This window comes from Tenrec ecaudatus, chromosome 15 (assembly GCF_050624435.1).
Source record: "Tenrec ecaudatus isolate mTenEca1 chromosome 15, mTenEca1.hap1, whole genome shotgun sequence".
NCBI lineage: Eukaryota > Metazoa > Chordata > Mammalia > Afrosoricida > Tenrecidae > Tenrec > Tenrec ecaudatus.
Window position 1 is genome coordinate 25,410,844 of NC_134544.1, and position 72,089 is coordinate 25,482,932.

Here is a 72,089-nt window from a genome sequence, read left to right on the forward strand (position 1 = left end):
GCGAACCAGTACATTGCACCACCCAGAACAAGTAAGCGGTGCATCATGGTTGCAGCCACCGTGACGGTCCATCGCGCAGAGCGGTTTCCTCTTTTCACGGACCAGCTTTACCACGCGTGATGGCCTTCATGCCGGTGTTTCCCAAGGTGGGCGGCCATGCCCCGGGGTTGTAAACCATCAGCACCCGCTTGTTCTGTTCAAACAACTGCTCTGCCTCCGCAGGGGCCCCATGCGCACAAGTCAGTGCTCTCCATCCTCGCTCTCCACAATGCTCTCCACGATTTGGTCTGACACACAGAGTCAAATGCTTTTGCACGGTCAACATAACACAGGGAAGCCAGCTTTCTGGTATTCTCTGCCTTCCGCCAAGGTCTGCCTGATGTCACCAAAACTACCCTCCTTCACCTCCTCTCTGAAGCTGGCTTGAATCTCTGGTAGCTCCCTGTCATGGTTAGTGCTGGTTCTCAAATGACCTTCAACAAAACTGTCCTTGCTTGTGACAGTAATGGTACTAAGCTCAGTTACTTCTGCATTCCTTAGGATACACTTTCACTGGCATGGGCACTAGAAATGCAATCCTTGCCAGTCGGTGGACCAATATCTGTCTTCCCAATTTGGGGGCACAGACAAGTGAATGCAGCTCGGAGGACAGCTGTTTGTCGAACATCTCACCATCAGTTCCCGGAGCCTGGCTTTTCTCCCGGGCCGTCTGTGTAGCTCATCCTTCTTCCGTCGATGCCATCAGTTAGTGGATCTGTGCTACTTCCTGAAATGGGTGGATGCTAACCAGTTCTTTTTGACACAGGGAATCTGTGTATTCCTTCTATCTGCCTTTGATATTTTCCTGGGCCAGTCAATCAGTCCTTGGGGAGTGGGGTGGGCACTGGAATAATCCAGGGGGGCTGCAAAAACAGCTACATTTGCTCCTGGAGCATGGGCTATATAGGACAGAAAGTTTTCATTTCCAGGGAGTGGGGAGGTCCACCGAGCAATTTTTTTTCTGAAAAGGGGGCAGGAGGCCAAATAAGTTTGGGAACCTGTGTTCTATATGGGCATCTGGAATTTCTCCATCATCTCTATCCACAAATGTAGCCTCTGTAATTGCTGCGCATTCTGTGTGGTGAGGTCCCAGTGTATCAACATTTATATTGTTCACAACAGGAATTTGGAGTAAGTAACTTAGTGATCTCGAAAAGTTCTGTCACGTGATCGCTGATGTTTCCATTTCCAAGGCCATACTTTCCAATGACCCATGCTTCCCCTTTGTTTTCAACTCTTGAAACCAATCATCAGTGGTTATCCGTCCATGTTGATTGATTGACGTCAGCCTTGGTGACATCTCGACTGCCATCATCATTGGTGTTAGCTGTCAGAGCGCATGGTGAGGAAGTCATATTCATTGGTCTTCCTTGTAAGCATGTCGATATTATTCCATGGCTGGCTGCGATAGATATACTCTTCTTGACAGTAAATGCAGTGCCCTTCCTCTTCAATTGGTCCTTCCTGGCCACCCCATTTCAACTCACCAATGCCGAGGAGATCACTCTTTCTGAGTTCCGTTTTATTTTTGGCAACTTCCACTTTTCCTCGATTCCTATGCCATGCCTTGCACGTTCTATGGATCCATGCTTAGTTCTTCTCATTTGGAGTCAGGTCACATCCGCCGTGATGGTCAGGTGAACTGTCCTGAGAGGAGGAAGGCTCGCCAGTCATCCTTGCAGTGGCTTCCAACCGGAGGGCTTCCCCTCCCAGAACAATACCAGGGGGCTTAAAATTTTCTAGAAGAATGGAATCCTGCCCCACCCCCAACATTCCTCATCCAGACAGTGCTCCGCTGCGTGTCATAGGCTTTCACGGGACAATGAAGGAAAACCCCTTCTCACTGATCGTCATTTCTGCATTCCACAACGTAAGCAATGGCTCAAACCTCCCAATCGATCGCTTGCCCTGCCCCTCCTCTGTTCTGCTCCCTCTCAGGGGGATATTCTCCTTTCCTTCCCCCACGTTAACAGCTGCCTACCCTCGAGCTTCCTCTTCCCCTGTCCCCACCCCGCTCACCACTGGAATCAGGGTCTTGGGAAGTGGCAACACTGGGCTGGGGTGGTCTTTCCTTACAGCGGGTCTCACGCAGCACCTGCCCCTGTGCGGCGACTAACCTCACTCAACCTACTGTCCTCCGAGCGTTCACCGCCAAGTTCAATTCTCTAATGACGCTGAGTAGTCCGTGGCCACCGGCCTTTTACAAGTTTACTTTAAGAAGTAATCCATCCAGTCCAGAAGCTCTGCTGACTTTTGTCCCACCTGGAGGACGCGGCTGCTGTGTGACACTCCGGCCGGTGCATCTTCAGCTTCACAGCGACACGCCAGCCGCCACCACACAACACTGACACTTTGATTGGCACTTCCTGCCTGGCATCATGCCGTCACCCCGTATGGCAGCCATCAGGACAGGTGACTCGGGAGCACCTGGGATGTCCCCTAAGTGTCCAACGCGCACGGGGTTTTGAATGTGAATGCAAAATCTCCGAGCAATCATTTCAGATGGATGACATGTTGGACAGATAATATCTTGATAGATAATGAAAGAACCTATGTTATTAAAATGAAAGTCAACTACTTTATTTTTTTAATCTTTTCATTGGCATATCACTCACATATCGTGTAATTTAGTCACTCGGCCACATGAAGACTTGTGCAATCGGCACGACGATCAATTTCAGAATGCTTACTTTTCCGTGTACTTTGATTCGAGCTAGAAAAATGCCCGTCAGGCGCCCAGGAAGGATCCAACTGCTGTTAGACAATATGGCTTTGGTGACTGGGCCAAGAAGGGAATTGCTACATTTTAATACCATGTGACACAAATTCTACCCCAACCCGCCCTAAGGGAGAAAAAAAATGACCTTTCAAGGAAGGGTTGGTCGGGCTTGGTATCCAGTCTGAGTGGTGAATTTTACAGCTCAGGAAACGGAGACCCAGAGAGCAGCGGCAGACTCGGCTAGCGGTCACTGAAGGGTCTCTGTGGAGCAGAGATGCTAAGCTGTTCATGTAAAACAGTGAAAAAGCTGAAGCCATCTAGAAATGCTTCATCTACTTGCCCCTCTGAGTGAAATCCTGCAGAGCTAAGTAACAGCTGGGAGTAGGGTGCCCAGCATGGCAGCTTCCCACTGCTGGGGGTGGGGGGGTGGGGGGGGTGGGGGGTGGCGAGCCAGCAGACAGCACGTGGGCCTGGAGGAGTCTGGTCTGAGGTCAATGAACCGGCAGCCTGGGGCCAAAATTCAGCCGTCTGCCTTGTTTGGCTTGGCCTGGATGTTTTTCTTTTCTGGATCTTTTGCCAGCATTCAACATTGGGAAACTTTAGTACTCATACTGGTTTCCGACTTCTCTGGAAAGATTGGAGCTGGCAACAGGAGGCGTTTTTCTGCCTGCTTGGCACCCCTGTCGCGCTGCCCTCTCGGCCTTGCCTGTCCCTGCGGCCCTGACTACGACCACTGGCCCACTAGTTCTTCAAGCAGGATTAAGAGGAACCTGAAGGCTTGTTTATGCCCACATCTCGACCAGATATAAGGCTGGGCAGTACAAGTAGGCCACGAGGGCTTTGAGTTTCGAGCAACTTTCTGGTTATTTGCTCGTTTTACACGGAATGTTCTTTTGCAGTGTACAGCTTGACAGGTTCATCTGTTTCCCCTGCCATGTCTGAGTGGAGTTCTTATCTGCTCAATTAGCAACTGGTTCTCCGGTTGGTCGTGGGATGCAGCAGAAACAAATGAGATCAGGAAGGACAGCAAATCAACACACACACACACATACCAAATTCACTGCCATCAAGTCAATGTGAGTCATAGTAACTCTATTGGACAGGGTACAACTGTCCCAAGATGTACTCTTTACAGAAGTAAACGGAAAGGCTGAGGTAAGTAGGGAGGTGATTGAATGGGTGAAATGACTAAGGAAGAATAGAACACACTCTCGTACAAAGAACACCACAAACAACAGAAAGTGAAGGAGAAAACCATAAGCCTGTCAAAGAGCCCTAGTGGCTAGTGGGTAATGCTTTGGGCTGCTAACCACAAGGTCAGCAGTTCAAAACCACCAGTCACTCTGAGGAAGAAGGGTGAGGCTTTCTACCCCAGTAAAGATGTACAGTCTCAGAAACCCACAGGGGCAGCTCTACTCTCTGAGATTTACATAATTTCATGTCAACTTGAAGATAAATAGAAGTTTTGGGGGCAGTATTCAATCTGTCAGGTCAAAGCCTGAGGCTGCCTCTTGTTAGGTGTGGCCTTTTCATAAGGAGGGCCTGGGAACCTCCCTTCTTGATTTCTCTGCCTTCACCTTCCCATTGGCTGACCCCTACTGCTGCCAGAGCCCCGAGATGTTACCACGGCCGTTGGATCCACAGGACTTTGTACCCACCGGCCTGTGATCTTCCTGTATTTGGCATCAGTGCTTGGGGCTGCATGAGTCTGCAGAGGAACTATGGACTAATACCGGACTTGGGGACTCGAGCTGGATGTTTTCTGGATATATAATTGCTTCTTGATAGAAAGCTTTCTTGAATGTCACTGGGTTTGTTTCTCTAGTCAACTCGGCCTAACACACCCTCATAGGGGTCATCTACCAGACAGGTTTGGCTTGATGACAGCGAGGTTTTGACCACTGTAAAAACCTCACTGGAGTCCTTGGGCTTTCTCCCTTCTGTTTTTAAGACCAATTGCCCTTGAGTCAATTTCCACTCATGGAGAACCCACGTGGGTCAGAGGAGAACTGGGCCCCTGCGGGTTTCAATGACTGCTTTTCTGGAAATAGATCTTCGGGCCTGGTCATGAACCCACAAAGGCATGGCCCTCGGTGCCAGTAGCACACCCTGCCCTTCCACCTCCAACCCCACCCCGGGAACTGTCAGAGAAACCATGCCGTATAGATGCTAGGTGAAAAAAAAAAAAAAAGCTTTCTCTTGGTCTCAGCCCCTCGCTTTGACTCTCCCTGTGAAAGTGCTTATGTCAGTACAACAGTTTGTCTCTCCGTGATGGCGGGCGGCTGCAACAATGGACTCATGCTTGGGAGCACTTGGGAGGATAGCGCAGGACCAGGCAGCGTTTCATTCTGTCGGGCGTGGGTTACAACCAACTAACAACAACAACATGATGGTGATGGAAGGTGCTGAGCCGAGGGTCCTCGAAACCCTGGTCATGTGGGGACTCTGGGGCACTTTTGTTGAAATCTGTGTGGCTCTGCAGGACACGTAGTCTCCCTGTGCCTCCATTTCCTTTCCTCTAAAGTAGTAGAATAATACTGCTCTGAAAGGCTCCGGGAGTGTGACATGGGCAATTAGACGTAACGGGGCATAGGGCGGTGTCTGGCTCAGAGCCGACTTATGGCCAGCCTATAGGACAGGGTAGAATCCCCTGGGAGTTTCCAACACTAACTCTTCTGGAGGAAAAGCCCCCTCTTCCTACCCAGGAGCAGCTGGTGGTTTCAAACTTCTCGCCGTGCAGCTCTCAGTCCACTAGGTAGCAGTGCCACCTATGATTATTAGTTTTCATGCTCCCTGGGCCTGGTGCTCGAATGTCCTTCGTGGGTAACAGCTTCTCCTGCTCAGGAGGAGAGTTGAGACTGGGTGGGGGCTGGGGACGTGTCCTGGAATATTCTGAGAGTCCAGGGAGTGACTTGGGCGCCCATTTGGGTCCCGTAGAAAGGATACAGTGAGTGCCTAGGGAGCAAGGTCCCTCATCCTGGGTGGGGGTGACTGCTGCCTTACAGACAGAGGCTGGGTCAGTGCCCGTGCTGTGAAAGCAGCCAGCGTCCCGGGAGCCCTCGCAGCAGCAAGCGAGGTGGGGGGAGGGGGTAACCCGCATGCAGGAATCTCCGCCCCGCAGGTGCGTTCTCAGGGGGAGCTGCGTGTCCTGAGGGGGCGACTCGAGGCCCAGACCCAGCACGTCCGATCTTTGTAACCCCATTCCCGGGTCAGGGTCAGCCCCGGAGTGGGTGCTGGGGGAGAAACTGGGGAAAGGAGGCGCCCCGAGGACGAGCGCCCGCGCGTCCATCGCGGAGTGGTGGGGCCACCTAGTGGTCATCGCGGGAATGCGCCCTGCGGGCTCGCGGGCCCCTCCAGTCCTGCCTCCTCCTTCCCAGACGGTATCTGCTTCTCACGGGCCCCCAGCACCCCACACTCCATCACCCTCAGCTCTGCTCACCCTGAAGAGGAGGGCCAGGCGCAAAGCCTGCACGCAGTGGGGGCCACGGAGGCGTATTGTCCAGCTACCCGCATCCTCCACCCTGCACACATCACTAGGTGGATAGTCCACTGTGTTTCCAGGACTGAATCCCCGCGATACCCCCACCACCACTGTCCCGCGTCCTTCCCCCTGAACCTGACTGCTGAACTGGGCCCTGGGGATGTCATGTGGCTGGTTACTCTAGTATGCGTGCCTCACTGTTGTTACTGTTCGATATAGAGACCTGTCTCTATGGGAGCCTCAACGGCTGACTTGTCCGAAGCAAATCACCAGAGCTTTCTACTGAGGTGATTCTGAGTGGAGTTGAAACTCCAGCCTTTGGGTTCGAGGTCATGCAGGGTGGCCTCCCCGAGAGACTCCCGCACAGTGCAAAGGGCAGTGGATTCGTTATTGTGAGTCTTCTAACTGCAAGCTCCGGAACTCCCACCGAAGGACCTTTTCCTGAAGGGTCTCTCTAGAAGACTGGTTGTCTGACATGGCTCAGCCCACAGCGATGACCACCCTGCTGGGTATCAAGGGAGCCATCTCGGAGACATGAAGGGGACCTCACTGCCAGTCAGAGGGAAGAGCCAGCAGTGGCCATGTCCTCTAGGACTCTGGCCCTCCTTGCTGCAGAAGACAGCCGACACACCAGGGAAGCAACCGACAGCAGAATCAGGTCCCAGGGCAGTGCACTTCTCGCCCACAGGACAATCAAGCTGCGTGCTTTGGGGCAGGGGACTGGCTTGTGGAGTGGGGTGCCCCTGGGCACTGGATTAGGGGAGCTGTGTTGGCTGATTCCCAGAGCTGGAGCTGGGTGCTAGCCTGCTATTTGGTACATGCTTAAAAATTCTATATAACCAAGAGGGTTTGGTTTTTCTAATTAGGAAAATTGAATTTACCATCGAGTCGATGCCCACTCTAGTGATCCTATAGGGCAGCAGTTCTCAACCCATGGGTCGCAACCCCTTTGGGGGTCAAACGATCCTTTCACAGGGGTCGCCCGATTCATAACAGTAGCAAAATGACAGTGATGAATTAGCAACAAAAATAATTTTATGGTTGGAGGTCACCACCACATGAGGAACTGTGTGAAAGGGCCGAGGCATAGGAAGGTGGAGAGCCACTGCTCTAGGGCAAGGCAGAACTGCCCCCTGTGGGTTTCCGAGACTGTAAGTGGAAAGCCCATCTTCCTCGAGAGGGGCAGGCTCCAGGGTGGAGCTTGAATGTTTGTCCCGCCTGGTGCTGCGTAGGGCTACCTGAAAGATGGAGAAGGTAGAGAGCCGTGGGAGACAGAGACGGGAGAGCGTGCTGTTAGTGACAGGACACCCTGAATGCCAGGGTAACTGCCACCTGGTTACCTGTCTTCCTTCCCGATGAACACCGCCCTGTGAGCAGTTCTGGGGGAGCAAGTCAAGTCAGGGCAGAGGGAAAACTTTCTTGAGGGACTGAGGTGTCCTGAACCTCGTGCTGCCACCTGGTAAAGGGCTCCCTAAAGATCTGGGTGCTGGCGCCTAAGTTCAGCGCGTCGGCCCGCAAACTGAGTACCCTGGATACACAGAAGATGGGGGTGAGCCTATGGGGGGAGACGGGGAGACGCAGTCACCACATGAATACACACACCCTCCCTCTGTCTATTTATAGGCAGGTCCGTCCATTTCAGTGGTAAAGGCCCAGCCCTGAAGCATACACATCTTCTGCTGACGATCTTCTATCGCCCATGGGATGGCTAAGCTTCATTAACACACCCCCAGTGCACCAGACACATGGCCAAGTACTAGACATACATTTTCCCCAGGTTTTTTTTTTCTCACACCAACCTCAGGCAGTAAGTATTCCTATGACTGTTAGCCTCGCGCTGATAAATAACTCGAAGTTTTCAGCCGTTAAATGACTTCCCTAAAGTCAGACATTTGAGTAACACAGCTGGCAATTTAAATTCGAGTCTGACTGGATCCAAGACTCTCTTATCACCTGGGCCCGTGTCTCCAGGTGTCTGTCAGTTGCAGCTTCGTGTGAATATTTTTACAATTGTATTATGTGAAGAGCTATCAAATGGGATCTTGGCAATTTCATAATTTGTCGGTTTCTGAAGGGGTGGAGTCTAGCCTCAGCCAATGAGGCCTCTGTGTGGGCATGGCCTTCTCTTGAGGATTCTGTGAGCTCCTATATTTCCTCCCCAGAGACGGGAGACTCTCTGCTTTGTCTTCCTGCTGACAAACTACATGAAGCTATGATGATGGAGCCAGAGCCCGGGAGCTGGGGGAGCCACATGGAGGCCCACACCAGTGCTGACATGCTTTGACCACCACTGGATCCACAAGACTTTCCACCCGCTGGCCTGTGATCTTCCTGCATTTGGCATTATTGCATGGCTGTGTGAGTCTAAAGAGGAATTTACGGACTAGTATCGAGCATATGGGCTATGGGCTACTATTGGACTTATGGGCTTGATCTGGACTGGGCTGAGATGTTTCTCAATATACAATTACTCTTTAACGTAAAGTTCTCTCTTACACATATATGAGTCTGTGAAGTTGTTTCTCTAGTCAACCCAGGCTAACACAGGATCAAATTGACAGCAGCCACCAGACACATCAGCTAGGCACCTGAGGGGCAGAGGTGATGTTTATGTAGGAGGAAAATCTCGGAGAGAACGTTTGCACAGTTCACCTGCTGTCCATGGCACTGGCGTGGCCACAGAAACGGCTGCATTGGTGTGGGGTTTGCTCTGTCTATTCACAACAAAATTAACTTTAAAATGATTCTTGCCTTTTCACCTGGGTGGACTCTGTTATACATTCAGTCTCCCTCCTAGACTAATGGTCCATTTTTTGGGTCCAAAAGGCACCAAAGGACCTCGGGTGGCGTCGTTGGTTACAAGGTGGGCTACTCCCTGCAATGTCAGTGGTTTGAATCCACCAGCCGCTCCAGTAAACATTGTCAGCCTTGAGAATCCAAAGGGGCAATTTTACTCTATCCTCTAGGGTCACTGTGAGTCAGAATCCACTCCATGGCAGGGAGTCTGGCTTGTGTTTTTAATTTCTGAAGTGGGAATTGTGCAAAGCCTGACGTCGGCCTATCATCAGTTTTACTATGCTGCAGCTTTTAAATATATACCAAGGGAAAGCTCCTCCTGTACACCAGGGGGTGCTAGACAAATACCGCTCCACGTGCTTCCACAGTCTTGGTTTGGCCCACTTGTCCTGGTTTCTCTACTGCCCTCATCAAACTGCCACTTTCTCTCTGGAGTCCGAATGCAGGATGTCCGCAGGGCTAGGCTCTGTCCACTCCAGGTCCTGGCAGCCCTGACATTTCTTGACCCACAGGGATCAGAGCTTCCAACATACCTTTTGAGGGGGGACTCAATTCAATGGATAAAACCAGCAAAGCCCCCCTTCATCCTTTATCTTTCTGGACCAGGCTGGGGGTATCAGTGGCTTCAAGGGTCCCGCAGTGTGCCCTGCTCCAATGCTGCCCAGAGAAACCAGCCTGACAGGGGCTGCAGTCCGCCACCTCTTTCTTTCTTTCAATCATTTTATTGGGGGCTCTTACAACAATCCATACATCAGTTGTATCAAGCATATTTCAACATATGCTGCCATCATCATTTTCTAAACAGGTACTTTCTATTTGAGCCCTTGGTATCAGCTCCTTCTTTTTCCCTACTTCCCCCACTCTCCCACCCTCGTGAACCCTTGATAAATTATTATTATTTTCTGTCTTGGATTCTGTGTGTTGAGAGCTTTTATCTGTACCAGTGTACATCCTCTGGTCTAGCCGGATTTGTAAGGCAGAACTGGGGCCATGACAGTTTCGGGGAAGAAGCATTAAACAACTAGAGTAAAGTTGTGTGTTACGTCACCACCACCTGTTTCTCTTCAGGTGCCACCCCCATCTCACCAGGTAGGGGTCTGCCCACAGCCTGCCTCCCAGTCGGCACAGCTACACATGTGAATAATGGAGGAGCAGAAGGACAAGCCAGTGAGTGAGTGAATGTCAAGAGCAAGTTCCCTGAGGGATGGACAACAGAAAAGTGGGTGAAGGGAGACGTCGGACAGCATAAGACATGACAATATAATAATAATTTATAAATCATCAAGGGTTCATGAGGGAGGGAAGTTGGGGAGGGAGGGGGAAAATGAGGAGCGGATACCAAGGGCTCAAGTACACAATGGGTCGGACACAATGGATGGATGGATTGTGATAAGCATTGTAGGAGCCACCAATAAAATGATTTTTTTTTTGAGTTCTCAAGAGCTGGCTTTCTCACATGAGAAATCAACAGTGTTTATGCTGTGATGCTGGCTTTATATACTGCAAAGCCACCCTGGCCTCACCCGGCGACCTCTTTCCCCCTGTAGGAGTGCTTTGCCGTCCCTGTAATGACCAGACTCACTCCAGGTTTAGGGGCCTGTTTCTTCTTGTTCAAAGTGTTCACCTGCACGAAGCTTTCCATCCTGGGCAGTGGCAAGACGCATCCTGTCAACTTCTTAAAGCTGGAACGGGTCTCTCGGCCTGGACCCTCGGCCCCAGGGCCTCCCGCCCACCCGGGGCTCCAGCCTCACTCAGTCAGCCTCTCCCAGAAGTGCTCCCGCCTTTCCACACCTGTGCTGTGGCTGTGCCATTTTGGGCATCCTCTTCTGGTACCCACTCCATCTGGGAGGGGTCCCTCCCCAATCTTCTGAGCCACCTCCTCCAGGAAGCAGTCCTGGCTTCCCCTGCGGAGACTGCCAACCTGGTTGGCTCTCAGCTCAGGCACTGACCATGTGCTGCTGTGGCCTGAAGCAGGCCAAGGCCTTCTCTCTGACCCCTCCCCGCAACTCCTGGGAAGCAACACTGGGAAAGACGTCTACGGAGGCGCAGGTAAGAAACAGCTGAGCGATCCGGCAATGCAAACCAGGAAAAACTTCCTGGGCATCCTATGGTCCAAGTCTCCTTCAACTGATGAAGATTTGACTGGCGCCTGAGCTCCTTCGGAAAACCCTACCTGGGCTACTTTGGAGGTCACGTGTGCCTGCAGCTGAGCGGTGACCCAAGTCAACCTGTCCACATGAAAGGCCTCCACCGTGCACCTCTCAGGTGGTGGTGGTGAGAATTCTAAGACGGCCCCAAGTGTCGCTGGGGATAATGCCCTGCATTCTCCGTGGGGCGGTGAAGATGTGGGTTTGGCCCTGGGATCAGCTCACACTCGGGGACACACTTGTCCCTGTGGAGTGCCCAGAGTCGCTCGACTCTCGGTGCCTCAAGGACAAAGTGGAGCTGCCCAGTGGGGGTTCTAGGTTGTGGCCACCCCCTGGGCCCCGCTGGTGGGGTTGGATTGCCAGTCTTTGGGTGATCAGCCCAGCCCTCACTCAGAACTCCACACTGAGTGTGCTTAACAAAGTCTCTGTAAACCGCAGACCGCAGCCCTGCTGCCATAGTGGTTACACGGTGGGCTGCGATCTGAAAGGTCAGCAGTTCAAAATCGCCACCCAAAAGACAAACTACCAGGGAGTTGATTCCAACCCATAGAGACCCCATATAGGCTTCTGAGGCTATGAATCTTTGTGGGAGCAGACAGCCTCAACTTGTTTCCTTGGAGCAGCTGGTAGGTTTGAACTGATGACTTTGTAGTTAACCGGCTGATGCCTGTCTGGCAGTGCCAGCAGGGTTCCAGCCACCTGCCCGGTTGTCATTGTCAGAGAGCATACAGATTTGATTTGAGGAAGGTGTGTTGTTACATAATTCTTTTGTTGAGGAGGGTTTTTTTTTGGGGGGGGGGGTTACATTATTTCATGTCAACTTGATGAATAAGTCTAGGGGTGGAATCTAGCCTGTCAATCAGGTCACAGCCTGATAATACCTCCCTTTGGGTGTGGCCTTCTCATGAGAATTTTGGGAACTTCCTCTCTTTCTCCCTGGAGGTGGACCATGTTCTCTCTCTGCTTCGCTTTCCTGTTGAAGAGGTACACTCAGAGAGCTGGAGGAGCCAGTGCTGAAATGCTTCCACCGGCATTAGATCCACAAGACTTTCCACCCACTGGCCTGTGATCTTCCTGCATTCGACATCATTGCATGTGTGAGTCTGAAGAGGAATTTATAGACTAGTTTTGGACATAAGGGCTAACATTAGAGTTATGGACTTGATCTGGCCTGGGCTGGGCTGTTTTCTCAAAATGCAATTGCTCTATAAACCTCTCTCAAACACGTGTGAGTGCCTCTAGATTTGTTTCTGTATATGACCTGGTTTAACACAGGTGTTATGAGGTTGAAAGACAAATGTCAGGAATACCTCAGAACAGATTTGATGTGGTGAAAAATGGGAAATTGTTCCCTACAGGTTACTAAAGGTTAGTGAGAAAGCACAACTTACCTGGCTGTCAGATAAGCTCATCTGCCACTTGCAGAGGTGCTGGGACCCCCCGTGTGTTGTGTCCGGGTAGACTAGAGAAACAAATTCATAGACAGCTTTACTCATTTTTTTATTGCTACGAAAGTTATAGAAACTTTTATTTTTTAAAATGACAGCATGTGAAGCTATTGTTTCTATATATATCTTCCATCTAGGTCTGATCATTAGATGGTTACCTAATTAGCACCCAGCACATTCTTGCCTATGTTCTCTAGACTGAAAGAGCTTTACATACAAGAGCAATTGAATATTGAGAAAACATCCCATCCCAGTCCAGATCAAGTCCACAAATCCGATATTAGCTCTTATGTCCGATACCATAAAGTCCGCTTCAGACTCATGCAACACATGCAATGATGCCGAATGCAGGAGGACCACAGGCCACTGGGTGCAAAGTCTTGTGGATCCAGTAGCGGTGGAAGCATCTCAATGCTGGCAGGGGTCTCCCACGTGGCTCCTCCAGCTCCAGGGCTCTGGCCGCATCAGTGTAGCTCCATGTGGCTTCTCATCAGAAGTGTCTCGCAAGGAGTGAGCCTGTGTCCCGCCCTCCAACAGGCTATTATCTACTTAGGGCCTCCAAATGAGGTCATTAAGCGGCGACTTGATTGACAGGCCAAACTCCACCCTTTGACTCTCCTCTCTAACACCAGATGATGTAGCTGCCACACCCTTTTTCTCCCAACCAGGAAGCAGGTGCAATTTAAAGTGCCTAAACAGGTTCTGAAGGCATAGGGGGTTATGGGTTGGGCTGTTACCATAATAGCAAGGATTCAAGACCACCAGCCGCTCCTTGGGAGAAAGGTGAGTCTACTCTCGTGAATAGTTAGTCTGGGAACCCCCCACCCAGGGGCAGTTTTAAGACTGTTCTATAGGGTCACTATGAGTCAGAATTGACTCAGTGGCAGTGAGTTAAATAAAAGCTACAAGGACCCCTGGTGGCACTGAGGATTAAGCACTGGTGTGCTAACCACAAGGTCAACAGTTGAATCCCACCAGCCTCTTTTCCAGAGAAAGCGGAGGCTGCCTGCTTCTGTAAAGATCTTCAGTCTTGGGAACCCGACACTGGGGTGAGTTGAAATGGGCCCCACAGCACCCGGCACAGTCCATATGCCCAAACCCCGTCTCAGGCCACAGGGTCTCCGCTGACTCACAGCCACCCTGCAGAGAAGGGCAGACGTGCCCATGGCTTCCCAAGAGGGCCGGTCTACAGCCGTGGCCTGCCGCCTCCTGGTCCCGTAGAGTGGCTGGCGGGGTCTAACGCCAATCTTTCCGTTTGCAACCGGAGCTTGACTGCTGCACTACCAGGTCTCCTTGGCACATCTGGGTTTGCATTTGTTGAACTGAGTTTTCAGAACCCAGCAGGTCCGTCTGTCGAAGACCCAACAGCCAGCATCACAAACACAGGGGTGGCTGCCCGCTCCAAAAATTCAGCCGGAAGTAGTTTTCTTTTGGAGAAGGGGCTGAGGGCACTGACTCACCACAGGCGTGGGGGGCGGAGGGGTTGGTCTGACTTCTGAGGTTACTGAGGGAGGGGGAAGGGAGGGAGAAGAGATGAAAAGTGAGAGCAAGGCACAACGCACTGAAGGTCAAGGGCAGAGTGGAGTCAGAGATCTACAGCTGCCCTTCCTCCCAGGGCTGGTTCCCCGCCGAGGCTCCGCCCCCAAGAGCTGGTTCCCCGCCAAGGCCCCGCCCCCAGGCCTGGAAGCGGTCCACTGGCCACCAGGTGAGCACGGTTTAACAGCTCCATCGGGCACCAGGATCCTTAGGCTGTGCTCTTGGAAGCCGCTGCCATAGAATCACGGCGCCCTTGTGGCACCGTGGTTAAAGTGCTCGGCTGCTGAGAGTTCCGAGCCTTGGACATCCTGTACAGAAGTTAAAATCTAGAGTTCATTAGTCAGAATCCAGGAAGTGGCCGCAGATTTGGTTTTACCACAAAACTGCCTCATCTAACCCCCACACCTTCTTGAAGCAGCCCCGAGGCTTTCTCACTGCTGCCCAGCACCCACCTGGCCTCCAACCATGCCCATTTCACCCTCCCCTTCAGAAATGGAAAAAGTTCCTCCAGGGTCGCCATTTCCATGGCCACGCAGCAGTGACAAAAGATGGTGGCCTCCAGTGGGCGGAGGAAGTGACTGCAGGTCTTCCTGACCCTGGGCATCCATCCCCATGCTGATGAAAAAGAATGAGCACAGCAAGCAGTTCATTGGCTTTCTCTTTTAATCAAAAACATACTGTGTTGTTACAGAGTTCTCAGCAAAGGTTCAACTACGTGTTTCAGCCACAAATGTCCACCAGGCAAAGGTGTACAGAACGCCAGAGGGGCTACCAGAGCCTCTGGTGACAAGGAGCCAAGGGCAGCTTCTCCTCAGGGACCCAGGCATGGCCAAGTTCCCCACAGCACCCAATCAGTCCCCAGCGCCCTCTTCCAACCTCGACTCCTCACCCCCCCACCCCACCCCCGGTTTGCATCACCCACAAGCCTTTGTTCTCAGTCCTTAAATCACATGTCCAAGGCGCCGGCCAGGACCCAACTCTTGGAGGAAGTTTGCAAACTGTTTATAGCTTTTGACCAATCCAAGCCCGTGAGTCCTTCTTGCATGACAAGCAGTCTTGGCCACGGCCCTTCCCCTCCAGCTCAGACTTCCCAGAGCCCCCTCGGGAGTCCAGTTCGCCCACGACACACGGCCAGACCAAGGGTACGCTGGAAGAGAACTCTAAAAGGTAAACTCCAGCCCAAAGCCTTCTCACCAACAGGGGTCTAAAAAGTGCCCATGGGAAAGGTAATAGTCATCCACGCAGGGAGATTTCTGGAGTCACACAAAACCATTAACCCCCGCTGTCCGGAGCCAGGGAGAGACGGGTAAGAAGCCAAAGAGCCAAAGTAACGACCTCTAACATCACTAGGCACGGACAAGAAGGTTTTTCAACCCATTTTACTCGGAAAAAAAGACAAATTCCCAAACACGGCCCTCAGCAGGTGTCAGTCACACAAACAGAGAGCTGGACAGCATGCATGGTTTCAAAAAGGCCTGCAGACACTTTCAATAGAGATGCTGCAAAACTCACTGACGGTTCCCACCCCCACCCTTCTTCTTCTTTTTTAAAAAAATATTTCTTGTAGTCCCCATGAGGGTGTTAGGCCTTTGGTTAAAATGAAGGCTAAAGGTCGCATTATGTAACTTCTTGTCGGCAGGAGAACAGTAAAAAAAAATGTCACACCTAGTTTCCTTTGCACAGCGTGGAAATGACGAAAGAGCCCTGACCAGCAGAGCCAAGGCAGGGAAGACTCCAGAAATGGCTGCCTGGAGGGCAGCGCCACTTAGAGCGGCAGAGCAGCGAGGACTTGTCGGCTCCACCTCCCTCGCTTCACAGATGAGCCAAGTAAACGAATGTGCTCAACAATCACAGCAAATGAGAAGCGGAGCTCTGACCAGACTACCTACCACCTTTGGGCACTAGCCCCAACCCTGTTTCAGGCTGGACGCCAACACTAGCTGTGCGGCCTGGTGAGAAGCAGGCCTACAATGAAAGGGAACAGCCCCACCCCAGAGAAATGATTGTCTTCACCAGTTGTCCGCCAGTCCTTCCAGGACTTCGACAGACAGGCAGAAAGCCCTCCTTCGTTCAAGTCTGATAGTAAACACCCCCCCTCCACCGGAAACAGCAGTTCCTGAAGCTGTTCCTTGGAAGGGGAGAGCGATCAGTCAGACTCTCCCCCCCCCCCCCAAATCACAAAAAAGGCACCTAGAGGTCAATGGTGTCTGCGGAGCAGAGACAGCCAGAAGTCAGAGCTAGAGAGAGGACAGTCAAGCAAAACCCAAACCTACCCTCTTGCCATCCACACAGGAGCGTTTTTGCTTGTTTGTGGCGGTGGTTTTTTGCTTTCTTTCTGGCTGGTGTCCTCTGGACAATGGCCCTGCCTCCTTGGGTTAACGCGGGGACTCTGACCACCCTGACAAGCCCCGTTTGTATGCGAGGAGCCGCAGGGCAACTCTGTGGCCAAGGGCCTCTGGGGGGCATTAAAAGCAAAGATTCGTTTGAGCATGAAGGTGCGGCTGGCCTAAGCCATGGGATTTTTGATGGCCTCACACTGGAGGATGGATGAGGAAGCGCGAAGGAGAAGACGCTGAAGAAGTGCCAGCAGACGTGAGAACGCTCCTCAGAAGCGAGAATGGGGAAAATGCCGCCAGGAGGAGCACGTGCTTGGCAAAGCAGGGGCGGAGCCAAGCAGAGGCAGACCATCCCAGGATGGCTTCTCCCAGCAGCTGCAGCGAGGGCCTCCTACGAGGTGCTCCCGCATGGTGCGGAGGGCACGGGCCCGGGCAGTGTTTCCCTCCATGGAACTTAGGGCCGTCATGAGCACCTCACAGGCAGCGGCACTGATGCTTGCTCACTGCTCGCTCCACCAGGACTGCCTGCAGCCCAACAAGAAAGCCCTCTAAGCGGGCACTCTGAATGCCAACTGCCACAGGGCAGAGGCCCTTTCCAACACTTGACAGTCAGTCCACTTTCTTGGGTTCTGCCCCCCAGTTTCCATTTGCGTTTTTCACAAACATTGCTTGAGTTTGGTTACCTGGTTGCTGTGCTGAAGCCAATAGAAATAGTGACATCAGAAGAGGGAGACGAAGACATTTGGGGAGATGCTGTAACCACCACACATGAAGTGGTCATTGTCGCAGAGTGGGGTCGGGAGATGCTAAAAAACACACTCAAACCCAGAGTCCGGGAGCCTTTAGGAAAGGCCAGGGTCCTGCTTGTCTCAGCAACCCCTGAGGTCAACAAAGACAGCTAACGCCCACCTCCTGCCCACCCACCCCTCTCTCTCACACCAAGGTCACACCTACAATATTCTCTGACATATTAAATAACACCATCCAAAATGGCTACAATGATGGGAGTTTTAGTGCCTCAATAGGCAAGTGTGGGTTCCATGGGACACTTCATCCCATACTGATCCTGGAGGCCCCAGATGGCACCCCAGCAGGCCCAGGACAAGTGGGAGGTAGGGACGTAGGGGTGAGACAGAGGACTCCCTGCTAGGAGGCCAGCCTCTAACTTCTTACCTCCTTCCTGGTGTCTTACAAGAGAAAAGAAAACTGCTTCATTGTCAGAAAAGATGGAAACTCTACATAAAAGATTCAATCTTGCCAAGGTAGACTAAGTAAGGAGACCACTGTTAAGTTATCTGTCTTTAGCACCAAAACAGCAAGATCTCCCCTGCCATCACCCCCCTTCCACCCACAGAGCAGCTGACTGATGCTCCCAACGGAGTGACTCCCACAGAATCATCGCCTCAACACCTAAATGCTCCCCTTTGCCAATCAGCTACCATTAACTGCAATGCCAGTAAAATGACCTAATGAACAAGGAAGGGCAAACACTATAGACATGATTGTTTACATCCTGCTTCTTCCAAAGGGCTCTCAACAAAGTCACTTCACATAAAATACCCGCTGAGGAACTACTGATTCGGTGAATTCCGCCAACCCAGGAACAGCAGCACCCGACCTTTCAGTCTGCAGCCCAGGGAGACCTAGGGAGCACTGTGGGGGACTGTACAGCTCTCCTGCCCCCCCCCCCCAACTGGCACAGCTGACAACAGAGCTGCGGCTCGCCTTCCACACCTAGAATAAGCTTCTAGAATAACAACAGAGTCACATCTGGAAGAGAGATGACAGAAACATGTTTACATTGCCCTCCAGTTTTTTATGGCAAATGCCCCCTTAACACCACCCCACCCCCCACAAACTAAGCGGTTTTTAAACTTTGAAATGCACACAACTTGTGTACGTCTGGTTTACCCAGCTGACTGGGAAGCCCGTGGTACTTACAGCAGGAATGGGAGCCTCCGATGGGGTACTGGGGGCTTAGGGCACTACAAAGGAGTCATGTTTTTATAAAACAACACAAGTCATCTGGCAGTGGTCTTTATCATCAGAGTACCAGACCAGCTCTGGAAGAAAGAGGCTTTCTACTCCCATGACGAGTCGCGGTGTCAGAAACTCCCAGGGCAGTGCTGCCCCGTCCTACAGGGTCGTTGTGAGTCCTGACTGACTGGGTGGCAGTGAGTTAAGTGCAGTTCAGTATAGTAGAAGGAAGAGTCGACACCTTTCTGTGGTGGCCACCCCAGGAAGGCGCCCCCGTGATGAGACACTGGAGGCACTGGCCGGAAGTGCGGTGGGCCTCCAAGTGCCTCACCTCGGTCCGCTCTCACCAAAATCCACCACCTGTCTGAAAGCCTTAGCGACAGGAGTTAGCTCGAGAAAGCCCACCTGGAGCCCCACCCTCAAGTTCATCAGACTCCAAGAACTACAGGGCAAGTGGACCTAGAAGCGTCAAGCGGCATCAAGCCTCGTGGGTCCCAGTCTTACTTGTTAAAGACGGCACTCCTATAAAACCAAACAAACTCAGATGTAGCAGCGAAGCTCTCAAGAAGCACTGATCGTCGCATATGAGATGTTTTTCACAAGCATGCACAGAATCTACACAGCAATACAAAGCAAGCAGTCAGTATGGTTTGTGAGAGGCAGAAATCCATCCGTCCAGATGGCTTGACCACAGAGAGGTTTTTACTGAAGATTCGCCACACCCTTCCCTGGTGATTAAGCCAGAGAACCTCGCTGAGAGCAGAAAAGGGCCATGATCCATGCGCATCGCACAGAAGCGGCGAGACGCTGCCTGTTCCAAAACGCTTCCCCCGTCACTCGTCAGTCAAATAACTTCTACAAAAGAAAGTTTAGCTTTCAAGCTGCCAATCAAGCCCACGCCGCAATGGGACCAGTTAAAACTAGTTCTTTCAAGCCAATGTATGTGTAAGTACACTTCAGAGTACAAATGAGTTGGTAGAAAAGTTCTTGTAAAAACCGAAGACACGGAAGGAAGCCGGACTCAAGCTCGGTTCTTCAGCTGCAGCCACCGGCAGGTCTGGGGTCCTCTGGCTTCACCGTGGAACGAACGCTGCACAGCAAGGAAGGAGAACACTTGCTGAGTACAGTAAAACGCCATGGCCACCAGGTGTCCAGTGCTTCTCCCTCGACCTTCTCACACACCTTAAAAACCCTTCCTTTTATAAAGATCCTCCAAGCCCACCAGAAAAAGCCTCGGAAAGATACTCCTGGGTCGTGTTTCACGCTCTTCATCTGGTAAGCAATCGTTTGTCTGTCAGTGAAGCCCACCCCGCCCCAGCCCCGCGGGAGGCCCTGGGAAGTGCGGGCGGGAGGCGAGGGAGGAGGCTTCCCAGCCATGCTGCCTGCCATCCTGAGACTGGACTGCGGAGGGCACGGGAAAACAAAACAGCTTAAAAATCAAGCCTAGAATTCCGCTTGGTATGCTGAGATTCCGTTTTATTTAGGCTACTAGCTAGGTCAAAAGCATACATACTGTGTCTGTTGTACAGTCAATACATCTGCAAGTGTCTACTGAGAGGCTCCGTACAACGTCACTGCCAATTGATAGGAGCTTAGATTAACCAAAAGGTATATAAAAAGTTTGCAGTCTTGCCCCAAAATACAAAAACTGAATTTTAAACAATGTCATAACATACATGATTTAAACAGTATATGAAAAAAATCACATCAAACCAAGTACAAAAATATCCAAACTACCTATTGTGAACCGCAATGTTCCACTGTTCTGCACGGCATCTGACGTCGACTTCAGCAGTTTCCAAAAAAAACTCATGATTCCTTGCCTCACCGCCGCCTTTGCAGAACAGTGAGCCACAAAGTGGACTGGCACTGCTTTTAAAAAATACAAAATACCTTTCTTCATGAATCAGTGAGGGGAAGAAGTGCTTCTTCTAGGGTGCCTAGTCACCAGCTTCCAGCCCAGACACAGCAGACTATCGACGGTGTCACAGGGCAGAAGCAGCCCTGCTTGGTGAGCACTCAGTTACCTGGTGGGGCCAACACGTGGAACTTCAAATGTCACTCCTTTGTTTGGTCTGGTCGTTTCAAGGAATTCTCAATAGACACAAAGGTTAGTGTTTCTGTCTTGGCAAAAATAAAACTGAAGTTGCAAGACAACCTGAATCAAAATCATCCTCTCTAGTTTAACTTGCCAAAAAATATAAGGTTTTTTTGGAGAAAAGGTTATAATACATTGCTGTCATATTTTTTAAAAACAGAGTAAAGTTGCTTTGGGGAAAATTAACTCACCCACATGGCACAATATTTTGGAGTAAAGTGATATTCAACAATAACAGCTTGCATACAGATTAGCATAGGTGAATTAACTTTGAGAACTTCTCTGCATTTAAAACCAGCAGTATGAAATTTATTCTGGAGAATAACACACACTAATGTTCTGCATATAAAAGGCTCTAATACATCTGAAAGGGCTACATTTTCCAGCATTGGAATGACTCCTTCATACGTAACTGGTGAAGATTTGGTAAAGAATGTGTTTTTCCTGATCTTCAAGCTCTGTGCCATGCCTGAAAAGTTCTAAATAGAGAGGGGGGAAAAAAGAATTGTTTTTTGTTTTAATCCAGTTTCTCTCTGCTAGGAGCAAGGCAGCAAACCCATTTTTCAACCCTTGATGAAAAGATAAAGCAAACAAAAGTGAAACAGATCTTCAGATTATAAACAGGATTATACTCCAGAGTCCACTCTCCTGGCAGCAACAGGGACCCAAACGGTGGGTGGGCGGGTGGCCCTCACGCACACTCGGCCTCAGTCGAGCGGCTGGGGGTCGGCAATGGGCATGGTGTGGAGGACTTCATCCAGTAGCTGCAGGGCCCGGTGCAAGTGGATCTCGATCCAGCAGGGGGTCTCCTTGATGCTCTGCCTGGGGTAATCGGGTCCCCAGCCTTTCACAAAACTCATCCTGAGGATGCACAGGCGACGCAGGTCATCCACACCGATGCCAGCCGCCGCGGACAGACCTAACAGGAAAGATCGAGACACCACCGTCAGACACCGGCTGGGCTGTCTCCATCTTGCCCATGTTCCCATGTGGATCAAGTGACCAGCTTTTTCCCTCGTCTTCCTTCTCTGCACATCACTTCACTACCTCACTGCCAAAAGGCCAAGAAGCAACTGCAGATCTAAACTCTGTCAACAGGCACAAACAACTTTAGGCTATGTCCTATGTGTGTCCTTTAGCTACTACCGTAAACTGCGACACTCCACCAGCCCCCGCCTGGGCTTTGCTGTAGAAGTGGAGGGGACGGGACAAGAAACAGTAATATTGCAGGGCATCAGTGTCCACAGGCTGATTCTAAGAGCCTGACTCGCTGTCTACACAGCCTCGCTCCGAGTGAGACATGAGGAGAGACAGGACAGTGACCACTCTTGGTTCCCCTCAGCCTTCTGGGAAAGCCCCATGGTGCATGCAGCAGAGACTGAGAGCGCTCCTACTACTCAGAGGGGCAGCAGCTGAAAATGAGAAACTCACTAAGCCTTGCAGACGCTTTCGTACAAGCGTGTTAGCGACATAAAACTCGCTAGTCCTGGTTTTAGATGCCCACACTTTTAAAAAGATCAACTCTCAAGGGGAGCCTGTTGTTATCTACCTCTAGACTGTAAACTCCTGAACGGAACAACCTCCCTCCTCCCCACCACCCGCCACCGGCGACGCTAGCATGTAGCTGTTCAGTCAGGACACACAAGTCACAGAGAGCCGGTTTGCATTCATCAACAGCACAGGGAACTAGGGCAGGAGCTTGCATGTACTGAAGAGAACCAGCAGGGCCACTGCAGTTTCCTGAGCCAGTGTGATCTGCTTACCACACTGACGAGGCTTAAGAACAGGGGTGGACTGAGTCCCTAGCTAAGCCTTCAGACGTGGAAGATGGTGCCGCGTGTTTCCATCATAAAAGCCTAGAGTCAGGAGCTTAACGCCGCAGTAAAAATGCCCCATCAGTGTGAACCCTGGCGCACAGTTCATTTCAACCTCAGATTAACCGTCTACAGATGATCAAAATACCACCCTCACTGCAAGTTTCGCTCCACACTTAGCAAACTTGCAACAAAAAACAGGCAAGTGGGCCACAGGAATCTACCAGGAAGCCCTCCTCTCCTTTAGCCCGCATGCCCTCTGCGATACAACGAGGAACGCTGGGTCCTGGGCAAAGGGCAACTGCTCCAGCAGAAGTGCCACGTGTTCAAGACCGCCGTCCCAGATAAAGCACGTGCCTTTCTCTTGTAGCTTAGAGGAACTAACCGCCTGGGCGCATCAAGGCAAAACACCAACTAGCACACATTAAACAGAAAAACTCCAAGGCACACTTACTGATAGCTGGGGCGATCCCACCGACTGATCCTGGGCCCGGGATGTTTCCCGCCACAGCGGCTGCCTGGGCGGCAGCTGCAGCCTGAGCAGTGGCCGCTTGCTGCTGCATCTGACGGTGACACTGGCGCAAGTCGAAGACCTGTACAAAGAAGATGCAGAACAAGAGGAATGTTCCTGCTGACTCCTTTCTCGATCTGATGCCCAGTGCCTCACACTGACGGTCCTAATTAGCACTGGGGGAAGGGGACGTCTTAACCTGGCCCCACCTCTGAGGATGAAGGAGTTTGTTAAGACAGATACACATGTAGTCCCTGACCAATCCACTCAGTCCTCCAGGAATGGAGACCAGAGCATACAACAGTGTCGGGTCCTGGGATCACAACCCCCATGAGGGCTTCCCTAAAGTCCTACAGAGTCAGAACTTCCTCCCTGGCCTGGGACCTCTGGGAAGACCTCACCCAACAGAATGGCCACAGGAAGGAGCGTGGACAGGGAGATAATGCCAGGAATCGACCACAGGTTTGACAGAGGCTATTCTACATGTGTACTTACTTATGCTGTAAATATATCAATGAATATGGTGAAGCATATAAGGGGGCAAAGTTATGAAAACTTCCCAGACATAAGCAAACACCTTCAGGGAACAAGCCCTGGAGCCTGGGGGCTTAGGATCATAGCCTGGGAAGACCCCACGGTCAGGTGACATAACCCAGTGCACAAAGACAATGTTCTCCGTCCTGCTCTGGGGAGTGGTGTCTGGGGTCTTCAAAGTTGCTGAGCAGTCATCTAAGGTATAAACTCCCTCTCCAGCAGGAAGAGACCTGGAGCCAGTCAAAGACACATGGAAACAGTGAGTCCAGTCGACTGGGGGACCATGAAAACATTGACCTCCACAAGCTTGAGACCAGAACGAGAGTCCTTGGCTCCCAATGCCCACGGCTCTGCGGGGGGTCAGAGTGGAGTACAATGTGGAGCGAAACCCAAAGTTGAAAAGACGAGGGTTACTGTGACCAGAGATGAGTGGAAGCCCCTAGTCTGCGGTCCTTAGTCACATCTTCAAGTCTGGACTGAACTCTGCACTCCTGTGGCTCAATTTTCAACCCAACAATGGGCAGGTTTTAAGGGGAGGGATTAATTTTAGAATTATTCATCCATAGAATTATAAAGACTGGTTAAGAGAAAATTCAAGAACCTGATCTTCTGAATTGCATATACAGAGCTGGTGGTTTCATTAAATAGGCATTTTCTTTTAGAGCCTCTGTATTAAACTCTACAATGTTTTAGTAAAACACTAGGGATGAATGCACTCACAAAACCAGATAATGGATCGCATCTGTGAGGCCTAGAAAACGTGTTTTATACTCAAACATAATCTCTGATCACCTAATATACAGGAAGCATTTGCCGATTCCTCCGACCTCCTGTCCCGTCTGTTCCCCAGCAAACAGAGCCTCCCAGGTCTACGATACGGAAGGAAACGTCCAACTAACCTTTATATATGCACTTGGGTAGATCTTGTGCACAGCATCTCCAGGTGCACGTCCGGCTTCTCTGTCTAAGTAGTAGCTCTGTACAAAGACCGCGTGGTCGCTAAGGCACCTGACCCAAACATCACCTTCACCTTTACATTCCAGCTGCACACCTTTGCCAATGTGCAACCTTAGGGAAAAAGGAAGAGAATAAATTTCAATTGCCAAATATAAAACATAGATTGTAGTTCAGGTTATATAACTTGCCGATGTTGAAAAACTAGAAGGGACATCACACACACTAGAAACAAGACATGCCTTATCAAGATTTTGATACATTTTCTTGTTTTTATTTTCTATCTGTATATAGGGAATCATCAGGAAGTTCACAGAAAAACTCAATTCTCTTCCAATTCCACTTCTCCACCTGCTTCTAGAAGCCCAGTCCTGTGTAGCTCTCGCTGGGTACCAGCAGCCTCTGACACGCGCTCTCCCACCTTCTCAGCGCGAAGAGCTACGTGGTGCCGTGCCCATGCTCCAGCTCAGGGAAGTATGGCTCACGGCTACAGCCACGCTACAGGGGACGACTTACAGGCAAGTTCCATTAAGACGGCACTGGTGCAGAGATCAAGCAGTATGTCAAAGTCACAGTTAGTGACTGTAAGATTACCTGTTTTTATACACACACAATCCTTAAAGAGTTAATATCATGTACTCCCTATACTCAAGTACACAAACTTTTAACTGACATTTTGGGCTATACAACATAATGACTATTCAAAAAAAGGGGTGGTGGTGGTGGTGGTTAAGTGTTAACCCTTTGCTGACTCGTGTTTTTATGCCCATGATTGCTGGCTGGTCGCGAGGTAAGAATTAAAGCATGTCTGCACTTCCATTGGTTCATGCAGTTTGTAAGCCTGAAAGCGAGGGGGTTTTATTGCAGCCAGCTGCCCCGGAGAGCCTGGGCTCCAAACAGCAGGATGCTGAAGGAAGGGTCGGTGACAAGCACAGGCAGACGTGTCTGTCTCAGAAGAAAGGCTGCGCTGCTGTGTGCTTCCAAAAGGCCACAGCCGGGAGGGACGAGCTTAGGAACTCAGTCCTAACCCTGCCCAAGTGGGGCTGTCATCAGTCAGAGCCAGTTCCACAGACATTGGTTTAGGTCCCCCCTTTTGGAATCAGTTGCCAATGTTAAAAATAACACTCTAAGAGACATCTTAATGTAGACATGTGTCCTCATTTTAAAATCAGTTCCTTACAGTGATCTGTAGAGATCATACAGATTCAGAAAAAATTAATTTCTAAACTAAGTTCCTAAAGATCTGGTTACTTTTCTGAAACACAAAACCTTTACTAACTTAAAAAAATTTTAATTATTATGTAAAGGCTACCCTCAATCACTGTGTTTTCAATAAGAAACGTCTATAAATAAAATGGAATGCTCACAAATTTTGAATTTTGAGGATATTCTCCCCCCACCCTGTGCATTCAAGAACTCCAAGATCTCTATCAAGACCCATAACTGCAGATACAAGCCACTGTCCTGAGCACCTTATCTAACTAGCCATAGGTGGTAGTTACGCAATCTGCTGTCAGTTTGGTCTAGGAGAGTGAAAGGGTGGGGTTTAGCTGTCAATCAGGTCTCAGCTTGATGAGCTCATTTGGAGGTACTAAAGGAGATACATAGGTTGCTGGAGGCGGGACACACACTCACTCCCTGGCAGACACTCCTGCTGACAAAGACATCTGGAGCTATGCTAGAGTCCTGGAGCTGGGGGAGCCACATGGAGAGCCCTGGATCCATAAGACTTTCCACCCACTGGCCTGTGATCTTCCTGATTTCGGCATCATTGAATGCATTGAATGAGTCTAAACAGCAATCGGACAGATGGGCTAATATCGGACCTCTGCACTTGATCTGGACTGGGCTGGGATGATTTCTTAACATTCCATTACTTTGTCATACAAAGTTTTCTTATACACATGAATGTCTATGAATTTGTTTCTCTAGTCAACGCAGACTAACACACCATACCTTGCTCTCTCAATGGCTTCTGTCCTGTGAACATTAGAGAGTTGACCCAGGCAAAAGCGATCTCCTCCCGAAGGGTCCACGTAGCCATCCACAGTAACAATCGGGCAGCTTGAGGGGACCTTAAATGTCTCTCCCACCTGCACATCCATTTCAAAGTACGCAATGGAGCACCAGTACTCAGGAGCTAAGAAGCAGAAGGGAGAAAGCGAGCCCCAAGGGGTGTGAGAGAGAGATGTGGCTTTCATTTCTGGTTCACAGGTTAATGCTCTCTCTCTCTCTCTCTCTCTCTCCCGTCAGGAGATCTGAGCCTCTGCCACTCCTGGGTAGACAAGTGAGATAACATTCACAGGTGCCTAATTTTAAGTGGCCTGTTGCCCCCTTATCAGAGGAAAAAGATTACTGCTGGGCAATTAAGCCCCTTTCCATTATATACAGCCCATTGTCCTGGATAAGGTGTAGCCATTTCTGTTGCAGTCCCCTAGATCATTCTAGTGCCCGCCCCCCCCCCCAGGGTAGTATCCCCCACTTTGAAAAACATTATTGCAATCCCCTAACAGGTTTGGAAAACTAATGTAATAATAGCAGATTGATGTGCACTGAGCAGCACGTGCAAAAATAGCCCAGAGTGGTGACCGGGTCAGGCCGGCGAGGGTTAGAGCTCTCGGGGCACAGGGAGCAATGTGCTGAGAGCACAGAACTGCCTGCTCAGGAGAGGGTGTGAACTTCAAGCTCTTCAGCAGGCAAATAACAGAATCACCAGGTCAGCCTTGGATAAATTGGCGAGGGAGATACTGGGGACAGCTCTCCTAGCAGAGATGCGAGTTAGAAGAGTCTTGTGGCAAAACTCCACTGAGATCCAATAATACTCACAGTCAAAATCACTTCAGTTTCAGTGACTGATCCCAAACGTGTCTTTCTCCCATGCCCTCCCACAACCACTCAGACAAAGGCCCTTTCAGGATCAGCCCCACTACGAAACACCACTCCTGTTCTCCTGCTTCCATCCATGCAGACTGCCCCAGCTGTACCTGATCCATGCTCACTAATGTGACTGATTCCTACTCACCTGAGTCAGTAGGTCTCAGTCCCACAGTAGAAGGACGACACAAAGCTATCCCATGGCTAGAGACGACTGAGGGCCCCACAGCTGAGTCCACTACCCCTCACCATCCCAACCAGGGCAGGCTAATTAGCTTTGTTCCCCCAAACTACTGCCCACCACGCTCTAAGAGGAGAGACCCCAAGCCCCAGCTGCCAGGGGCCACAACTCTTTCAACAAAGCCGCCTCAGTGCCAGTAAAAGTTCTCTGTCTCTAGATTTCTCTCCTCATCACAATTTATTCATGTGTAGACTCAAATTAAGATCCTGATACGGTGATTCTATTTATGTAATTTCAAAAGCAAGAAAAAGTTTAGTTAGAAGGACTTCTCTATATAATTTAGGAATGTACTCATCACTTTAAAAACACAAAACACTAAGCTAACAAACGACACCCAGCTGTAGGGTGGGAGGGTTTGCAGGGCAAGAGGCTGAGTCTCAGTCTGGGGTTCGCTACACAGGGATAGGTTCTGATGCTACACATTCCACTGAGTGTCTGTTTTATATACTTTTCTCTGTGCTACGTTTCTCAATAAAAATGCTTATTCAAAAGGCAATACAAAGTTTTGAATCACCAATACTCAACTACTGCATATTAGTTAGGCTGCTAACCATTCTGAGTACTAGGCCTATGTTTTAAAAATGTATACTGAAATACTTCTATTTGTCTTCCAAATCGGGCAGAAGTGGGAATGTAGGCCACTTATGAGCAAAATATGACTGGCTGTTGATAACAGTCAAAATTGGGGCATTCCCTCCTCCAGTCTATTTGGTATATGCTTGAAATTCTATATAACCAAGAGGGTTTTGGTTTTTTTTCTAATGAGGAAAACTGAGTTTACCATTCTAGGAAAAAGCAAAAAGCTGGGCAATCAGTTGAAGTAACGTTATTTATATGTTTTATTTTAAGCTAAGAAGGCTCGCTGTGACGCAAGTGGAGGGGAGCCATATATTAAAATCTTGGCCTTTTTCTCTTTTAGTTCTACACTTTGGTGGCGTCATTTACGTGTTGGGCTGCTAACTGCAAGGTCAGCAGTTTGAAACCACCAGCCACTCTTTGAGAGAAAGACGGGGCTTTCTACTCCCATAAAGATTTCCATCTTGAGATGACTAGAGAAGTACATGACAAGTGAATTATGTGCCAATTTTATTTGAAAAATAATAACAATTTTTAAAAAGACTCCCAGTCTCAAAAACTCACCGGGGAAATTCTACTGTTCCACAGGGTCCTTGTGAGTCAGCATTGACTCAATAAAAGTGAGCTTGGCTTGGTTTCTCTGATACTTTGCCTCGCCTTTATCGACTGGATGGGAGTGGGGTTAGTTTTATAACTTGAAAAGTAGTTACAAACTGTAAATTGAGGGAACCATTTAGCTGTTTATTTGTTGTTAGTTTATTGTGTCAACCGGGCCGATCAACACCTGTGGGGTTAATTGAAGGACAGAGAGATAAATGGCTCAGTGAGCCTCGCCTTTCTATCTCTCCGGTCTTTTGCTTTCTGATGGTCAGACCAGGGTGCAGCTGCCTTAGCAATTCCCTGCTTCAGCTGGCAAGGCTGACTTCCTGCAAGACATCCCCAAGGAGAAGCCACATGGACCTACCCCAATAAAGTCCTGGGTGCTGGAGCAGCTGTGTGGAGACACCTGCCAGCGCTGAGATGCTCACACATTCACTGATTCGGCTTTCCTCCTGCAGTCAGCATCATAGTGTGTGTTTTGTGAAATGGAGGAGGACTTTGTGGATTGGTGTTGGACATATGAGTTAATGGGTTAATGTTGGACTTGCGGGCTTGGGTAGCACTGGGTGGAATGTTTTCTTGATGCGCGCTTACCCTTTATATACAACTCTCTCTTATACATGAGTCTCTGTGGATTTGTTTCTCCAAAGTACCCAGACTCACACATTTGTGTTAGCATAATATAACCCACAAAACTTTTTCAGTCCCATTTAACCAGGGATTCCTGAATCTTTTAACTACGTGCAGAGAGTTACCGTATATACTCGAGTATAAGCCTAATTTTACCACAGAAACCGCATAAAAATGTGCTGGAAAACTAGGCTTACACGTGAGTATATATGGTACTTTTCTTTCAATATCCACTCAAATTTCTTCCTTTGTTTTTAGCTACAATTTTGTAACTTTCTATTTCAAAAAATCCGTTTTCTTCTGGATATGTACTCAATGCTAATGCACAAATGTCAGTATTTGGTATTTTCCCTGAAAATAGTCTTTTCTTTTGGAGACAGTTAAAATTAATCAAATATTGACAGTGTGTCTACTCAGTGTGAGCTGCTCTTAAACTAGGTATGAAGTCATGCCACAGGGAGTGTATTTCTCTGAAAAGGTCAAGTAGTCTGTAATTATATTAAAAGCCGTATGGTGTATGCCTGCTTCAGTTACCAGAGAGAAAATCTAAACACAGGAAGAACCAATTCTTAACTAGGATTTTGCACTTACCAGGATGGTTGGAAATGGGAGGCTGGAACGCAAGCTCATTGTGAACTGGCCCTGAAGAAAAGACAATAAAAAAACCCATTTTTATTTATTAAAAGTTTTTCACTGCTGAAACTTTTAATAAACCTTGCTTAAATACAACTATCATACTTAGGAGTTTGTCTAACGACTTAACCATTTAATTGAAATTACTTAATGGTTATAGTACACAAATACACATATATATTACTTTTTAAGATATTTAATAAAAGTAGTTAATAGTTGAATGTTATGTAAGGTATACAATTAAGCAATTTACAGATTGTTTTACATGCACTATTAAATGTAGATTATAAAGGAATTATTCACGTAATATGTACTATACACTTTAGTATACCATGTACAATAAATAATCCAAACTGTTGGTTCCACTCCAAAAACAAGTGTCTGTGGTGTATTAATTAGGAACATCGACAGAGCAGAATAATCACTGTTGTAAAGAAGAGCACTGCATGTGGAGGACGCGGTGCGAAGCCTCCCCCGGGATTTCCATTGTGACAGTCACTTCGCACAGCACCTCGACACAGGTACGCTAACAGTCACTCCTGAGGCTTCAGGAGGCGAAGTCACCCCTCAGGGGTCACAGAGCTAGCCCAGGGTGCAGGTCTCACATCTTTCCTTAACCACTCCACTCTCTCCGTCAGCCAGGAGTAACTATAAAGGGGGCTTGCAGACATTTCCATTATCTTTTTATTCCATTTTTCCCCCACAAACCTTTCAAACCTCCTCTTAGTCTCTTATGACATAGAAAACTAACAGCCTGACTGAAGAAGGAGAGGATGCACTAATACCTATAGCTACACACACACAATCTGTTACGATTCCCACCCTTGCCCAGTACCCGACCCACCGATACCCATTACCTAACTGGAAGGAAAACATGGCAAAGCACCGAAAGCAGCGATCTCGGGGTGGGAGGGTTCTAGGTATTGCTTATTTTCTGTTCCCTTCTCTGTGTTGGCACCTTTTCTTCAGTGATAGCAGTCTTACAGCGAGAAGGAAAGGGACTTAATTTATATGAAAGCATTCCCCTCTTGATTTCATTAAGACCGAGTGACCGATAGGCCCACTGTCCCTGAAAGTGCAGGCCCTGGTTATCAGTTCCCAACCATGCCTGCAGAGGTTAACAACAAATTCAACATCGGTGTCTCCTGTTTGCTACGTCCTGAGGTGAGGGCACTGAGATCTTGGCACCAACGGGGTTTCCATCCCCTGAGGGTGGCGATACAAGATACATATGGGGTCGAAGAACATATACAAAGCACACAAACAAATGAATGGAAATTAATGTAGTGTTAATGAAACATTAGCAAAGGAGAGGTAAATGTATTTAAGAAAGAGCACGCCTCAGAAACAAAGAAATGAAAACCACAACTATGAAAAATACCATCTGTAAAAAAAAAAAAACAACGAAAAAGCACTAACCGCAGTGGAAATAAATTGTAGGATGAATAAAGGATGTCAAACTATTTGTTTAAAAAAATAGAAAAAAAAATCCTCAAAAAGAAAAAGCCCTTACAACAAAAACAAGAGCTTACAGTAATGTCCGGGATGGGGCGGCATAGGCGGGTGGTGCTGAAGATGGCCGTTTTGGTGGTGAGGCAAATTAGGTGTGTATGGTGCAGTTCTACTTCCCGTCCAGGTGGTAGTGCTGTCTAAAAATTAAGGCCCACATGGATTAATTTGCTTTTACAAAGGCTGCCTGTTTTTCGCAACGACTCGAAAGACTGAGAAAAGCGTGCACGTACTATGGTGGTAAGTCGCTGGCTGCCCGGTGAATCCATTCTGCTGCTGTCCCGGCTGGGGGCCCGAGGCGATCTGCAACAGGCCTTCACTATGGCTGCCCGCCAGGAGACCGGCCGGCTGACCTGCGGGAACACAAAGGCCTTAATCCGGGCCCAGAGCAAAAGAAGGGCCTGCGATAGCCACCCTATGACAGGGGGCAAGACCGGAAACTCAATCACAGCCCATCAAGCAAAACAAATCCAAAGTTCTCTATGGGCAAACCTTAACTTGAAGAAATTCTTAAAAGTAGTATATCCATCTGACATTAGTGGTCCATTTCTTCACACATTTTTTGCAAAGGCCAATAAAATTATCCTATATGTCTGCCTTGCATAATCACTTTTCAGAAGTACATTCATTCACCCCCAGTCATCCAATTCACCTCTCTTCAGAGCTTTCTGGTCAGTCTCCCCAAAGCCCAGGCCCAAGCAAAGGTTGAAAACTGGAAAGCTAATAATTATCAGCGCCCACACTGGTGATGGCACAATGCTAGGACTTGGGAAGATTACAACTGAGCGGGACATATTTTAAATTAGATGTGATGTGAAAGGTAAAGGAATTAAAAAGATATGCCTCCATTGTATTATCAATGTAGCATGTGTTACTAAACACCCCACAAATCTCAGTAAAGCCTTTGCATGTTTTTGTGAATTTTTAAATATTAAAGATCATTTCTTTTCAACAGCATCCGCACACTCCTGGGCTAAAAAAGTGAAGGAAAATTGTAGTTCCCTCTCTCCTATTCTGTTCCAGGACCAGCCTCCTCTAGGTGCCCCAGGGGCATGTGTGGGCTGCTGACCACAAGGTCAGGGGTTCAAATGCCCCAGGTGAATGATGGGTCTGTCGGTTCTAGGAATGACAACTTGGAAACCCAAGGGCGCAGGTCTACTCTGCCCTTCAGGGTCACTATGAGTTGAAATCAACTCCAGGTGGCAGGTTTTGCGTTGCACCTTTCTGGAGCTTTTTAAATAGTGTTCAAAACTATTTTATGTCATTGATTACTAACCGACACTTTTAAGACTTTTCCATTACAAGAGAAAAACCTGATTTCTTAAAGTAGGCATCAATTAAGTCCACTTAAGGCAAGGCTTAATTAAGTTCTCACTTGGAAAGCATGGGAATGTAGCCATTGGTATACCATTGTCATAACCGTATTCTTTTCTCATCTAAATGGAAATCTAAGCAAATGGAACAGTAAATGACCTCACTGTACGAAGTATCAAGGAATTGAAACCATTTTTCTTGTCTCTACAAATCAGTTCCCTAAAGCTAATATTACAAAATCAAAGGCTTATGAGATTATTTTAATACACCCAAATTACTCAATGTTAATGTTTTAAGCAATTCCCTTTCTGCTCACCCCCCCAAATTTGCTAATTATCCTTACAGGTTAATGCTTCTGCTTTTCATCATTATACATGCTACATACTATTAGCCAATTTATAGAAACTGTCATTACAGAGAAAAAAACTAAATGAATTTAACTTATAGGTAGGGGGGTGCCTGAAAAAGTTCATGGGAAGGGAAAATCCTCCTTTTCTTAACTTCCAAATTTCCACAACTTTTTAAAGTCACCCTGCTATTTAGAAAGAACCCCTGAGGATCTGTAGAAGCCAAAGTTACATGGACCATCAGTGCGAACCCAGGGAAAAACCTGGGGTTGGGGGGGGGGGTCTTCTAGCACACTGTTCCCAGTGGGCTCATACAGCAGTCTTCCCGCTCTTCTACTGGGGCCAACTTCTTTTCTTCCTTTCAACTGTTAACACACTGGCCAAGAGCTAAGAGAACACTTTGCCTACAGTGTTTATCATCCAACTGTGAAAACAAACCCCCCAAAACACCAAGATTGTCATCCACTTAGAGTATGTTCTCTTTGTGAAATGCGTATCTCAACGTGCACTCTAAAGGGGAGAAATGAATTAGGGGGCGGGGGGAGACGGACATTTGGAATACTTTACTTGAAGACTCATAGTGTAGAAACAAGTCCCATTTATTCCACAGAGCGAAGTCAGAAGGTTCAATGTGATCTGATTGTCAAGTAAAGGGAGTAATAAAGCCTCTTGAGGCAGCAGCTGGCAAAGTGTTGATCCGAATATATCAGATGCAGACTTGGACACAATGCTCTTAGCAACCAAGTATAGAGACCACCACACAGCTGCCACACCTGTTCTCTGCTTGCCTCTCTACACAGAACACTGCCTGTCACCAGTCCTATCTTTGGTGACTGTGAAAGCTAACAGAACCAGGTTGTCACTGCCTTGGTTAGGCCCCAAGATATGTGGAACCTCACAGTTCACTGCCTTCCTGGAAGAAGCCTTTTGAAAAAGACTTCTCATCCAAAGCATTAAGATGTTAAGAACTTAGCTTTACATCCAAATAGACTATGGAACTGAGAGTCTATCTGAAGGGACATGCACTGAAACAAGTTTGTCACAGTCTTCGGTTTTAAGCGCACACAATAGAAGATGGAGACAAAGTATTATAAAGGAACATCCCCTGAGACAAAGTAAAATCAAAACACTGGATCACAGGCAAGTTTGCAATGTCGTTAATATAGAACTTTATAAACATCTTTGCTCAATATTACTTGTGTTAACTACTTTTTAAGAATCTTTGCTAAATATTTCTGAACAATCTATCTGAAAGCTCAAGAGGATTCTTAATGCAGGACCTTACAGGGCACTATACACTAAAGAATTTAAATGAGTGCCATATCGATGCCATCCCTTAAATTCCAAATAACTGAAAGTCAATATAAGAGCCATTAAATCAATTACACATACCCCCCCCAAGACTAATCCCAAACCCTATTTCATCCTTGTTCGCGTATGAAAGATACCAGAGCACTTTTTTTAAGTCCATTTGGAGTTCCATGGAACATAGCTAGATATAAATCTTGAACAGTTAGTGGGTAAGGCTTAACTTGCTGCGTCGACAACTCACTTGTGGAAGCCACAGGAATGTTGGGGAAGTTGGTGGTGCTGGTTGCATTGGGCTCCGACGGGGCTAGCAGAGCCGGGGTGCTGTATGTCTCCGAGGACGCCCGGTTGCCCGGTGGGTGCTGGATGGTCTGGATTGAATGTCCTTCAGAGGACAGTGATGGTTGTCCCTCAAAGTCATGAACATACTCATCCTTCACCAACATACTTGGGGGAGCTATACAGAAAATTAAAATACATTGTAAAATCTTAACCAGTATCTATTTCTACACAAAGGAATCTTATAAGCAAGCAAGATAGCACCACTTAAAAATCAACAGTAACAAAACCCATAAAACCCAAATGTTAACTCATTTTCCCCCAAAGTCTTTTAAAATCATACTATTTTATCAGCAACAGTCATTTATCTGGAGGTGGTATTTTATCATCATCAGTCAGACCAACTCTTTGAAACTTGATGCCATGCGTTACTCCCAATGTCTCCAGTAATAATCCTGAAAGGTCTTTCTCAGCTCCAATTCAGGTAAAGGAATTGTTTCACTCTTTGTAACCTGCCCTTGTGCTGTTTCTTCAGACAAATCTAGGCGGCTTTTCGCTAACTACCACCAGAGGGAGCCTTAAGGCAATCGATAGTTCCAGAACCAATGAAAGAAACATGTCAGCCCACACAGCCCTCCATCAATCCAATAAGCACTCAAATCAGCATTAACTTTAGGGTAGGGAGAGAGTGCTGAGCTTTTTTAACCTGCACCCCCTGAAACTTCCTTCACCAGGAAAATTTTGATACAGCTACTACTACATTCCCAAACCTCAAACACCACTGGCCAATTCTCCAAAAGAACAGGTGGGGAAGAGCAAATCTCTGACAGGTGTTTGACTTGTACAGAAGAGAAGAATGGCCGACCCTACGTGCCTGTGTGCTGCGGGGGCTCGAGTGAGCCCCCCAGACACCACCGTGCCCAGTAGCAACCCACCCTTCTCAGAAACTTGTCCAAACGCCCAAAGGCCCCAGGCTGCCTCCACTCTGAGTGGGGCGGAAGTAGAGCAGACACCTGCATGTTTTCACTCCCTCATCTTTGTCAACATTTGACATAGCTGACCTTCAGGGACTTGGAAAACTCCCTCCACAACGGTGGCCTAGCCACCTAAGATGTGCGGGGCCTCGTAATAGGAGTTTATTTTCAAGTTAGTTAAATGTCCTTACAGAAACTTTAGTTCATTAACATGTTCTGAGTAACTGAACTAATAACACAACTCCATTCTCAAATACTACACTAAAAATAAAACAGACACACACACATACACCATCTGTGCGTCACTTCCCTACTTTAAGACACTTTTTCTTTTTTACAACTAGAGTCAAATCCGCTGTAATCAGCATCTACTTCATTATCGCAATTAGCCAGAAATGAAGAAAAACCAGAATCTTGCTGGTGTTTTTAAAAGGTTATGTCATACATGATTAGTAATTATAAAGAATTATTACTTATAACCTTTAGACTAGCCTTGTAAGGTTTTCTTCCAAAATAGCCATTCCTCTAGCACGTTTTTAGTACTTTAGGGAACCAGACAGTGCTGTTGCGTACCTGATGGGCTGCTAACTACAAGGTTGGTGGTTCAAACCCACCAGTTGCTCCATGGGAGGCTCTCAAAAGACATACAGCCTTAGAAATCTTATACAGAGTCACCATGGGCTGGAATTGACACCATAATGAGTATGGATTTGGACTGCTATTTAAGAATTAAAAGCTAAAATCCCAAAAACCAAAAAGCCAAGAGGCAATTTATAAGCAGTGATAAACGCTGGTCCATGGGACAATAAAAAATTTACATTTTTAAGGCAGATGAGTTTAATATCTTATTAATATTACGAAACACCAACAAATTCATTCTAGGTCAATCATCCCGTCCCAAAAGAAGAAAACAGAGAACGTTTCAAGAAACCGTTTACTTACCATTACTTTGCAATGTTAATCCTGAGAGATCTTTTTTTTAAGGGAGAAAACAAGACATTAGTCATTATCATGAACACATTTTCAACATATTTAAAATAATAAGGTGTAAAGCATATTATAAAACTTTATGAACCACTTGGCCAGAAGTCATCAAAAACTTATTTAACAATAAGCATTAACTACACACACTAATCGATTCTATAACTGGGATAAAGACGTGACGGGCAGCTCCCAGTGGGAGTCCCTAACTCTGTCCTGCAAGATCATGACAAGTTACAATCAACTCAACGGTAGCAAGTTGAGTAAATGCTTTCCATTTTATTTTTTAAAAATGTTTTAAAGGCGAGCAAAAATAACAACTACATATACTCCGTTTTAATTGCCAAACTGCAGGCTAGTTTCCCAAGTTCAAATTTAAATAACAAATTCTATTTCATTAAAAATCCTTCACTTTGAGGTTTTTCTGTTTTATTTTAGAAAAGTTTCTAAAATTGTGGTGATGACTGACCAACTCTTTAATATATTTAAAGCATTTCATTGTATGGGCACATAAATTGTATGCCAGTAAAACTGTTAAAAACAAAAACAAACACAAAAAAAGCTTCCTTAATTATATCTGAAGTCTTGGGTCACCTATAAATCTGTAGCTATTTCAGAAAACTGGAAATGCGGCTGGGAATCCTTTTTTATTAATGCTTCTCAGGAGAATGGTGAAATCCACTCACCGATTCCAGGGGATACAACTCGTTCATAGTGATATGGATTCACACAGACACTGTCACATTTTAAGTCAAATGCATACTGACAATATTTAACATGTTTCAGTTCATTTTTGTGAAGATCAGGCCACCTCCAGAGACGGGCATAGATCACATGAGGAAATCCTTTGCGGCCAGCCACCTAGGAAAAGAACATCAGGTCCTCTGTAATCTCCAAAGTCCTACAAGTGAGTCTTAGAAGTCTCATTCATAAATGAGAAAACTCAAGCTCAAGATAGCCCACTTTCCCCGTGATCACAAAGAACTACAATAGAACACAAACTTGGAAATAATTTCAAGACCTGGGCTCAGGTCTTACAAACGTAAAAAACTATGAATTTGCTGTGGATTCCACGTGTGCAATCTAGAAGTACATCAACCATGTACGATTTCTTGGAAAATATTAAGCATAGGAGGTAAGCACACAGTGATAGGTGAAAACAGAAGAGAAAACTACAGAACGGAAGTGCTAACTCCCCGAGTTCCCTGAGCATGCCTGCATGCTCTTTGGAATGGTTTTTATAATGGATACACTAAACATATGCTATTGTACAGCTACATAACTTGGAAAAGCTACAGTGGAGTTGTTTGCACAGCATGATGAACAAAGTTAATGTCCTTGAACTATACATGTAAAACCTGTTGCTTTATATATTTTATCACATAAAAACCTAAAAAACAGAACAAAGCATGCCTTTAAGATACATCTTGAGTATGTGGAAGCCATTTCTTCCATAAAAAAATTCCCTGCGTATTGGCATGGGATACACAAGACGAGGTGGAGTAAGCCTTCAATTTGTCCGATACTAACAAGAGAAAGAGAGTGTTGGCATCTTTTTCAACCTGCCACCCTGGAGAGACAGAGGACAGGACTCTAGGACAAGACTCACCTGAAGCCTTCCATCCAGTGTTCTCTGTATGGTAACACATTTGCTTGGGTGCGCTCCATTTGTAGTTATAGCTGTTATTAATGAATCCAACTCATCCTTCTTCTCCTTCAGCTTCTTTACCAAGCTCTCAATTGCTCTTTTTGCAAATGTCTCGCTCTCCCCACCTTGTCTATGGCACATCAGACTATGGACAATGCTCAGACAGGCGTCATTACTTGTGGGTGTATTCGTAATAGACATATTGTCCATTTGTGAAACCTGTTTCTTTTAAAGCAAATGTCTCCAATTTCTCCAACAATTTTGATCTTTTGGAGGCAGTGAAAAACAAAAGCTAATGTTGCAAGGAAAAGAGTTAAGCATGTGATATTCAGGAAAACCTGAAAGAGAAAGAAAGAGGGATTAGAACGCGTTTGACAAAGCAGATTCAATTACTTGGGAAAAGATTAAATTACTCAACAGGATCAGTCAAAGACAACAGACACCACAAAAAGCCTGGTGCTCTCATGTGAACCATGACTTAAAAGATGGCTGGCTTTGTTATTGTAATTGAAAAGTTTAGAGTCGCTAGATGCTCAACCACATCTCTCTCACACTTGGAGGAGTCACCTCAAGGAAAGCGCCACAGAGCTGTTTAAAGAGGGCGGTGAATCTTCCTCAGCGGATGAGCTGGTCAACCTACCTGAAGATCTGGAAGGTGCATGGAAAATTCTTCCCCACCTGGGTTTCAAAAGCTATTACCAGTTCCCACCACCCATTCGTGAAGAGACCACTGGCATCAGTGGGACAAGGGCAACAACAGGGGCAAGATCTGAAGAAGGAGTTCCCCAAGGAACTGCCAGTGAGCACAGGCAGCGATACTCAACGGCATTCAGTAGCCATCAGGGAAAGGCCAGTCAAAACCAGTGAGGTCCCACCGCACACCCACGATACTGGGATACCATGGGCAATGAGAAGCACTGGCAATAGTAGGGAAGCTGGAAACCTCGTGCATTTCTGGAAGGTTTGGAATATGGTAACTCAACTCATTGCCGTGAGACGATCCCAACAAGAGCTGCTGCCCCTGGGGGTTTCTGAGACTACACATCTTCACAGGAGTAAAAACCTTATCCTTTCTCCTGTAGTGGAAAGAAAGGCTGCTGGTTTCAAACTAGTGACCTTGTAGTTAACAGCCCAACTTGTAACCTGCACACCGCCAGTGCTCCTGCAACATGGTAAAGCCACTTTTAAACAGACTGACAATTCCTCAAAGCTGTTACACAGTTATCACATGTGGGGTTTACAATTAAAGAATTTGGTCTTGAAAGAAGATAAATCTGATTTGAACGGATAAAACCTTGTCACTTGATCTTCCCTCTGATGCACTTTTGGGCTTGATCTGGTTTTGATTATATATACATTCATATTGGGGTTTCTCTCTGTTGAATCTTGTCATTGGGGGTTGCCTTCTTGAATTTTTGCTATGTGTTTTTCTGTTTTCCAGTCCATGAGTCCCAGGATTGGTTAACCTACAGAGATAACAACTACAGTAAGAGTTCCAGGAGGCACAGTGGGGGAGGGGGATGTTAAGAAGCTGACAGCAAGAAGGAAGGAAATGTTTTAAAACTGATTTTGGTAGCAATTGTACGGTACTGAAATTGAATCACAGAATGGTATGATGTCTGGATTAACTCCTAATAAAATGGTTTGAAGAAAAAGAGAAAAAGAATTTGGTCTTTAGGTCTGATAGCCTCTGTGATAGGCAGGCTTACTGTGGCCAATGGAACATGCGGGATTAATCAGGTCGTAGTTTGATTGGAGGGAAGAGACAAATGCCTCTGCAAAGCCTGCCCCCTCTCTCTTGCTGTCTGGTGGCTGGAGCGTGCATGCTGCTGTCGCTAGTTCTCTGCTTCAACCTGTGACTACACTACCTGTGGGCCGGGCCAATCCCTGGAGTGTCGCTAGTGCTCCTTCAAGACCAGCTTCGCCAAACTGCTGGTGGTACGTTGCATATCGCCTGAGCTTAAGGCTGGTGGGTTCTATTGCCTTGCGTTGTTTGAGTTCAATAGCCCATCTGGACCTACTTCGCTACACTCCCTAGTGACCCACCCTGCTGCCTGCTTGCCCTGCCGCAGGGGAGACTCTGCTATCTGCTTCCTTGACCTTTGACCAGGCAGCCAGTAAGTTGAAGGACTTCCAGAATATTAACTGTTTCATGGAAGTGAGTTGAACTGAACACTCTACACTGCTGTGTGGGCTAACTGGCTGTTGTATATTCCTTCTCGCTGTAAGTCAAAAGTGTCCTGGTTTTGTTTCTCTCTAGACTCTAAAGAACCCTGCCTAACACAATCTCTAAAAGTGGTTCCCAAACAGGGCTGATCATTGGGAATACCTGGGGATCTGATGAAGCAACAGATCTCTGGGCTCTAGTTGCAACCTAATGAATCTGCGGGCCGAAGTTCATGGAGGAGGCTCCACCAGATTCCCAGGTGATTCCAAGGATCAGCCATGGTTGTGGAGCACCACTCGAAAACACAGGAATTCTACAGCCCCTCCTCACAGACGCATCTTTAATAAGCCTCCATAGCACACCGGAGGGCTTAGCTAATTGCTCTCAGGAGGGGCTGGCAGGGTCAGAAAGACTACTTTGAGCTCCAGGTAGGTGGGCTGATGCAATAATGTTGTTAGAAGCCATCCAGAGTCAGTTATGACCCACAGCGACCTATGTACAATGGAAGGAAACACTGCCTGGTCCAGCACCATCCTCACAATTGTTCCTACCCTTGAGCTCACTGCTGCCGTCACAATGCCAATCCATCTCCAGGAGTACCTTCCTCTTTTTCGCTGGCCCTCTAACAGACATGAGAGTTAAATAAAGGATCTGGCCAGGGCAGCTCTCTGGGCTTCCAGGTTGGTAGAAGGCACTGACCAGGTGAACAAAGCGGTGCATCCTACTGTGGAGCATGGAAGTCCAGAGTTGGGAACCCTGCCAGAGCTTGTCCAGGGGCACACTTCATTTAGATTTTTTTGGGGGGGGGTTATAATAAAACGAATGATAAGGATAGCGTTTTCTGCATTTTCTATGCAATGTTCTGGGGAATTACTGACCACGAGAGCTGTGAGAGCCTGCAGGTGAAAAGTGAGGAGTGGGGATTCCTGAGCTTAGAGCTAAGTATGCGGAAGGGGGAGAAGGAGCCCCCAACTTTGTAACCAGCAGGTCAGAAGTGGGGGTGCTGTGGGTTTCCCACACTTGCTTCTGGTGTCTGAGGTAGTGGGCAGACCTGGTAGATGGCGACTGTGCCCCTATACCTGTGACTCGGGCCTTGCTCCAGGTGGCACAGACCGGTAGTGGTGCATGTGTGTGGGGGGGGGGTGTCAAAACAGCGGGAAACAGACCAGGGCAGGGGCTAACACCAAACCCAAAGGCAGCCATCATGTCTGCTCACAGTCACCAAGGTCCCACAAAGGGTTTGAGAGTGTGAAGTGCCAACCTTGCAGTGAACAGTCCAATGCTTACCCCACAGTGCCGCCAGGGGCCCCTTAAGGGAAACAATCGATAGTTAATTGAATCTATTGATGGATTTTTAGTTTCACATCTGAAATGAAAAGGTGATTTTTACCCCCTTAGAACACACAACACAGCAACTGTACCCTTAACTAGTGCAGGGAAGTGAAATGACACTGTGGTTCTTCTAGCCGTAGTCTTTGTAATTCCCACCAAATGACTGGATGGACAAAGGCCAACAGGACGTGCAAAACTCTTCACATGGGGACTGGTCAGCAAAACCAGCTATCTCAAAAGCAAGGATGGGAGATCTTACAAACACCAATGAAGAACCAAGAAGGGAGCAATTCCTTTGGGCCCTGAGATCCTTGTTTGCAGAAGCCGAGGCTGCAGATACAGCCGCACTCAGTACAACACCGGCGGGCAGGCTTCCAGCCCACAGAAATAGAATTGAGTGCCTTCAGAGAGAAGGGTGTCTTTGGGGAATTTGTCAACAGGACAGCGGCTGAGAGCCCAAAGGCCAAGGACCAGAGGAGCGGTGTGCCTGCTCTCAAGACCTGGAAGAGGCTCCGGAGGATGGCTGTTTTGACCCTGTGATGTCTATTAATTTCCAGAATCACACCACCACCCACTGTTGTCAAGGTGATTCTGACACACAATGGCTTCATATGAGGCTTCCCAGGCGGCAAATCTTTATAGGAGCAGATCACCTCATCTTTCTCCAGCGCCTCCCCCTAGTCCCCATGTTTGTGAGTACGATCTTGAGTTCTGTATGGCTGTTGCAATAGAGAATGGAACCCAGCAGGGAGCAGAGCATCATGGGAGGGTTGGCTGCTGTCATACAAGAGCACAGAAAGTTGAAGGGAGAAGCATGTCTGACATCCGCCTTACAGGAATTGGCCTTGGCTGGAGTGGCGCTGGAGGTGACATGGCCCCCGTGCCATTTGTACAGCTATAAACCCAAGTCTGTGTCCATGTAAAACGCTGTACATTAATGTTCATAGAAGGATTATTCTTTTTTTAAATCATTTTATTGGGGACTTGTACAACTCCTATTTCAATCCATACACACATCCATTGTGTCAAGCACATTTGTACATTTGTTGCCATTATCATTCTCAAAAATTTTCTTTCTACTTGAGCCCTTGCTATCAGCTCATTTTCCCCTCCATCCCTGCCCCCCCCCACGAATCTTTGATAAATTATTACTATTTTGTCATGTCTTACACTATCCGACGTCTTGCCCAAAGTACTAGCCAAATGTCCAGGGATGCATGAGTCTATCCTACAAAGGATTATTATCCACATCTACAAAGGAATGAAGTACTACTAACAGATGTTACAAGTCAGATGAACTAGGAAAACATGCCGAGTGAGAGATGTCCACTACAAAGGCCAAGTGTCACCTGCCTCCACTGATGAGATGCCTAGAACGGAGAGCACATGAGTGACCTCAGTGGCGGAGGCTGTTAGTGGATATGCAGGTTTCTTGGGGAGTGATGGAAATGCTCTGAAATCAGGAGTGGGGACGCTGTCCAACGCGAAGTATACAAATATAAACACAAACACATGGAAAATCACATGAATCATACGCTTTAAAGAGTGAACTCTAAAGTAGATGATTCACAGCCAAAAGTGTCTAGTACATGGTTTTCAGTGAAAAGAAGTTGTTTACTGAATACTAAAATATTTTTCAAAGATTTTCCTAAAAACATTATACATTCTTCTACACATTTCTTTGACAAATTAAAATGTATTAAATAAAATTCAGAAAGGCAAGGATGAAAATAAACTACGACCCAGTACTTGAAACTCAAAGACCTATGGGAGCCAGATAAATTATGCAAATATGCAAATGTACCTGATGTAAGGAAAAATATCTAGTACAAAGCACATGCCTTCTAAAGTCATAAGCCATGCCCAGCTGATGGCATTCAAGAATACTAGTCCCCGGTTCCTAGATGTTCAATCAAATCGAGGCTTCAAAATGCCTGCCTGCATAGGAAAACTCATCTTGCAGCATTGGTAGCTTGTTCGTGGGGAAAGGAAAGAACAGAGGTCAAACATGTCTTCCAACACAGCCTTGGCCCAAGAGAACTACCAGTTCCAAATCTGAGTGCCAGCCTATGATTCTGTTTTCTAAAGTGAGCTCCAGGAGGCAGGGGCGATACACATCTCATTCATCTTCATGCCAAAGCAAAAAGTCAATGCCACTGACATCGAGGCACACAAACCCCTAACTGAGGTTTCTGAGATTATAGATCTTTATGGGAGCTGACAGCCTCATCTTTCTCCTACCCACTGGGTTGACCTGTACAGTTTTTGATTAGCAGACCAAGGTTTAACCCACTGTGTCACCAGAGTACCTATTCATGAAGTGCATACCCAACTCCTAGGACAAGTAGGCGGTCCATGAATGAATTCCCACACGGGCTTTCAGGCTCAGACTCAGGTCAGTCCTTCTGGCGGAAACAGCCAGGCCCGTCAGACTCACTTGGGAAAGTCCTGGCCATCCTTCCAAGTTCATTTGTAACATGTCTCCAAGAGTAAACTCTGCCCGCTGTACTTTCTCTTCCATTCTCAAAGAGAATCACAGCTCCATGCGTCACACTCGTTGTTGGATGGTCGCATACTCACAGATAGAGAAGTTCAAGTGAACAGCAATGCCCTCTCATCTTAGACTTCACTCAGGCCCGGGCATACTCCGGGCAAATGCTAGGCAAGTGCTGTGGGCTGACTAGGTTTTTCCCATTCTGCGAGAATTTCTTAACAATATATTTTCAAGTGTGTTAGTCCAGGTAGACTAGAGAAACAAATCCACAGAAACTCCTATGTGTATGAGAGTTTTATATAAAGGGTAATTGTACATTAAGAATGCATCCCAACCCTGTCCAGTCCAAGCCCATAAGTCAGATACCAATCAAAGTTCTCTTCAGACTCATGAAATATATGCAACGACAGTGAATGCAGGACGATCACAGGCCAGTAGGTGGAAAGTCTTTGGATCCAGTGGCGTTAGCAACTCAGCACTTGGCAGGGATCTCCGCGTGGCTTTTCCAGGTCCAGGGCTCTGGCTGCATCAGGGTTGGTCCATGTGGCTTCTCCTCAGGGATCTCTCTCAGGAAGTGAGCAGAGAGAGTCTCTCCTGACTCCACAGAGGAAATACAGGAATTCCCAGAATTCTCAGCAGACCATGCCCACACGGAGGCCTCACTGGCTATGATCTGATATTGACCGGCTAGACTCCACCCCTTCACTCATTTTTTTTTACCCCTTCACTCTTAATCCTCTCAAGTCCCAAAATGAAACCAGATTGTGTAACTACAACAAAGAGCTCCAATATTTTTGTTGTCGAATTCATTTTCCAACATTATATTCCAATGTACAAAGTAATTAAAGTGCCTACGTATAATCCTTTCCCTACAATCTTATCTAATCAATGTTATCATGTCTAAAACATCAACTAATTTTTTTACCTAATGATCTCAAAGGTGATTTTAATTGCCAATTTCTTTGAACACTACACTACTGTGCTTTCTTAAACACAGCTCTCTTGGATTTTTTGTTTGTCTCTGTTGAATTCCTATGGCCACAAAAATGTCTGATGTATAAGGAGAAGTGTACAAAGAATACCAACAGGGACAGAGATGCACTCCTACATGTAAATGTTCTAGATAATTACTTTTTAAAAATAAAAAGTGGTATAGTTTAAGCTGGTAAAGACTGAGTTAATCATCTGAAATGTAGACCTCACCCCCACACACACAAACTAATCCATAATTTTTAAAAGTATGTTTAAAAGTGGTATATCAAAGATACTTGAGTGATATAAATAAAAGTGTATGTTCTAATAAATGATCCAACAGTATGTAAGACTGGGCAACCTAAATCTTTCAAGCTCTCATTTATAAAATGGTAACTCACTTGCCTCTCCAGCTGTAGGCAGCCAATGCAACAATGTACACAAAATTTATCTAAGAACCAACTCAACTTGACCACTCACCACATTGTATCTATCCTGTGCAAGACACATCACAAAAGAACCCCAATTACCTGGAAGTAGTTCTCTACTTTTATCAGACTCTCATTTTTGTGTAACCATTTCTATCATCCCCTTAACCTGGTGAGGAACCGCCAGTTTCCTATGGCAGCTGTGCATTTTACATTCCAACAATGTAAATATTCAGATTTATCACACACGCAGACCGTTTGTTATTTCCAGATTTTGTTTTGAAATGTCACCTCATTGGGGTTTTGTTTCGCTCCTCCCTTACGGCTAGTGACGGTGAACCTGTTCAGATCCTTAGTGAGATGTCTATTCAAGCCCTCTGTCTCTTTTTGGGGTTGGGTGGTCATTTCATTTGGAAGCTGTAAGATTACCACTTTTGTCTTTAGTTGCTTGTGCTTTTGGCATCATAACTAGCATTCCATCTTTAAAAACTATGTCCCTAAGCACCATCCTTTTTTTTTCTAAGTGTTTGATTTTTAGTTCTTACATTCAGCCCCTTGATCTATAGGGTTCATTTTTATATAGCGTTCATGATACAAATCCAGCTTCATTCTCTTGTAGGTGGAGATCCAATTGTCCCCAGAGCCATGTATTAGAGATATTATTTTTCCTCCCAGTGCATGGGACTAGCACCTATGTAATAATGAATCAACTTACAAAATTTTCTTCTTTTTGGGGGGTCGTCCTGAAAGACAGTCCTTGGAATTTCCTAAGCAATTGAAATGCCTATATTATCTAAAATTTCCATCCCACAACTGAGGGCTTGTGCTGAAGAATGGGCGCTCGTCAGTAAACTAACCTCTGGAAGCAGATTTCATCTGCCATGCATCTGCAATGAGGTCTCAGTCATAGGAATACATAATGAAGCTCCCTGGTTGGTAAAGGTAAAGGAGAGTTATGTGTCCTCTTTGAGATATGACCTGGGAGTCCTCCAAGCCCCACCCACACATCTCTTTATGTTGAGCCTAATTTGCATCCTTTTGCTAAAATACACGTATAATCATAAGTATGGTATTTTATGTGAATTATTCCAGTAAATAATTGAACCCAAAGGAGTAGGAGGAGCCAGCAAGTAAAAGTAAGAGCTAAAAGGAGGCCCTAAACTTGTAGCTGGCACTCTGAAGCAGCGGGTAAATCCTGCACGTGTAGCCAACAGATCATAAGTTTGTCGTGTGGACCCCAAGTATGTGGCTGATGGCTGCCTATCTGTCACTAAAGAATAGGTCCTGTCAACTTGGTAGCTGCGTCAGAGAGTGAAATGTGATGGATGTCGTCAGAGATGATTAAAAAGTAGGAAAGTAAGGATTAGATTTACTTATGCATAAAGCACTCCTGTCGAAACCACAGAAACATTACCTTGACGAAAGGGTCAAGAAGGTCAAAACAAAACAAACTCACTGCCACCCAGTCATGCTGACTCACAGCAACCGTGCTGGACATGGTGGAACTGCCGCTGCAGGTTTCCAAGACTGTCCCTGTTACTGGGAGTAGCCGGAAGCTAGGAAAATGAGATGGAACCACCAAAGGAAAACAGAGAATGCTGACAGTGTGGGAAATGGAAATGTCACAACAGCATAAACATGTACACAACTAGTTATGAACCCAATATGCTATGTAAACTTTCACCAAGATTAATTTTTTTAGTATAGTAAATTGACTATAGATGTATGGGGTTATTTCTGTATTCTCAATTCTGTCCCATTAGTCTGTGTCTGTTCTTACTTACACCAGAACCAGATGGTTCTTATTACTGTAACTGTATAGTATGTTTTGAAACTGGGAAGTGTGGATCCTCCAACTTTATTCAAGATTGCGCTGGCTACTTAGGGCCTCCTGCAATTCTGTTAACTGTTTTTTGGTTTGTTTTTTTATTGTTGTTTTCAGTTTCTGCAGTGAAAGCTGTTGGAAACTTTTACCAGTACTGTGTTGAATCTAAAGATCACACTGGATAATACTGACTTGTTCACAGAAGTCAGTCTTCCCAATCTATGAACATGGAATGTCTTTGGGAAATGGAAGACCTTTTGAGAGTTGAGGTTCAACTGAAGGCATCAGGAGAAGCTTCAGGAGCACAATGGAGCGATGATTCTACCAAGCAGAAAAGGGAACAATGCACTCAAAGCAACAGCAAGGTTTCTGTGGTTAACTTTTAAGATGAACCACAGGGACAAATGTAGAGGGATGCTTCATACCTAGCAATGAGTCCCGGATTCAGATATATTTTACAATAAGAGCAGCTTCACTCAAAAGAGTCTGATTTGAAAATGAAAGTTTTCTGAGCAAATTAGAAGCCATCAGAAAGAACCAATAGCAAGCTGTGGAAGACATCTGTTTTTGTCTGCCAGCATAAACTCTCTCCCTGAGTGGGTGGAGGTGTTGCCAGCCTGACTAGTCAGCGCCATCTCCTGGAGACACTGGCTATCTATCTGGATACGGGAGAGAACCCAAGGCCAGTCAATGACACTGGCTTCAGGATTTCTGCTGGAGCTGCAGGGGGAAAGCAGACCTCTTTTCTGCTGGTTTTGAAGCTGATTTGCGCCTACCTGAGAATTAAACAAAAAGGAAAACAAAGCTCAGATAAGAGCCCTGATAATACTGCCAGAGACCTCAAATCCCCCAGTCAGAGGCCAGCGCTATCTCCAGATCAAGGCAGAGAATTCCCCTTTGTACTACAGGCCACATGCTCCCTAGCAGATTACACAGAAACTACCTGAGCAAAAACACAATACTGAATAGCCACGATACACAAACCTCATGACAGCCCAGTCCTAGGAACAGAGGGACCAGTGGCCTGCACACTCCAGACCCCTTGCACACGTTGCTCCTTCGATGAAAACCCAAACAGCTTGTTTGTATGGGTTTTATCTACTACTACTTAAAATATTAGAAATTAAAACTGAGAAATGTTTAAATATTAATTGTATTAAATTCACCTAGAATAGTGGTTCTCAACTTTCCTATTGCTACCACCCTCTCATACAGTTCCTCATGTTGTGGTGACTCCAACCATAAAATTATTTCCGTTGCTACTTCATAACTGTCATTTTGCTACTGTTATGACTTGGGAGATCCCTGTGAAAGGGTCGTTTGACCCCCAAAGGGGTCACGATCCACAGGTTAAGTCCTAGAACAATAAACGCATTACAATGCTAACATAAAAATATATTTTATAAAAATCTTTTTAATTTTAATTGGTAGTGACATTGTCTTGTTTTTGCACATCTCTAATGTCTGCGGTAACAGAAGACAGCACATTCCCATAATCAATCAATCCACTGTTAACAAACACACTGTGGTTGGTGAAGGTTTATGCAGAGGGTAGTTCCTGGTGGCAGTTTGCACTCAGTTGCTACTGAAAGGCTGGCAGTTGAAACTCATTCAGCAGCCCTGGGAGGGGACCTGGGAGGGGACCTCCCGGACACCTGCTTCCATAAGGAGGATGGCCAAGAACCTCGATGGAGCTCAGCTCTGCCCTGAAACACCTAGGGTCACCAAGAGCTGGAAGCCACTCAGCAGCAAAGGGCTTGGCTTGGGTTATAGGAAGAAAATGCGTTTCATGTGGATGTGGAATTGGAAATGGAGGAGTATTTAACAGCTTTTCCCAATAATGACTATCCACCTTTGACTCGACATCGAAACTCAAAAGGTGGCAATGTTGTTGTTGTTTTAAGTCATTGTGAGGGCTCTGCAGCTCTTATCGCAATCCACCCATCCATCAATCGTGTCAAGCACATCTGTCCATATGTTGCCATCATTTTCAAAACATTTTCTTTCTACTTGAGCCTTTGGTATCAGCTCATTTCCCCCCCTCCCCCTAGATGGCAATTCTTAAAAGGTTAGCTGCAAAGTGGAAGCTGAGATCTGCAAGGCCATGCCTGGCTTTTATATGTATGTATGGCCTGTCTCCCCAATGGTCTTGGTTAACACTCCCACCAAATGACTGGGTGGTGTTATGCAAATACGGTGCCTGGGCCCACCGGGAGGATTAAACAGCTGACCTGTAACTTACTAAGGCAAATGGCACCCCTGTGGGGGTAGGATCATGTAAATAATATGTAAGGAACCTGAAGGAGGGGCCTGGTCAATTTTGATATCCTGGTAACTGAGAGTCAATCCCAGAGGTGAGGATGGGGCCAAGAGGGAAGTGCTTCCTTTAGACTCCTATGTTGGGAGCCTCCTAGACCCTGGAGACAGAAGGAACAAACTGGACCTCCAGAGAGCAAGAAGCAGAGGAAGAAAAACAGCAAGAGCAGAGAAAATGGCCGCCACAAGAGGCAGCAGAGCCAGAGGAGTTGGTGGGGTGGCTGGGCAGCCCACAGAGCCTCAGAGCTGAGTCCTGCAAGCAGGAGGCTTGCTGGTAGAGTGGGGTGCTTCTGGGCATTTATTGATGGAGCCAGAGAGCTTTATAAGACTCACTCAAGCCAAGCAGAGGCTAGGCAATGCTGAGAAGGGGCTGTCCTGATTGAAGAACTGTATCCTGAATCACATAGAGTCACTGTGTTAGTCTGGGTAGTCTAGAGAAACAAATTCATAGACACTCATGTGTATAAAAAAAAGAGCTTTATATACAAGAGCAATTGAATATTGAGAAAAATTTCCAGCCTAGTCCAGATCAAGTCCATACGTCTGATATTAGCCCTTATATCCAAAACCAATCTATAAATTCCTCTTCAGATTCAGGGAACACATGCAGTGATGCGGCGCGCCAAGTGCAGGCAGATCACAGGTCAGTGGGTGGGAAGTCTTGTGGGTCCAGTGGCAGTGGAAGCATCTCAGCACTGGTGTGGGTCTCCACGTGGCTCCTTCAGCTCCAGGCTCTGGCTGCATCAGCATAGCTCCATCAGACTCATGGTCAGTAATGTCTCACAGGGAGTCAGCATGTGTCCTGCCTTCAGCTAGCTATTTATCCTTAGCTCCTCAAAATGAGGTCATCAAGCTGTGACCTGATTGACAGGCTTAACTCCATGTCTTCACTCTTAAGTCTCAAATTGACAATGGATTATGGAACTACCACAATCACGCTGACTCCATGGCGCTCTTATTTTGATCTATTTTAATCCTGAGTCATTTCTGATTCTGAGCTATAACCTAGTACATCTCTAATAAACACCATAATTGTGAGTGTCATCTGTGAGTTCAGTGTGCCATTACAACAAATTATCATCAAGCCCAGCAGAGAAACAGAGAGCCATGAGAGGTGGCTGGTGTTAGGATTGGTAAAAAGCTTGAAGACAATGAAGTGTGTCTGGTCTCTGCCTCACAGGAATCTGAACTTTGGGCAGATGCTGATGCTCCGACCACCCCTTGGGTAGTTAGAGGTCAGACACCCCCCCCACCACCACTGTCACCAACCACAGTAAAAAAATCATTGGGTGTTGATGAAAATGCTTTGAATGGATGTCTTTATCATGGCCATTTGAGAAAGTAATGGTTCCATGCAGACCTTCCAAATGTAAACGACACATTTCCTGGCCTATCTGAAAAGTCACATGCCTTAATTTCACCATGGAACTCTTCAGAAAAATCTTTTGGAAACAACTGAGAAGCTGGGAAGCTCACATTGGCAGATAAGAGTTATCCAAAAATCTATAGTTGCCACCCAAAAGTTCAGATTTTTATGTCAATAAACAAATAGCTGGTCCTTACAGTGGTTCAAGAATACCTGCCAGACACCCAAATCTGAAGAACCAGTTATCTGTCTGTCATTCTTTAAAAGACAAACATTCTTTTAGAAAGCAGCTTGCTTAGTATACAGCCCAATCATAACAAGTGTCTTCCTAGAGATGAACAATGTCCTTTGATGGCAGAAGAGCTTCTTCGTGTATGCCTCCAAGTTAGTCACACTAACTATTAAGAAGGCTTACTCTCAGGAATAGACACTTTTTTTTTAAATAGAAACTTTTAATAGTAAGGCCTTTTACTACTCCATCCAGGGCACTCAAGTGAAAGTGGCATTTCCCCCCAATGCTTACCATGGTATCTGGCTGTGGAGAACACAACCCCGTCAACAGTGTGGGTCATTGCCTGGGTTTCTGCTACTCCACCCTCAGTGCCCACGTCAACACAGTGAAAAGGAGAACACCAATATTTTATTATGAAAACAATTTTGACCTTATAAAAATCTCCACAAGAAAAGGCTCTTAGCAGTTTGTTCTAATAACCTGGCATTCTGTGTGCTCACCTTCCCGACACGATGACTGAAGTCAAAACAGGGTGAAGAAAGCTGATGGTGCCAGGCTATTAGAAGATATAGCATCTGGGGTCTTAAAGGCTTGAGTTAAACAAGGAGCCATCTAGCAGGGAAGCAACAAGCCCACATGGAAGAAGCACACCAGCCTGTGTGATCACGAGGTGTCGACAGAATCAGGTATCGGGCATCAGAAGACCCCAAACAAACAAGCATATCAATGTGAACGGGGGAGGTCAGAGTGAGGACCCAAAGCCCATATGTACACAATTAGACATCCCCTCACAGAAGGGTCACAAGGAAGAGATAAGACAGGGTACAGTTATAGCACCAATGAAACATCCAACATTCCTCTACTTCTTTAGTGCTTCCTCCACCCTCCACTACCATGACCCCAGTTCTATCTTACAAATCTGACTAGACCAAAGCATATACACTGGTACAGATCAAAGCTCTTGACACACGGAATGCAGGACAAGTAAACCCTTCAAGAACATTAATGGGAGTAGTGCTACCATGAGGGGAGGGGAGGGGAGGGGAGGGGCAGGGGAGAAGTAGAATAGAACAGGGGAACCAATTGCAAGGATTAATGTACAACACACACACCCAGGGGGACAAACAACAGAAACGTGGATGAAGGGAGACAGCAGATGGTATAAGATATGAAAATAATTTCTAATTTTATCAAGGGGTCACAAGAGTGGGATGGTGGAAGGGGGAGGAGAGGAGGTGATACCAAGGACTTAAGTAGAAAGAAAATGTTTTGAAAAGGATGATGGCAACATTTGTACAAATGTGCTTGATGTAAGTGACGTAAGGATTTTTATAAGAACTGTAAGAGCCCCCAATAAAATGATTTAAAAAGAAGGGGAAAAAAGGGTTATTTGGTGTCCCCAAGATTGGGAATAACAACTAGTAACGGAAAAATGTATTTCACAATTTTTTTTTCAATAAAGGAGACTATCATTGTCAGCCTAAGGCATGCTGGTGACGCTGGACGTCAAGTGTTGGGCTGCTAACCAGAAAGTCACTGGCTCAAACCCCCCAGCTCTGCACGGAAGACGGGCTCTCTGCTCTGTGAAGATTTCCCATCTCAGAAACCCTCTGCAGGGTGTCTATGAGCAGGAACGGACTCACTGGCGGTGGGGTCTGGGTTACTACCGCATCTAGCTAGCTCTGCTTCTTACACAGGGAAAGGGGGCTCCCACCTTTAAAGAGCCCTCGGAGTCAGTTGGTGGCACTGTCAGGTTTACAGAGAATCGACTGATCCAATGCACACCACTTCACACAAACTACCAGAAAGACGGAAACAAGTTACATCAGAAATACATGCAACTGAGGAAAACGACTAATCACATAAAAGTTGTCTTTTTTCTTTCTTTCTTTCTTTCAACACTCACACACAAAAATTCTGCCTTCAACCAGTTTAGATGCAGACACTAGTGACACGGTTGCATACAGTATGCCTACCTAAGATGCCTCCTAGCTTACCTTACCCAAGAGCTACCACCTTCACCATCGTCTCCACAAATCACTCAAGTATTGGAATAACTCGCTGTCTATTGGTGTCAAATGTCCCAGACTCACTCAGGACCGCCACTACATGTGGGCATCCTTAATTCAGTTTTATATTTAAAAATACATTTTGGCTTGAAAATAACTTGTAGTGTATACGATTATCTCCTTAAAATCATACATCCCGACAAACACAAATGCTGGGAGCAGTCTCTTTTTAAAATCATAAATAATATTTGCCTTTGAAATGTGTCATAGGCGTTTGAAAAATTTTAAGGCAATACCTAGAGTCCTTCAGGTCCCATGATAGCACCGCACTAAAACAAAGGGAGCAGGGAAAGCGCTGCATGCTGGGACAGCCAGACCTTGTCAATGAAGAGGTACATTGTTATGATATACAGTCTCAGGTCTTTTTGCTAGCTGATTCCAAATGAGGGGAGTGGGGGGGGTAGGATGGCAAGGAATCCATTCCTCCATCTATCCATCCATCATGTTTTCCTGAGCCCAACATGCAGCTCCTCCTCTGCAGTGAGCTCCTGGTAACCACTGCACAAGAGGTACAAGAGCAAGATGTTAGATATCTCTAGAGAACTGCTAACGGGTCCAGCTTGCTGAGCAACTGTCTCAAAGCATATACGTTAACCACAAAGAGCAAAGCTTTAGTCAATACAATTTGCCCTCTCAGGAGTCAGTGAAGTGTCCAGTTAATTGGAGCTCGAAAACTGTTTTCCAAGCAGATTAACCCAAGAAGACAAAATTCTATTGAGTGTTTAGAAGCCAATTTAGACACTTGAAGTCGTTTATCTCCAAAACACAACCATCTGAGAGTACTTTAAAAGACCAACTTCCTATTTAGAATTCAGGCACCAGATTTTAAAGAAGCTCCCATTGTAAAAGGGTCTTATATCAAACCGGTACGTAAAGTGGAACGTTCAGTATGCTTCGTCTCTAACTAGTTAGCCAAATGTTTGTCTTAATATATAGTGTACCCTTCTATGCATAGAAATCCCTAAAGAAACTCATCCAGATACACTACTACCTTTAACATAATACAGCAATATTCTGATAAACGTTAGTATTAGGAGTCATCACACCTTAATGTTTCAAAAAGAGGGTTGACAGGGTTGGTTCATAACTATGGGCTGTATGTCCATCCATCTGTACCCAGGGACTGCCTGCAGTAATGACATACAGCTTCTTTTTTGTGTGTGGTTTTTTTTTTTAAACATTTTATTAGGGGCTCATACAACTCTTATCACAATCCATACATATACATACATCAATTGTATAAAGCACATCTGTACATTCTTTGCCCTAATCATTTTTTTTCTTTTCTTTTTTCACATTTTATTAGGGGCTCATACAACTCTTATCACAATCCCATACAGCTTCTTATCAAGGGAAACAAAGCTTCTTAAAACTTGCTACCAGACAGCACAAATGAAGAAAGGAAAAAACATGTGGCGATACCTTCAAAGACCCATTACGTAAGACAAGAGAATTAATTACAGCGCATGTGTGCACGTCACTACGTCAGAGAATGTGATTTTGACCCCCATGACTCAACGACTACTGGTGGTGCAGTGATTAAGCACTCATCGCTAGCCAAAAGGGCAGCAGTTTGAACTCACCAACTGCTCCACGGGAGAAAGATGTGGCAGCTATACGTTGCCCCACGGGGTCGCTTTGAGTCGGAACTGATTCACTGGCGATGCAATTGAGAGGGCTTCCGTTTTTGTGATGGCTCAGCCACTGCAGAGCTCTGACCTGACTATAGAGCCTGCCAAACGAATGCCCGTTTCTGGGGGGTGGCATCTGGGCATCAGTATTTTGTAAAGCTCCCCAAAGGATTTCAGAACCACTGTCTTTACCTGGGGGGGGGGGGTTATTATAAAAGATAATCAATAAAAAGATGAACCACACATAATTACAAGTTTTCCAAACTATAATTTTTTCATTTCAAATGTAAACACTGAAATATTTTTTGAGGTGAGATTGTAAATTTCAAATTTTGAGGTGAGATTTAAATTTCAAACTTAGGACGTAAGATACACTTTACAATCAGACTTGAGTAGCTATTTATTTGGTCTATGAGAAAATCTGTAATCATAAGTAACCAAGACCTACCTTCTTTTAAGAATCTGACCACCTACCATCAAGTTTTACATACTTAAATAATATGTGTTGGAATCAACTGGACAGAAATGGATTTGCCCCTGTTTCTGAGAAACTGGGATTCGGCCAATTTCCCATTGCTAAATTTACACATTTAAAAATAAGGGGGGGAGGGGCTCAAAAAGTCCAAGTCATTATCAATTATGTGCTAAAATGTGATGGTGGGAAGAGTGCCACCCTGACCGTGGCTCATGGGTAACCTCATTTTCAAGCAATCGAATCTTCAACTGCTGGACAAAAAGAGCTCCAAATCTGATCAGATGACAAGTTTGTATGAAATGCTGTTACTCTTGTCTTGCTCCCTAAACTTCCACTAGTGGCAAACAGTGACATCTTTTTAGCTGGGCTTGTGTCACACATGAACAAGCTTAATCTCCCAAGGCCCTTTGACACTCACTGCCTAAGCAATTCTCTCCCTCCTCTACTGCCCTCAAAAGAGGGCACCCCAACACGTTAAACTCAAACCCAAACTCCTGCCGTAGAGTCTGCACAGACTTAGGGATCCTGCAGGACAGAACTGTTCCTTTCCTGGGCCACATCTCTTTAGAAAAGCAGAGCGGCTGGTGGGTTAGAACTGCTGGCCTTGTGATTAGCAGATCAAGGGTGACCCACACAGCATCAAGGCTCATCCTACGTGTATCTAACACTGAGCATTAAAAGGGATGATGCTTGGCGGTGCTGTTCAAACCCACCAGAGCCAGTCACCACCAAGCGGGAGAGAAAATGAGGTTTCTGCTCCTACTCCCACAATGACTGACTGTCTCAGTTATTTAAGGGAAAGCAGAAAAGCACGCCTTTGAAAATAACATAATGAAAAGGGGGGCGGGGGGTGCCATGAGCTAAACAAAACCTTAAAATTGCACTGCTTTTGAGTTGATTTGGAGGCACTCTCAGACGGGGAGAACTGCCTCTGTGGCTTTGAGACGACACATCTTTTTAGGAGTGGAAAGACTCATGGGTCTCCCTTGGAGCGGCTGGCAGATTCAAACTACTGACTGCAGTTCTCAGCCCAACTAGTAACCCACTATGCCACCTGGGCTCCTTAGACATGCGCTAAAGGGAAGCAAAACAGAACTGACTGACATATAAGAAAGATAATAATGTAGGTTCTCACCAAAATGGGCTAAATTTTGGACAAGATTATGCATTTTATACTCAATGAACCAGGTGGATGTTGTGGAATGAACTCCTCTGGTAGAAACTCGGCAATTCACATTCCCATTAGATGGGAATCAAATGATGTCATTTGTAATACTGGCTACCGCAGAAAAGGGCACTTCTAAGCAGGAGAGCTGGAGTGTGACTAGGCAGCACAAATGAATACTTGTCCCTTTAGCTATAAAGGCAAAAGTAAGGGGGGAATTTCTTTTAAAATCACAGTTGAGGAAAGCGAAGCAGACAGTTTTGGAAATCTGAGTTGTTGCTGTAGCACATCACAGACCGCACAGCTACCTAGTGGGCTTCACTGCCGTTTGGCTTGGTGCCGATCCTGTGACCCATATTCCACATAACCGAAGAAGTCCAAGGCGGCTTTTCTCAGCACAAATCTCCACTGAGTCCGCAGCCCATTTGCCGGACTTTTCCTAAGCCCAAGAGTTACACTAAAGTCACTCACGGAATAAAAGTTTCTCTTGAGTCACACTTACACCTTCAGAAAACATTATCTATTACAGATTACACCTTTTGTAAAGCACATCACCAAACACCTGGAAAGTAAAGAAAATGTGGTTTCTATTAATACACTTCCAGATGTTAAGCTGATTTTCTCCAAAGGTTTTTTTTAATTCCAAAAACTTAAAAAGTACATAACTGATCACCACCTTCAGACCTAACGTGCCTCCCAACCATACATGTGGCGACTTCCTACTTGTTCTGTAGGAACACACTGTAAAAAACACACTTAAGGAAATAAAACAAGGGCAGCACTATCTGTGGGAACGGTATTAATAAAATTAACATTTAAAATTATTCATTTGTAAACTGAAATGCCAGGAACTCCCAGAACTTTCCAATATAGACTAAATCCTCAGCAGAAAGCGAAAAGTGACATTTCAGAACTTCATCATCTCGGCTGCAATATAATTAGTGCAGCATGGCAATCACAGTTAGGTAATCTGCAATACAAATACATATGAATGTTTTCAATCCAATTACTGTATGAGAGTATACATTTGCTTTCTCTAGTAAGACACTAAATGGCTACAATCTACAAAAAGCACTGAACCTACTTCTGAAACACAGGAATCATCAAGCTGCTACAGAGACTAAAAGGATGCTAATTCTGGTAAACGTCAAAGGTCCTAAAAATTTAGCCAAGACTAATGCATGCCTTTAGAAAATCAAGACAGGCTCCTTAAGATAATTCCCCAGATCTTGCAGTGGACGGTAATTAGTCCTCGCCTGGCAGTTTCACCTTAAAGTCCGGTGCAAAATAAAACCCGAAAGGCAGTAACAAACTAATTCCAAACGATTAGCAATAAGTGTTCACATGGGGGGATGGGGGGTGGTGGAACGGATTACGAGTTTTTTCAGGGGTGGGGGAATAACTCCTAATCTGAAACGGGTCTTTTAAAAAACGTCTCATACCCGCAAAGAAAACCGTGCAAGTGAAGTGCACACGACCCTTTCTTTGACAATCTTAGCTTGAGAAGAAATCTAACAGCAGTTGGGGCATGGGATGGAGACACCGCCCCGACACCACAGCGATCTCCCGTCCAGGGAACGGAGTCCGGGCAATGAGATAAACTGCGCCTTTTCCTTTTATTAGGAGCCTCTCTCTTTTTTTTTTTTTATTGAGGGTGGAGCGCGTTTCAAGGTGTTAAGAACGTTTGCAGCAAACCGCCATCGTCCACAATCCTCAAAAAAAGTACGTGAAGCAATCAACACCCGAACGCAAACTGAACTGGACACAACTAGGAAGCTAAAAGTGGAGGACAAAACCTTTCTCTCCCCGCCTCCCCCTTTTCCTTGTACTTTCTGGCTCACAAAGTGGAGACAAAGCCTGTACAACTTTTATTTGGAGCGAAGGTCCCTCCCGAGCCACACACTGCAGCCGGCGGCCGCCCCGGCCGGCCAAACTCCTCCAGAACAACAAAGAGTGGCGGCCGCCGCGGGAGTCCCCGTCCGAGCTGAACTCCACGCTCCGCAAACGGCCCAGGGGCTCCGGGGACCGCGGCCCCGCCGCCCCGCCGCCCCGCCCCCGCCGGGCTGGTCCCGGGGCCGCCGCGCAGCACAGCGCCCAGCCCGGAGCGAGCGGCCGCGGGCGGGGCGCGCGGGCCCGGCCCGGGAAGAGGGGGCCCCGCGCGGTTACCTGGGCTCGAGCGCTGCTGCGGGGCGTCCGCTCTCCGGCCGCTGCTCCCGCGCGGAGGCCCCGGGCCCGTCGCTCCGCCGGCGGCCCGCCGCTCCTCGGCCCCCGCCCCAGGCGTCCCGGCCAGGCCGCCCTCCCCGGCGCCGCGCCGCTGCCCGCGCGGGCCCGGCCGGCTCGAGCTCCCGGGCCGCCCCGCAGCGGGGGGCCTCTCGCGAGGGGCCGCGGCTGCCCTCGCCCGCCCTCGCCCCCCGGGCGGCCACGGAGCCGAGGGGAGGGCGGGCAGGGCCTCCCGGGGAGAGCGGCGGGCGCGAACGCGGGCTCCGCCGCCCGAGCCGCTCCGTTACCGCAGCGGCGACGACGAACAGGGCCGTGTTGTTGCTGCCAACTTGTCGGGAAGACACTGAGCATGCGCGCGCGGAGACCACATCCGGGTAATTTCAGGGTTTGGCCCTTTTCCCCCTCGGCTTGGCTTTCTCCCCGCTGCCCCCGCCTCCCGCCCCAGTGACGGGCAGGCTCGCAGTGCGCAGGCGCGCGCGGGGCGCCGGGATTCCGGCCGCGGCGGAGGACTCCGGACGGAGGACGCGGCTCCCGGGTGCAGGGCCGGCCGGCGGCGCGGAGGGCGGGGTCGTCAGGGGCTGGAGCGCCTCTGCGGAAAGGAGCCTAGCGGCGCGGGACGCGGCCTGCCACCTCGGACACTTCGGCGTGGCGTCCGCATGGATAGTGTTTATCAATAGAAATCAGGGGGAAGGAGCTTTTTTTTTGGATGGCGTCCGGAGGCACAAACTTTGGACATGGATTATAATTTGGAAATAAAGGAGCACGGCCCGCGCACTTTGCTTCCTTGCCACCAGCCCAGAGCACGCGATCCGGGGGGCTTGACCGCGCTGGGGTGCGGGACTCCGGGCTGCCTTGCTCCACCTGGAAGAGGTGGAGGCGGACTGGAGTCACACCGCCCAATGGCCAAGGAAAGTCAGCATCCTTCTGAGGTCACCCTCTTGTATTCGAACGTTTTGCCAGCAGTAAGCGTCTCTTTGTAGTTTGCAAAAGTTTCAGAACCCATTCTATTTACCCATGTACCTCTCCCCATCCCCGACCCCCAGTCAAGAAACACCCCACCCAAGCTGCTCTCCAGCCTCCCGTTCACACAGTACCCTACCTTCACCCCCACCGCACCGCACCCCTCCACTTCGCACCCGAGCCCCCGCCCCCGACCATGCTTGCACACACACCCCTCTTGCCTTCCGCCTTCTCCAGGCCAGGGCTGCGACCCGGGACCAGAAAAGCACATCGCACTGATTTCGCTGTAATTTCATCGCAGGAACCTCCGATTGACCCTTGTTGTGCTCAACAACCTCACTTCCTTCTCTGTTCTAGACACCGCGTTCATGGCAACTCCCGTTCTTCTCCCGTTCTTTTTCGTTTTTTCCCCTCAGCATCAGTTGCAAATAAATACTATATAGGAGCCCCTGGTGAAATGTGGTCAGGTGCTCAGCTGTTGGCTGAAAGGTTGGTGGTACGAATCCACATGCTGCTTCATGGAGAAATGGGCATAAGTGCAGTTTTGTCAAGATTTACAGCCTTGGAGACCAACGGGGCTGTTCTACCCTGTCCTATAGAGTAGCTGTCAGTTGATCCCCACTGATATAACTTCAAATGCCCACATTTAAGACCACATACATGTGTGGTAAATAAAAACCTGCCACCGGGCATGTGGTAGAGATGTGGCATTTGTAGGTCTTCGGCTGAGTGGTAGAGGTGTCCCAACCCTCTCCACTCTGACAAAACAGCTTTTTAAAATAATCATTTTATTAGGGGCTCTTACAATTCTTGTTACAAACTATATATCAATTGTATCTGACATATTCGTACATAGATTCCATCGTTCATTTCTAGACATTTACTTTCCATTGAGCCCTTGTAATCAGCTCCTCTTTTTTCCCCTCCCTCATCTTCCACCCTCCATGACACCCCCCCCCACAACCTTTGTGGTCCCTTGATAGATTGTAGATTGTTAATTATTTTTGAATCTCACACCAACCGCTGTCTCCTTTCCCCTCTGGTCTCTATTGTTCTTCCCCTTGGATACGGGTGTGTGGTTATGTTGCCAGCAGTAACCCCCTCCCTCCCCCCTCCCCCCTTCCCCCTACCCTTTTGGTACTCCTATTCCTGGGTTCCATGTGTTGGGAGTTTTATCCTTTGCCTACACCTATGTACATGCTCCCGTCTAGTCTAGATTGGGAAGAGACACTGAGGTTGTGATAGCAGGGGTGAGGTCGCTTCCAGGGATCAGAGGTATATTGCACCATGATTGACCCACCCCCTCCCTGCGACCCCTCTATGGGGGGATGTTCCATTGCCCATAGATGGGCTTTGGGTCTCTACTCCACACTCCCTCTATTCTCGCCAATGCATTTTTGTTTGTTTACTGTTTATTGTGAACATTCTGATGCCAGCTGACCGGTCTCGAGTAGCTGATGTGCTTCTTCCATGTGGGCTTGTTGCTTCACTGTTGGGTGGGCTGCTTGTTTAACTTTGGACAAAGCATCTTACAAGGAACTTCAGATGGTTAGATTTTGTGTTCTGTCATCAATTATCATCTTAACTGGCCCGTCTGTAAAAGCTGCTACAGCTAATCACTTGATTCTGGTTGCTGTTGTTTTTTTTAACAAGACTTACTTCTTTTTCCTCTTCTGTCGATGCACCCTTGCTGGTCCCATCTCTTCTCCCAGAACCCCTAACCCTGCAGTGACCCAGGGAACATTCCCTGTACTGCTCTCTTCTATCTGCATTCTTTTCCACGAGACTCTCATCCAGTCTCCTTGTCCCAACATCCTCTAAGGTAGAGGCTGGGTCATCTTACAGATCTCTTACTCAAGCTCCAGATCCTTATGTCCAGCAGTTATTGGACATAGCACATTTTAGAGGCCATTAATGAGCAATATTCTCTTTCAAACCTGTTCCACTCCATCCTGACAGTTGCTCAGATCAGAAACCCTGCAGCCATGTTGGACCTCTCTCTCCCCTCCACGCCCCATCTAGTCTAGAATCTGAGCACCCCTCACCACCTCCACTGAGACCCTTTGGTCTGAGCCACTGTGTGCTTACTCTGGGATGAGTGTGCTAGGCTTGTGACCTCTTTCTAGCTCGCTCTCTCTCCAGCCCCTTCTAGTTTCTTCTCTACACCAGCATGATCATCCTAAAACATCCATCAGACAACTCCAAAAACTCACTCCCATCCTGTCAGTTCTGACTCATAGCTACCCTACCAGGCAGAGTAGAACTGCTCCTGTGGGTTCCCGAGGCTGTCAATCTTTACAGGAGCAGAAAACCTCATCTTTCTCCCGCAAAGTGGCTTCATTTCACTCAGACTGAAAGCCAACATCCTACAACAGAATCCAAGGCCCTACAAGATCACCATTAGCCCTGTGACCTCATTTCTTAATAGTGCACTCTAGGATCCTGCTGCGCCAACTGCACTGACTCCTTGCCATCAATTCCAGATTCTAGAAGATACTGGCCATGTTCCTGCCTCAGGGCCTTTGCACTGTCTGTTTCTGTAAGGTTTCTTGAGTGGGTAATACCTCGATTTTTGCCTTCACACGATGGAAGAATTCACACCAATGTCTGTTTTGTAATCCAAGTGGGTTTTTATGAAGGACAGGACAAGTTTCAGGTTTGATAGTCTGAAACAGGTACAAGATATTTCTGGGAAGCGTGCCCAGCCACGTCGCTGGAGTTCACATTTGGGCCTGAGCCACCTTGTGGAAAAGAGTACCCACAAAGCCGACTGGATGGGCGGGGAGCAGGAGCACAGGAGCCCAGAACCCAAGAACCCTAGAAGCTAAAAGCATGTGGGCCCAGAGGTCGTGGGCCCCGAGTAGGCCCAGAGCAGGCCCATGTGTGCCCGAGATGGGAAGGGAGACCCTCACCCTCCCTCCAACCTGCCACTGACCAGGACAGGGTGAGAGAGCAACCTTCCTATGGGCAGGATATTTAAAGCCTCTGGCTGGGGAGGTATGGTTGATGGTATTGGTTGACTCCATTGGCTGGGTTAAGCCTAGCTGGTTGAGGTCATAAGCCTGAGCCTAAGTTTGGGCTACTCAGTTGTACCTCCCACCTGGCTTGGGGGCTTGAATCTGAGCATGCTCTATTTGGGGATCTTCAAAGGTGTCTAATGGTTGCCTGAGTTCTCTCGAACCTCCTTTATGGGGGCCTTTGCTGGCATGGAAGGGACAACACCCTTGTTCCTAAATCTAGCTACCTAACCTACCCTCTGCCAAGTACACATTTCTTCCCACACATCTTCCTGGCTAATCCCTCACCTTCGGAAGTGCAGTTTTTAAATCACAGAAAAGGCTTCAAGCCTTTTCTTGCACTAAAAAAAAAAACAAAACCCACTGCCACTGAGTCCATTCCATTACAACTCATAGCGGTCCTATGGGACAGAGTAGAACTGTCCCTATGGGTTTCCAAGATTTTAACTCTTTACAGGAGGAGAAAACCTCATCTTCCTCCCATGCAGCAGCTGGTGATTTTAAACTGTCGACCTTGTAGGTAACAGCCCACTGTATAACTGCTATACAACCAGGCTAAATAAGAACTTCATGCACCTTTTCCAACTTACCTACAAATTGCATTTAAAAGCACAATGAAGAATGCATTTCCTCTTAGTCTATGAACTGCCTGTATAAATCACTACTAAAAGGCGTTACCTAAGACTTAAATAAGTAGAAAGATATTCCATGGTTTTTTTTGTTTGTTTCTTTGTTTAATCATTTTATTAGGGGCTCATACAACTCTTATCACAATCCATGCATATACATACATCAATTGTGTAAAGCACATTTCTACATTCATTGCGCTCATCATTCTCAAAACATTTGCTCTCCTATTAAGTCCCTAGCATCAGCCCTCATTTCCCCCCCCCCCACTACCCACTCCCCCTTCCTTCATGAACCCTTGATAATTTATCAATTATTATTTTGTCATATCTTTCCCTGTCTGACATCTCCCTTCACCCACTTTTCTGTTCTCTGCCCCCAAGGTAGGAGGTCACATGTAGATCTTTGTAATTGGTTCCCCCTTTCCAACCCACCCCCCCTCTACCCTCCCGGTATCGCCACTCACACCAATGCTCCTGAGGGGATCATCTGCCCTGGATTCCCTGTGTTTCCAGTTCCTATCTGTACCAATGTACATCTTCTGGTCTAGCCATATTTGTAAGGTAGAATCAGGATCATGATAGTGGGTAGGGAGGAAGCATTTAGGAACTAGAGGAAAGTTGTAGGTTTCATCGTTGCTACATCGCACCCTGACTGGCTCATCTCCTCCCCTAGAACCCTCTGTAAGGGGATGTTATGGATCAAAAGACTTAATATTGTTAAGATGTCAAAGCAATCTATAGATTCAACACAATCCCAAAAAAAATTCCAATAGCCTTCTTTACAGAAAGACAAAAATCAATCCTTGATTTTTTTTAATGTTTTATTAGGGACTCATACAACTCTTATCACAATCCATACATACATCAATTGTGTAAAGCTCCTCTGTACGTTCGTTGCCCTCATCATTTTCAAAGCATTTGCTCTCCACTTAAGCCCTTGGCTTCAGGTCTTCTTTCCCCCCTCCCTCTCCGCTCCCCACTCCCTCATGAGCCCTTGATAATTTATAAATTATTATTTTGTCATATCTTGCCCTGTCCGATGTCTCCCTTCACTCCCTTTTCTGTTGTCCGTCCTCCAGGGAGGAGGTCACATGTAGATCCTTGTAATTGGTTCCCTCTTTCCAACCCACTCTCACTCTACCCTCCCAGTATTGCCACTCACACCCCTGGTCCTGAAGGGATCATCCGCCCTGGATTCCCTGTGCCTCCAGCTCCTATCTGCACCAGTGTACAACCTCTGGTCTATCCAGACTTGAAAGGTAGAATTCAGATCATGATAGTGGGGGGTGGGGGGAGGAAGCATTTAGGAACTAGAGGAAAGGTATATTCTTCATTGGTGCTACATTGCACCCTGACTGACTCATCTCCTCCCTTAGATCCCTCTGTAAGGGGATCTCTACTGGCCAAAAATGGGCTTTGGGTCTCTACTCTGCACTTCCCCCTTCATTCACTATGGTAAGATTTTTTTTGTTTTGATGATACCTTATACCTGATCCCTTCGACACCTCGTGATCGCACAGGCTGGTGTGCTTCTTCCATGTGGGCTTTGTTGCTTCTGAGCTAGATGGCCACTTGTTTACCTTCAAGCCTTTAAGACCCCAGACGCTATCTCTTTTGATAGCCAGGCACCATCAGCTTTTTTGCCGCATTTGCTCATGCACCCGTTTGTCCTAAGCGATTGTATCATGAAGGTGTGCACCCAATGATAGGATTTTTTGTTCTTTGATGCCTGATAACTGATCCCTTTGGCACCTCATGATCACACAGGCTGGTGTTTTCTTCCATGTGAGCTTGTTGCTTCTGAGCTAGATGGCCACTTGTTTACCTTCAAGCCTTTAGGACCTCAGATGCTATCTCTTTTGATAGCCGGGCACCATCAGCTTTCTTCACCACATTTGCTTATTCACCCGCTTTATCTTCAGAGGTTGTGTGGGGAGGGTTAGCATCATAGAATGCCAATTTAATAGAAGAAAGGATTCTTGCATTGAGGGAGTACTTGAGTGGAGGCCCAATGTCCTTCAGCCACCTTAATACTAAACCTATAAATATAGGCACATAGATCTATTTCCCCATCCTCATCTATATATTTTCATATGTACATGTCTTTATCTAGACCTCTATAAATGCCCTTTGCCTCCCAGCTCTTTCCTCTCTTTCCCTTGACTTTCCTCCTGTCCCACTATCATGCTCTGTCCCCACCTGGGTTTCAGCAATACCTCTTTGTTACATTACCTTTGATCATGCCCTACCAGGCCTGCCACACCGACCACACCATCAATTTAGATCACTTGTTGTTCCCTTGTCCCTGGGTTTGTTAATACCACTTCCTTACCCCCACCTCCTCTTATCCCATCCCCCCCACTCCCCCGGAACTGTTGGTCCTGTTGTTTTTCCTCCAGCTTGTTCATCCAGCCTATCTTATTTAGACAGACCTGCGGAGATAATAACATGCACAAAAACAAGACAGAGCAAAACCAAGCAACAATATACAACAAAACAACAACAATAAACCACTGACAAAGAAGAAAACAAAACACAGCAAGAAAGAAAAGCTTGTAGTTAGTTCAAGGATCATTTGTTGGTCTTTAGGAATGTTTTCCAGTCCAGTCTGTTGGGGCACCACGCCCTGGCCCCAAAGTCCACCTTCAGCATTCCCTGGGGACCTTGCTGCTCCACTCCTTGCTGTTCCGCTGCACTCCCCCAGTGCTTTGCCTCGGTGTAGTGGGATCAGGTCAGGCGCAATTCCCACACTGTGTCTCCGGTGCTGTCCACCACAGGGCCATGGGTCAGTGAGGGACGTCATGTCTCATAGTGGGGCTGGGCATGTGGTCCTCTCTGTGGACTGACTGCTCTAATTGGGGTCATCGTCCTCAGGGCCTAGTGGGCCAGGATGTGCTCCACTCTCTCCTCCTCCCCCTCCTTGATGTTCTATGGAATGGCAAGAGGCCCCGCATGGACCGAACAATGTTGAAAGAAAAGAACAAAGGAAGATTCACAGTTTTAACATCTGAAAACATGCCATACAGAAGTATGCTATTTCTGGAGGAGGTGCAGCCCCCTTGCCCCTTAGAAGCTAGTGAGGCTTTATCGCACATACTTTGGACATGTCATCTATCTGGAAGGGCCAGCCTCTGGGAAAGGACATCATGTTTGGTACAGTGGAGGCAGGGTCAGTGAAAAAGAGGAAGACCTTCTAGGAGCGGCATTGACAATGGGATCAAACATACCCATCATGAGGAGGGTGGAGGCCCAGGCAGTGTTTCATTCTGTTGTACAGAGGAACAGACTCAGCAGTACCTGAAAGCAACAACATAGAGATACAGTAATCAAAACAGTCTGGCACTGGTATAACAATAGACACACAGACCATGGAAATAGAATTGGGAGTCTGGAAATAAACCCACATATCCATGGTCAAGTGGGTTGTTTTTTTTTTTTAACTAAACCCATTCAAAAGGGAAAGACGAGTCTCTTCGATAAATGGTGCTGGGAAAATTGGACTTCAACAAGTAAAGAAATAAAGCAGGATGCATGCCTCACAGCGCACATGAAAACAAATTTAAAATTAAGAATTTAAGTATGCCAACTAAAGCCATAAAATCCTGAGAGGATCGGGCACAGGAGCCTGTCAGGCCTCCTTCTCAATAATAGATTATCTAACAAATGCACAAACAGCATAACACAAAAGAAATACAGTTCATAAAAACTGAGCAAGAAAGAGGAGGGCCCCCCCATGAGGGATTGACACAGTGGCTGTACTCCGTGTGGACTCAGGCACAGGAACAATTGTGAGCAGGGCCAGGTTGGGCGGTGCTTGGTTCTGTTGGGCACAGGGTCACCGGGAAGTGCTTGGTTCTGTTGAGCACAGGGTCACCGGGAAGTGCTTGGTTCTGTTGGGCACAGGGTCACCGGGCAGTGCTTGGTTCTGTTGGGCACAGGGTCACCGGGCAGTGCTTGGTTCTGTTGGGCACAGGGTCACCTGGCAGTGCTTGGTTCTGTTGGGCACAGGATCACTGGGCAGTGCTTGGTTCTGTTGGACACAGGGACACCGGGCGGTACTTGGTTCTGTTGGGCACAGGGTCACTGGGCAGTGCTTGGTTCTGTTGGGCACAGGGTCACTGGGCAGTGCTTGGTTCTGTTGAGCACAGGGTCACCGGGAAGTGCTTGGTTCTGTTGGGCACAGGGTCACTGGGCAGTGCTTGGTTCTGTTGGGCACAGGGTCACCGGGCGGTACTTGGTTCTGTTGGGCACAGGGTCACTGTGGGTTGGAACCCAGTCGGTGGCACCTGCCCACGAGATAAAGATTTAAACTTTTGTTCATCCAAAGACTATCAGAAAGTGAAACAATAAGCCACTGACTGGTAGAATATTTTCAGAAACCATTTATCTGACAAGAATCTATAAACCAAAAATATTTATAAAGCTTCAACTTCACAACAAAAAGACCAATGACCCAACTTAAAGTAGGCAAAGGACTTGAGTAGACATTCCACGGAAGAGGATGTTCAAGTGGCCACCACACCCATCAACAACACTCAGCATCACTGAAGTCCGAGAGAGGAAAATGAGAACCCCAGTGACACTATGGGTTGAATTGTGTCCCCCAAATCTGTGTTGTAAGTCCCAACCTCTCTGCTGATGGTTAAGGGGTCCGTTGGCAACTGTAGCATAAACCCTGAACTCCCAACCCCAAGATTGGTGGCTCCACCCCACTGGCTGCCGCACAGGATCAAGTTAAGGCTGTCTGCCCCATTAAAGAGGCAGGGCCCGAGCAACTAGGTCTTGGGTGACTTTGAATCATCATAGTAGTGAGGCTCTTTGGTTGGGAATGGAATGTCTTTGTTATGTTTATTGAACAAGATGAGTGTAGAATGCGTTTTAAGTCAATTCCTTTTGAGATATGAACGAGATTAAATAAGCTAAGAGGCTGAGGTGGGGGAAGAGAGATAACATGCTCCTTGAAGACACCCAGGAGCAGAGGCTCAAAGCGTCAGAGCCCCCTGCCAGAGCCAACAGAGAGAACGCCTCCCCTTCCTGGCACCACGACTTTGGACTCTAGCCTCTTAACCGGTGAGAAAATGAAACTGTTAAAGCCATCCGCTTGTATTTCTGCTGATAGCACGTAACATAACTAAACTCACTGCGGCCAGCCCGACTCATAGTGACCCTACAGGGCAGTGCAGAACTGACCCTGTGGGTTTCAAGATTTAAATCCTTACAGGAGTAGACAGCCTCATCTTTCTCCCTAGGAGCAGCTGGGAGATTCAAACTGCTGACCTTGTGGTTAGCAACTCTATGTATGCCACCAGGGCTCCTTGATGACTGACATGGTACCTGCAACAATGTGTTCAAATATAAGAACAATGTGGGGATGGTGCAGGAGCAGGGGGTGTTTTGTTCTGTTCTACTAGGGTCCCTATTAGTCAGTTCCAATGTGACAGTACCTAACAGGAACAATATAACTGAAACATCATTTCACTCCTACTAAGATAGCTAAGTCTTAATACACACACACACACACACGCGCGCGCGCGCGCGCACACAAGAAGAAAGAGAGAGAGAATGACAAAAGATGGAGAGGCTAGGTGTGAGGAAATCAGACCCTTGTCCATTGCTGGAAAGGAGTCCTGGTTGCATAATGGGTTACAAGTTTGGCTGCTGACCACAAGATCAGTCGTTTGAAACCACCAGCCTCTCTGTGGGAGTAAGATGAGGCTCTCTACTCCCATGAATTGCAGTCTCAGAGGGCAGTTGACCTTGCTCTGTAGGGTCACTATGAGTCAGCATTGACTGGATGGCAGTGAGTTTGTTTTGTTTTTTGAATTTACAACAAGGGATACCTTCTGAGGCCCAGTATGCACCACAGACACTGTAAGAAATGTGATGCCTTGCTTTGGAGGTTTAGGGTCCTGGTTTCATGGGATGCCCCAGTTAATTGGCCTAATTACATTTTCGTTGCTACTGTTCTACCTCCTAGTACATGGAGTAGTGCCCAGGGCCAGAAAAGCTTATCAAGTGGCCACCCAGGTAGAATAATTGGTATCCATTCACCTGAAAAGCAACAATATTGCTTTGAGGACTAAGGTGGGCCTGAGTCAAGCCATGGTATTTCCCATCACCTCATATGCATGTGAAAGCTGAACACCACGTTAGGAAGACCAAAGAAGAAGCTGTGCCTTTGAATTATGTTACTGGGGAAGATTATTGAAAGTACGATTGACTGCCAAAAGAAACAACAAATCTATATTGTAAGAAATACAGGCAGAATGTTCTTAGAGGTAAGGATGGCAAGACTTCATCTCATGTACTCTGGACAAGTTATCAGGAGAGACCAGTCCCCGGAGGAGAGCCTCATGCTTGGTCAAGTTGAGGGGCAGTAATAAAGAGGAAGACCTTCGACAAGATGGATTAACACAGTGGCCGCAAGAATGGGCTCAGACGTAAGAACAATTGTGAGGATGGCATCAGAGCAGGCCATTTCATTCTGCGTGTTAGGATCAGCACCTAACAACAACAACAACAACAACGATAGCTTGAGGCAGCGGAGGAAGAAGGGCTCACGAGAGGAGGAGGATACGGAATGTGTGGCTAGTTATCACCATGAGTAACAGCTCCTTTTGCCATAAAATCCGAGGGCCTGGATGGTGCCCAGCTACCATTCCTGAAAATTCTACGGAAATCAGATTCCATAGAGGGAGATGGAAAACTACAGGGAATTTCCGACTTTCTGGACCATGAAGGCTGGATGAACTGCTGAATGGTTGCCGTGGGATAATCTTTAAATCTTATCCCTAAAATGCACCCTAATGTCCTTTTAAAGCCAAATAATAGTTTAGCCTGACTGGTTAATGATGCCTGCTATGAACATGATGTTTATTTGAGAACTCCGTGTCTATATGCGCTTGAACAGACAAGACACCTTGAAAGATAACGAATGAACCTTAGGGGGCCATGACTTTACATTGATGGAAGGGCGAGAACCGCGGTATACTTGGAACATGTAACCGTTGTCACTCACGGGAACAGGTGCACACTGTTGAATTTGTGAATGCTTTGCTGTGTATATTCTCAACGATATTAAAAACGAACACAATCTTGAAAAAAAAACCAAGGTAACATTTATATTTTTAGATCAGTTTTGGATTAAAAACTGAATAATTAATTATACAATCATGAGGTCTTTTTTTTTTAAGTTAAGACATCATGATCATGAGAATTTGTTCCTTATTGTTGGTGCAGGGAAATGTGATAGGTTGATCAATAAAAGATCTAAATCCTAAATATATTTTAAAAAGGCCTAGCGACAAGAAGGATGGAAATATAAGACAAGGAGGAAACAAATGAGGTAAAATTTCTTCTGAAGAAAAGCTTAATCGTGAATTTTTCAGATGACTCCGTAATGGCATTTAAAGTCCCTTGGAGGTGCTTGAAGAATGATGTTCCATCTTTAAAATGCCAATAACTTGTGTGCTAGAAAGAACAAAACTTGTCAGTATTTAAATTTATGAGGAAGCATTTTAGGTACGGCCTTAAAAATAGAAGACAGATCATTTTTAAGTTGGTTTGAGGCGGTGAGCAAGCAAGACAGTGTGCTGAGCACAGCACCTTACGAGCGCTCTGTCACACCGTGAAGTGACCAGGGCGGCCGAGTTCTAGGAGGCTTGCCTTTCTGTGTGTGTGCTTTCAGAGCGCCTCCATCTGGGATAGGGAAAGGTCAAGGGAAAGGGAGAGGAGAGGCATTCACCTTTTCATCCCAGAGTATTCTTTCCTCCAGTCCTGTCCACCAAGAAGGAATATAATCAATGATTCACTTGGAAATGACCTTGAAATTGACAGCTCCAGCACTTATGAGCATCACAAATTTTAAAGTTAACCGTGTGTGTGCGCGCGCACACACACGCACGCGCGACAGTGGTGTTGAGAATATCCATGTAGGGAAACATATAATCCAGTGTTTTTGTAAACAAACCAAGTGGTCCCTCAATATCACTTAACATTGATTAAGCTAACACTACAAGTGTTCCCCTTTGTTCCTCCAAGCTATATAGTAAATGGTGTCATCTCCTTTGGCTTCAAGTGTAGGAGTTATGTTTGAGGGTGACCTTCTGCTTCCCACCCCCCACCCCATCACTTGACTTTTGTATTGTAAATGGGGCCGAAGCTTACAGGTGTAAATGAGCTTAAATCTTGAGCACTGGTTTACAGGGACCACACCAACCTCTCTGCTGCCATCCAGGCAGTTCTGCCCGACAGTGAACCTATAAGACAGGGGAGAACTGCCCCTGTGGGTTTCTAAGACTCTAAATCTGTATGGCAGCAGAAAGTCTCATCTTTCTCCTGTGGAGCAGCCAGTGGTTTCGATCCTGTGGATCAGCCAGTGGTGATCTTGCAGTTGTAAGCCCAACTCATAACCCGTTATGCCACCAGAGCTCCTAATGGTTTATAGTGAGAGCCATAAATCCATCTGAGTCTCCACAGAGATTCGGC

At 47.0% G+C, this 72,089-nt stretch overlaps 1 protein-coding gene across 2 annotated transcripts; it reads right to left on the bottom strand.

Annotated features, from left to right (window-relative positions):
* Window positions 1–19,938: 19,938 nt before the first annotated feature.
* Window positions 19,939–59,335, bottom strand: SMAD4 (SMAD family member 4). Of its 2 annotated transcripts, none has more exons than XM_075532556.1 (12): window positions 58,943–59,335; window positions 38,266–38,642; window positions 37,343–37,517; window positions 36,618–36,647; window positions 34,667–34,879; window positions 31,687–31,806; window positions 31,477–31,593; window positions 29,903–29,953; window positions 26,347–26,530; window positions 24,336–24,504; window positions 22,846–22,984; window positions 19,939–21,496 (listed from the first exon to the last, which is right to left on the bottom strand). In XM_075532556.1, the coding sequence occupies exons 2-12, from the start codon at window positions 38,512–38,514 to the stop codon at window positions 21,285–21,287; spliced, it is 1,659 nt and encodes a 552-aa protein (XP_075388671.1). In that variant the 5' UTR covers window positions 38,515–38,642; window positions 58,943–59,335; the 3' UTR covers window positions 19,939–21,284. The 2 variants fall into 2 exon arrangements, with proteins under 2 accessions (XP_075388671.1, XP_075388672.1); XM_075532557.1 differs by lacking the exon at window positions 58,943–59,335 and adding an exon at window positions 39,599–39,752.
* Between the last annotated feature and the right edge of the window lie 12,754 nt (window positions 59,336–72,089).

Bases quoted from the DNA above. Each gene is read 5' to 3' on its own strand.
- SMAD4 (XM_075532556.1), bottom strand. From the start codon at position 38,514: ATGGACAATATGTCTATTACGAATACACCCACAAGTAATGACGCCTGT. The intron at 24,505-26,346 runs GTATGGTGTGTT...TTTTTCCCTAAG, and splicing joins GAAGCCATTGAGAGAGCAAG to GTTGCACATTGGCAAAGGTG. The intron at 21,497-22,845 runs GTAAGTGTGCCT...CTTTCCTGTTAG, and splicing joins TGGGATCGCCCCAGCTATCA to GTCTGTCCGCGGCGGCTGGC.